At 38.5% G+C, this 72,089-nt stretch overlaps 1 protein-coding gene and 2 long non-coding RNA genes across 3 annotated transcripts; 1 reads left to right on the forward strand and 2 right to left on the reverse strand.

Moving 5' to 3' along the window:
* Nucleotides 1-15,012: 15,012 nt before the first annotated feature.
* Nucleotides 15,013-15,676, reverse strand: LOC308698039. The gene is made up of 3 exons (XR_014031023.1): nucleotides 15,617-15,676; nucleotides 15,424-15,500; nucleotides 15,013-15,115 (listed from the first exon to the last, which is right to left on the reverse strand). It is a non-coding gene; the product is annotated as an uncharacterized lncRNA (long non-coding RNA).
* A 6,670-nt stretch (nucleotides 15,677-22,346) lies between these two features.
* Nucleotides 22,347-23,286, reverse strand: LOC308698971. Its single transcript, XR_014031130.1, has 3 exons — nucleotides 23,071-23,286; nucleotides 22,878-22,954; nucleotides 22,347-22,569 (listed from the first exon to the last, which is right to left on the reverse strand). It is a non-coding gene; the product is annotated as an uncharacterized lncRNA (long non-coding RNA).
* Nucleotides 23,287-24,385: 1,099 nt separating this feature from the next.
* Nucleotides 24,386-47,245, forward strand: LOC308698702 (apolipoprotein B-100-like; the record flags this gene model as incomplete). Its single annotated transcript, XM_081378963.1, has 24 exons — nucleotides 24,386-24,454; nucleotides 33,803-33,948; nucleotides 34,292-34,436; nucleotides 35,123-35,275; nucleotides 35,605-35,729; nucleotides 35,839-35,924; nucleotides 36,064-36,514; nucleotides 36,897-37,014; nucleotides 37,137-37,283; nucleotides 37,391-37,602; nucleotides 37,726-37,954; nucleotides 38,128-38,307; nucleotides 38,419-38,622; nucleotides 38,787-38,951; nucleotides 39,087-39,292; nucleotides 39,472-39,645; nucleotides 39,742-39,872; nucleotides 39,971-40,172; nucleotides 40,263-40,435; nucleotides 40,558-40,733; nucleotides 40,830-40,945; nucleotides 41,039-41,412; nucleotides 41,525-45,933; nucleotides 46,082-47,245. 24 exons carry the CDS (start codon nucleotides 24,386-24,388, stop codon nucleotides 47,243-47,245), a joined length of 9,555 nt encoding a protein of 3,184 aa, XP_081235089.1.
* Between the last annotated feature and the right edge of the window lie 24,844 nt (nucleotides 47,246-72,089).

Here is a 72,089-nt window from a genome sequence, read left to right on the forward strand (position 1 = left end):
GTTAGTCCGATTGACTTGAAAATTGGTATGCAGTGTCTTGGTCCAAGGTGCCATGTATGTGTATGAGGACATTGGCGTATCTCAAAAAACATGGCCGCCATCGGCCAACGAAGTTTGAGCACCTATTAGACAAGGTTAACGGAGGCCGATCGGAACGAAACTCAATGGGCATGTTCGGCTCATGGCCCTAAAGGTCTGTAAGAATTTTGAAAGAAATCGGCCACTAGTTGGCGCTAACGAGTTTTACGGCTCTGTAATCACGTGGTGTTACAAATATCCACACAATATGCATATCATTTGATAGATCTCCTCATCCTGAACAACTTTGCCTCAAGAACCATTGCTGTCAATCAAACTGTTCATTAATTATTCATTAATATGTTAAAAACCTACTTTTGCGAACTAGTCCTAGGTTTTTTGCCCGATCGGAACCAGACCAGTGTAGGACAATTCTCTGGACTCTCTAGATCAATAATTATCAAAAAAAAGTTGAACTTTTGCATTTGGATGGCTGTAATAGGGTCATTTATAAAACGGGCGTGTCAAAATACATTAAAAAGCCTATAAATCCTAAATAAAAACTCAGAACTTCACAAAAATTGGTCAGCATATGTGACATAACATCATTAACAAGCATGAAAAATTCTATGGAGATCGGACGATAGTTGGCGCTATAACTGTTAAAACGCTTTAAAACCATATATTTCCTATGGTAAATTGCCTGTATTTGCTGTAAATGATGTCTTCTATCTTTTATCATATAATGTTCATATCATAATGTTCAAAACCAGTGCAGCACAATTCTCTGAACTCTCTAGATCAATAATTATCAGAAAAAAAGTTTAACTTCTTCAAAAGGTGATTTTATATGAATATAATGACATATTAAGCCAATAAGTGGTATTTTACTGCCCCCTGCTGTCATTTCATCATACTACTCCCTAATATTGTTATAAAATTCATATTTAGACTTTTTAAAATCATTATTTTAACATTTACAATCACATTTTGTCAAAACTCATCTATTGAGTATTACTATTGACAATTGTGTTACACTGAGATATGGAAATGGACGAAAGTAAATGAATGAAATGAAACGAAAGTATAACGGCATTTAAGCCACGCCCCCGAATACAAATCCATTCATAACTCGAAAACGGAAAGTCGTTGCGCGCTCAAATTTTGATGGTGAGGACCTCTCCGGGCTCTTGATCGAAACGTGTCGTCGCGGGCCTCGGGAGCGCGCCCCCCGCGCATCGCGAATCCGCGGGACCCCCGATTTTGAACGGCCATTACTCCCGACCCAGACCACCCCGAACATTGTGTGAGAGCTCGTTGGAAAGGGCGCGTCCTTGGCTAGCTTCGATTCAAATGTGGTGTTATTTGCCCTGGGCATTCCAGAGATAATAGCCCGAACAGATATGCCTTATAACAGTCATAACTCCCAGCCCCAATCGCCCAAAAACACATTGATGGTCTCATTCAACAGGGCTCCTCAAGCACTATCTATGCTCTGAGTTTCAGAATTTTTCGCCTTTTGGTTCCTGAGATATAAGTAAAAAAACAAATTCCCATTCATTCAAACACTTCAACTGTAAAATGTAAGCTATAATACCACTGTTGTCCACTAGAGGGAGCAGCAGGATTACGCATGATCTTTTAATTCGCTTCAGTATTGGAAATAAACAAATGCTTTAAGAAGCAATCTTTTTTATTATGATGTTTTTTTTATTATTATGATATTTGTATATATTTTTTTTTTTTTATTATGATTATGAACGGTTTGATTGACATTAGTGATTCTTGAGGCAAAGTTGTTCAAGATGAGGAGATGAAGATATTTTCACAATATCACATCCTAAAAACATTGAAAACATATTTGTCTTTGTGTGTGTGTGTGTGTGTGTGTGTGTGTGTGTGTGTGTGTGTGGGTGTGTGTGTGTGTGTGTGTGTGTGTGGGTTTGTGTGTGTGTCTGTGTGTGTGTAAGCATGCTTAATGGAAAGAACATGAAGAAACTGCTTTGTTTTACTGGTGGATAAAAAAGTATTTCAAATGAAAGTGAGTCAATTAGTGGTCTTCTACTGCCCTCTGCAGGACATTCTACTTAATAAAATATTTTCATCTGTGCTTTTGCATTAGTTTTTGGACTATATCAAATTACTTGCATGAAAATCACCTATTATAACACAGTCATGTTTTGTCAAAGTTTATCACTTCATTTTTACTGAGCTCTCAGTTTGAACAATTCTGCCTCTCAGTGATTAATTTGAAATCTGAAAATGGTGTTATACAGAGGAGATTTGCAATTATCATTTTGTTACCTATCTTTTATTTTAAATATCTCCATCTACAACAAAATGTGTGTGCATGTGTGTGTTCAAGCATGGTTAGTGTATTAAGTATTATTGTTTAAGTATTATTGTTTTCATTTACATTTTAACCACCAGAAGAAGAACACTCATTGGTTCATTCTGCTCACTAAAATATTATTTTTAATTTTTTTTTCCATTTGAAATATTGTTTAAACTTAATAAAATCATTAAAATAACATTTCAAATCATATTTTGTCTGTTTATAAATCCCACAGACTCACATTGGCTGCAATACTAATGTTTTTGTAAAACACAGACCTGATAGTCTAATCTGTGTGTATTGTGCATATATTATTGATATTATTACTATTGCAAATCATGTTATTGTAACTCATATCTTAATAGAATATTATTTGTAATTTTAATTCTTTATTTCTTAAGTGTTTTTTTTTATGATTACTACAGATATTATCACCAAAGATATCAACTACACCTTCACTTTTAGTATTGACACGCTGCACACACAGCACAATCACACACTCACTAATGCATTCAAATAAATGTAATCTTACTGTGCTACTTTATTTGTACATGATTAGAATGAACAGAAATCTAAGACTATTTTTCTTCTTTTGTTAAAGCCATTTCAGACTCCAAGTAAGCATTATATTACTAATCATCTATTTTACAGGTGCCATACAATTGAAAACTGTATTTATCTTGGCATAGTTGAATGATAAGAGTTCTGGACATGGAACTGACATACCGTGAGCCTCAAACACCATTGTTTCCTCCTTCTTGTGTAAATCTCCTGTTTGCAAAAGACCGCTGAAAAATGAGTGAATCCCACCATAACACCGACTGTGACGTTGGAGTCAGGATCATTAATATTTATACCCCCCAAATTTGCATTTTCCAGTCCATGTTCTAGGCCAGGCAGTGTTAATGTGGACCTGCACAGCCGAATCATCAGAAGATCTGCAGGTATTGTGAAGAAGCAAGCAAGGACAATAGTGAAAATGGCAGATCATGGATATAAATGTTATGTCTGAGGCTGTGCTGTGGATTTGAGAACTTTTCATTCCCTTCCCACAAAACTGTCAACAGGCATGGTTGATGTTTACAACAGGATACCTCACCATTTTAATTCAAAGCTGTTAGTTTGCTCTTAACGGAGGCCGATCAGAACGAAACTCGATGGGCATGTTCGACTCGTGGCCCTAGAGGTCTGTAAGAATTTTGAAAAATCAGCCACTAGTTGACGCTAACAGGTTTTACGGCTATGTAATCACGTGATGCATATCATTTGATAGATCTCCTCATACTGAACAACTTTGCCTCAAGAACTACTGCTGTCAATCAATTTGTTCATTAAATACTTGCTATTATGTTAAAAACCTACTTTTGCGAACTAGTCCTAGGTTTTTCGCCCGATCGGAAATATACCAGTGCAGTACAATTCTCTGGAAGCTCTAGATTATTAATTATATAAAAAACTTTAACTTTACCCATTGGGTAGCCATAACAGGATCATTTAGAAAATGGGTATGGCAAAAAACACTCAAAAGCCTGTAAATCCTAAACAAAAACTCAGACAACTCACTAGACTGCCTTATGTGCTTAAAGACCCTAAATGCTTGAACCCCGCTAAATGCTGCTTGCAGCTTTAATTATTATTATTATTATTATTCCGCCGTAAAACGCATCGTGCAGCCCAAACCGTAAGAGCTGGAACTTTGAAACTTTGACAGATGGTAGTACAAAAATCGAGGAAAGGTTCAGAGATTATGACCCCGATTGGCCCATAGGTGGCGCTATAGCAACCAAAAGCGCGAAACTGTTCATAACTCCTAGACCGTATGTCGTAGACTCAAGTGTCTTATATCATTGGAAAGCTGGATGCCTGAAGAACAAAACGTATATCTCCGATTTCATTTCCGCCATGATAGATTTTCCGCCATTTTGAATTTTGTCAAAAACCTACTTTTGCGAACTAGTCCCTGGTTTTTTGCCCGATTGGAACCAAACCAGTGCAGAAATGTTCTCTGGAGTCTGAATATCAATAATTATCGAAAAAAAGTGGAAATTTCGATTCACGGTCGCTAAGGGGCGCCAAAACGTGCGTTGTGGGAGGGGCCTATTTTACTAAAATGACTATAACTCCCGATGTAAATGAGGTATCTTCACCAAACTTGGTACACATGTGTATGAGTTCAATCTGGGGTCACAGTAAAAAAATCGCGACGATTGGTCTCATGGTGGCGCTATAAAATGAAAAAAACATAAAACAGGCTATAACCACCTGACCGTTAGTCCGATTGACTTGAAAATTGGTATGCAGTGTCTTGGTCCAAGGTGCCATGTATGTGTATGAGGACATTGGCGTATCTCAAAAAACATGGCCGCCATCGGCCAATGAAGTTTGAGCACCTATTAGACAAGGTTAACGGAGGCCGATCGGAACGAAACTCAATGGGCATGTTCGGCTCATGGCCCGAGAGGTCTGTAAGAATTTTGAAAGAAATCGGCCACTAGTTGGCGCTAATGAGTTTTATGGCTCTGTAATCACGTGGTGTTACACTTATCATCACAAAATGCATATCATTTGATAGATCTTCTTATGCTGAACAACTTTGCCTCTAGAACCATTGCTGTCAATCAAACAGTTTAATAATTATTCACGAATATGTTAAAAACCTACTTTTGCGAACTAGTCCCTGGTTTTTTGCCCGATCGGAACCAAACGAGTCTAGGACAATTCTCTGGACTCTCTAGATCAATAATTATCAAAAAAAAGTTGAACTTTTGCATTTGGATGGCTGTAATAGGGTCATTTATAAAATGGGCGTGTCAAAATACATTAAAAAGCCTATAAATCCTAAATAAAAACTCAGAACTTCACAAAAATTGGTCAGCATATGTGACATAACATCATTAACAAGCATGAAAAATTCTATGGAGATCGGACGATAGGTGGCGCTATAACTGTTAAAAAGCTTTAAAATCATATATTTCCTATGGTAAACTGCCTGTATTGGCTGTAAATGGTCTTTTCCATCTCTGATCATATAATTTTCATATCATAATGTTCAAAACTAGTGCAATACAATTCTCTGGACTCACTAGATCAATAATTGTCAGAAAAAGTTGAACTACTTCATTTGGATAGCTATAATAGGTTCACTTCAAAATCTGGCCTTTACCAAGTGTCCCCGAAAGCCTATATCTCTTTAATCAATGCTCAGACCTTCTTAAAAACAAGTCAGAACGTGTGAAATATCACCCTGAACAAGCATGAAAATTTTCAGACAGATCGGACAAAATTTGCCTCTATAACAGTTAAAAAGGTGAAAATGATATGAATTAATGGCATGTTAAGCCAATAAGTGGTATTTTACTGCCCCCTGCTGTTTAAAATAGTCATTTTCTCATATTGGTATTGGTATCAGCCATGGTAAATCATGATAAATGATGGTGTGTGTGTGTGTGTGTGTGTGTGTGTGTGTGTGTGTGTGTGTGTGTGTGTGTGTGTGTGTGTGTGTGTGTGTGTGTGTGTGTGGTACAAATATAACAAAGGTTTTATTTTCCAACATGAAAACAAACATAACAGAGTGCTAGTGCACAAACAATAACCGACAATGATAATGGATGAGAGGGGAACTTAAATACACAGATCAAGACAAGGACAACAGGTGACGGTTATGATGATGAGGAGCAGGTGATGATGAGGAGGGTGATGAGGAGCAGGTGCAGGTGATGACGACAGATGGTGAATGTGATGAAGACAGAAGGTGAATGTGATGAAGGTGAATGTGACACCAATATCACTGAAACATTTGTGTGTGTGTGTGTGTGTGTGTGTGTGTGTGTGTGTGTGTGTGTAGCATTATTGTGTGTCGCATATGTAGCAAGTATGCATTATTGAGTTAACATGGAAACACTGGTTTGCTTTAGTGCAGAAAACTGGTCAAAATCATGAGGTTTAAAGTGAAAGTGAGCCAATAAGTGGTCTTCTACTGCCCTCTGCTGGCCATTCTACTTAATTAAATTTTTCCACATGTGCTTGCATTTATACTTGAATACACACTATAAATCACTTATATAGCAATAACTATTATAACATAATCATATTTTGTCAGTGTTAATCACTTTATTTGCACTGACACTTCAAATAATTGCTAGTAATGTGGTAAATCATGGTAAATCATGGTTAACTATGCTGTGTGTGTGTGTGTGTGTGTGTGTGTGTGTGTGTGTGTGTGTGTGTGTGTGTGTGTGTGTGTGTGTGTGTAAGCATGCATTGAGTTAACATGGATAAACTGGTTTGCTTTAGTGCAGAAAACTGGTTTAAAGTGAAAGTGAGCCAATAAGTGGTCTTCTACTGCCCTCTGCTGGCCATTCTACTTATTAATGAAATATTTCAACATGTGCTTGCATTCATACTTGAATACACACTAAAAAAATCACTTATATAGCAATAACTATTATAACACAATCATATTTTGTCAGTGTTAATCACTTTATTTGCACTGACACTTCAAATAATTGCTAGTAATGTGATAAATCAGGCTAGAAACATGGTAAATCAAAGTAAATAATACTAGATTGTCGTTTATCTCCTGGTAAATAATACTAGAACGTGGTATATCATGGTAAATCATGGTTAACTATGCTGTGTGTGTATGTGTGTGTGTGTGTGTGTGTGTGTGTGTGTGTGTGTGTGTGTGTGTGTGTGTGTGTGTGTGTGTGTGTGTGTGTGTGTGTGTGTGTGTGTGTAAGCATGCATTGAGTTAACATGGAAAAACTGGTTTGCTTTAGTGCAGAAAACTGGTTTAAAGTGAAAGTGAGCCAATAAGTGGTCTTCTAGTGCCCTCTGCTGGCCATTCAACTTAATAATGAAATATTTTACATGTGCTTTTGCATTCATACTTGGACACACACTAAAAATCACGTATATAACTAACTATTATAACACAATAATATTTTGTCAGTGTTCATCACCTCATTTGCACTGACACTTCACATAATTGCTAGTAATGTGGTTAATCATGCTAGAAACATTGTAAATCATAGTAAATAATACTGAAATGAGGTGTATCAAGGTAAATCATGCTAGAATCCTAATAAATCATTCTGGAACATGGTATATGATAGTAAATCATGCTAGAATCATATTAAATAATTCTAGAATGTGGCAAATCGTCGTGGGAGGAGCCTATTTTACTCAAATGGCTATAACTCAAGAAGTAAATGAGATATCTTCACCAAACTCAGTACACATGTGTATGGGTTCAATTTGAGGTCACAGTAAACAATTTTATGGAGATCGGACCATAGGTGGCGCTATAACTGTTAAAAAGCTTTAAAACCATATATATCCCATGGCAAATTGCCTGTATTGGCTGTAAATGGTCTTTTCCATCTATTATGTCAGTGGTTACATGCTTGCTAAATAAATCTTAATAACTTTTGATGCTTTTGTGCTTAAATGCCTTAAAGGCCTTAACTGCTTGAACCCCGATAAATGCTGCTTGCAGCTTTAATTAGGGGTTCAAGCACGAAGTGCTGAAACCCTATTGTAATTGTACTGATTTTTATTATTATTATTATTTTTCTTCTCCGCTAAAACGCATCGTGCAGCCCAAACCGTAAGAGCTGGAGCTTTGAAACTTTGCCAGATGGTAGTACAAAAATCGAGGAGAGGTTATCAAATTATGAGCCCGATTGGCCCATAGGTGGCGCTATAGCAACCAAAAGCGCGAAACTGCTCATAACTCCTAGACCGTAAGTCATAGACTCAAGTGTCTTATATCATTGGAAAGCTGGACGCCTGACGAACAAAACGTATATCTCCGATTTTATTTCCGCCATGATAGATTTTCCGCCATTTTGAATTTTGTCGAAAACCTACTTTTGCGAACTAGTCCCTGGTTTTTTGCCCGATCGGAACCAAACCAGTGCAGAATTGTTCTGTGGAGTCTGAAGATCAATAATTATCGAAAAAAAGTTGAAATTTCGATTCACGGTCGCTAGGGGGTGCAAAATTAACGTTGTGGGAGGAGCCTATTTTACTAAAATGGCTATAACTCAAGAAGTAATTCAGTAAACTTCACCAAACTTGCTAAACGTGTGTAAGAGGTCAATTTGAGGTCACAGTAAAAAAATTGCGTCGATTGGCCACATGGTGGCGCTATAAAACAAAAAAAACGTATAGACACCTGCCCGTTAGTCCGATTGACTTGAAATTTGGTATGCAGTGTCTTGGCCCAAGGGGCCATGTATGTCTAAAAGGATATTGGCGTATCTCGAAAAACATGGCCGCCATTGGCCAATGAGTTTTGAGCACCTATTAAAAGAAGGTTAACGAAGTGCGATCGGAACGAAACTCGGTGGGCATGTTCGGCTCAAGCCCCTAGAGGTCTGTAAGAATTTTGAAAGAAATCGGCCACTAGTTGGCGCTAACGAGTTTTAAGGCTCGGTAATCACGTGGTGTAACAAATTTCATCACAAAATGCATATCATTTGATAGACCTCCTCATGTTGAACAACTTTGCCTCAAGAACCATTAATGTCAATCAAACCGTTCAATAAATATTTACGAATATGTTAAAAACCTACTTTTGCGAACTAGTCCTAGGTTTTTTGCCCGATCGGAACCAGACCAGTCTAGGACAATTCTCTGGACACTCTAGATCAATAATTATCAAAAAAAAAGTTAAACTTTTGCATTAGGATGGCTGTAATAGGGTTATTTATAAAAGGGGCGTGGCAAAATGCACTAAAAAGCCTATAAACCCTAAATGAAAACTCAGAACTTCACAAAAATTGGTGAGCATATGTGACATAACATCATTAACAAGCATGCAAAATTTTATGGAGATCGGACCAAAGATAGCACTATAACAGTCAAAAGGCTTTAAAACCATATATTTCCTATGGTAAATTGCCTGTATTGGCTGTAAATGGACTTTTCCATCTATTATTTCAGTGGTTAAAAGCTTTCTAAATAAAACTTAATGTCTTAAATGCTTATGTGCTTAAAGGCCTTAAATGCTTGAACCCCGATAAATGCTGCTTGCAGCTTTAATTAGGGGTTCAAGCACGAAGTGCTGAAACCCTATTGTAATTGTGCTGATTTTTATTATTAGGGGTTCAAGCACGAAGTGCTGAAACCCTATTGTAATTGTGCTGATTTTTATTATTATTATTATTATTATTATTCTGCCGTAAAACGCATCGTGCAGCCCAAACCGTAAGGGCTAGAGCTTTGAAACTTTGCCATATGGTAGTACAAAAATCGAGGAGAGGTTATCAAATTATGACCCCGATTGGCCCATAGGTGGCGCTATAGCAACCAAAAGCGCGAAACTGCTCATAACTCCTAGACCGTAAGTCATAGACTCAAGTGTCTTATATCATTGGAAAGCTGGACGCCTGACGAACAAAACGTATATCTCCGATTTTATTTCCGCCATGATAGATTTTCCGCCATTTTGAATTTTGTCGAAAATCTACTTTTGCGAACTAGTCCCTGGTTTTTTGCCCGATCGGAACCAAACCAGTGCAGAATTGTTCTCTGGAGTCTGAATATCAATAATTATCAAAAAAAAGTTGAAATTTCGATTCACGGTCGCTAGGGGGTGCAAAATTAACGTTGTGGGAGGAGCCTATTTTACTAAAATGGCTATAACTCCAGAAGTAAAAGAGGTATTTTAACCAAACCTGGTACACATGTGTAAGACGTCAATATGAGGTCACGGTAAAAAAATCGCGGCGATTGGTCACATGGTGGCGCTATAACATGAAAAAAACATAAAACAGGCTATAACCACCTGACCGTTAGTCCGATTGACTTGAAAATTGGTATGCAGTGTCTTGGTCCAAGGTGCCATGTATGTCTATGAGGACATTGGTGTATCTCAAAAAACATGGCCGCCATCGGCCAATGAAGTTTGAGCACCTATTAGACAAGGTTAACGGAGGCCTATCGGAACGAAACTCGGTGGGCATGTTCGACTCATGGCCCTAGAGGTCTGTAAGAATTTTAAAAGAAATCGGCCACTAGTTGGCGCTAACGAGTTTTATGGCTCTGTAATCACGTGGTGTTACACTTATTGTCACAAAATGCATACCATTTGATAGATCTCCTCTTGTTGAACAACTTTGCCTCAAGAACCATTGCTGTCAATCAAACCGTTCATTAAATATTCGTAATTATGTTAAAAACCTACTTTTGCGAACTAGTCCTAGGTTTTTCGCCCGATCAGAACCAAACGAGTCTAGGACAATTCTATGGACTCTCAAGATCAATAATTATCAAAAAAAAGTTGAACTTTTGCATTTTTCGCATGGGTATATTGGGTCATAAAGAAAATGGGCGTGGCAAAATGCACTCAAAAGCCTATAAATCCTAAACAAAAACTCAGAACTTCACGAAAATTGGTGAGCTTATGTGCCATAACATCATTAACAAGCATGCAAAATTTCATGGAGATCGGACTATAGATGGTGCTATAACTGTTAAAAAGCTTTAAAAAACACATATTTCCTATGGTAAATTGCCTGTATTGGCTGTAAATGGACTTTTCCATCTATTATTTCAGTGGTTAAAAGCTTTCTAAATAAATCTTAATGTCTTAAATGCTTATGTGCCTAAAGGCCTTAAATGCTTGAACCCCGATAAATGCTGCTTGCAGCTTTAATTATTATTATTATTATTATTCTGCCGTAAAACGCATCGTGCAGCCCAAACCGTAAGGGCTAGAGCTTTGAAACTTTGCCATATGGTAGTACAAAAATCGAGGAGAGGTTATCAAATTATGACCCCGATTGGCCCATAGGTGGCGCTATAGCAACCAAAAGCGCGAAACTGCTCATAACTCCTAGACCGTAAGTCATAGACTCAAGTGTCTTATATCATTGGAAAGCTGGACGCCTGACGAACAAAACGTATATCTCCGATTTTATTTCCGCCATGATAGATTTTCCGCCATTTTGAATTTTGTCGAAAATCTACTTTTGCGAACTAGTCCCTGGTTTTTTGCCCGATCGGAACCAAACCAGTGCAGAATTGTTCTCTGGAGTCTGAATATCAATAATTATCAAAAAAAAGTTGAAATTTCGATTCACGGTCGCTAGGGGGTGCAAAATTAACGTTGTGGGAGGAGCCTATTTTACTAAAATGGCTATAACTCCAGAAGTAAAAGAGGTATTTTAACCAAACCTGGTACACATGTGTAAGACGTCAATATGAGGTCACGGTAAAAAAATCGCGGCGATTGGTCACATGGTGGCGCTATAACATGAAAAAAACATAAAACAGGCTATAACCACCTGACCGTTAGTCCGATTGACTTGAAAATTGGTATGCAGTGTCTTGGTCCAAGGTGCCATGTATGTCTATGAGGACATTGGTGTATCTCAAAAAACATGGCCGCCATCGGCCAATGAAGTTTGAGCACCTATTAGACAAGGTTAACGGAGGCCTATCGGAACGAAACTCGGTGGGCATGTTCGACTCATGGCCCTAGAGGTCTGTAAGAATTTTAAAAGAAATCGGCCACTAGTTGGCGCTAACGAGTTTTATGGCTCTGTAATCACGTGGTGTTACACTTATTGTCACAAAATGCATACCATTTGATAGATCTCCTCTTGTTGAACAACTTTGCCTCAAGAACCATTGCTGTCAATCAAACCGTTCATTAAATATTCGTAATTATGTTAAAAACCTACTTTTGCGAACTAGTCCTAGGTTTTTCGCCCGATCAGAACCAAACGAGTCTAGGACAATTCTATGGACTCTCAAGATCAATAATTATCAAAAAAAAGTTGAACTTTTGCATTTTTCGCATGGGTATATTGGGTCATAAAGAAAATGGGCGTGGCAAAATGCACTCAAAAGCCTATAAATCCTAAACGAAAACTCAGAACTTCACGAAAATTGGTGAGCTTATGTGCCATAACATCATTAACAAGCATGCAAAATTTCATGGAGATCGGACTATAGATGGTGCTATAACTGTTAAAAAGCTTTAAAAAACACATATTTCCTATGGTAAATTGCCTGTATTGGCTGTAAATGGACTTTTCCATCTATTATTTCAGTGGTTAAAAGCTTTCTAAATAAATCTTAATGTCTTAAATGCTTATGTGCCTAAAGGCCTTAAATGCTTGAACCCCGATAAATGCTGCTTGCAGCTTTAATTATTATTATTATTCTTCTGCCGTAAAACGCATCGTGCAGCCCAAACCGTAAGGGCTAGAGCATTGAAACTTTGCCAGATGGTAGTACAAAAATCGAGGAGAGGTTATCAAATTATGACCCCGATTGGTCCATAGGTGGCGCTATAGCAACCAAAAGCGCGAAACTGCTCATAACTCCTAGACCGTAAGTCATAGTCTCAAGTGTCTTATATCAGTGGAAAGCTGGACACCTGACGAACAAAACGTATATCTCCGATTTTATTTCCGTCATGATAGATTTTCCGCCATTTTGAATTTTGTTGAAAACCTACTTTTGCGAACTAGTCCCTGGTTTTTTGCCCGATCGGAACCAAACCAGTGCAGAATTGTTCTGTGGAGTCTGAAGATCAATAATTATCGAAAAAAAGTTGAAATTTCGATTCACGGTCGCTAGGGGGTGCAAAATTAACGTTGTGGGAGGAGCCTATTTTACTAAAATGGCTATAACTCAAGAAGTAATTCAGTAAACTTCACCAAACTTGGTAAACATGTGTAGAAGGTCAATCTGAGGTCACAGTAAAAAAATTGCGTCGATTGGCCACATGGTGGCGCTATAAAACAAAAAAAACATGTAGACACCTGACCGTTAGTCCGATTGACTTGAAATTTGGTATGCAGTGTCTTGGCCCAAGGGGCCATGTATGTCTAAAAGGATATTGGCATATCTCGAAAAACATGGCCGCCATTGGCCAATGAGGTTTGAGCACCTATTAAACAAGGTTAACGGAGGCCGATCGGAACGAAACTCGATGGGCATGTTCGACTCATGGCCCTAGAGGTCTGTAAGAGTTTTGAAAGAAATCGGCCACTAGTTGGCGCTAACGAGTTTTATGGCTCTGTAATCACGTGGTGTTACACTTATCGTCACAAAATGCATATCATCTGATAGATCTGCTCATGCTGAACAACTTTGCCTCAAGAACTAATGCTGTCAATTAAACCGTTTATTAAATATTCGTAATTATGTTAAAAACCTACTTTTACGAACTAGTCCTAGGTTTTTCACCCGATCGAAACCAGACCAGTCTAGGACAATTCTCTGGACACTCTAGATCAATAATTATCAAAAAAAAGTTGAACTTTTGCATTTTGCGCATGGGTATATTGGGTCATAAAGAAAATGGGCGTGGCAAAATGCACTCAAAAGCCTATAAATCCTAAACGAAAACTCAGAACTTCACGAAAATTGGTGAGCATCTGTGCCACAACATCATTAACAAGCATGCAAAATATCATGGAGATCGGACTATAGGTGGCGCTATAACTGTTAAAAAGCTTGCCTGTATTGGCTGTAAATGGACTTTTCCATCTATTATTTCAGTGGTTAAAAGCTTTCTAAATAAATCTTAATGTCTTAAATGCTTATGTGCTTAAAGGCCTTAAATGCTTGAACCCCGATAAATGCTGCTTGCAGCTTTAATTATATAAATTATTGGAATATTGCTTGATGTTGTAACGTAGCAGAATGAGCTTTAACACTGTGTCTACACCGGACACGGCCGTTATTGCTCACGTCGCAACAGTTGTTTACCCGAGACGTGGCACAGCGCCCGTTACAAAGCAGAATGGGGCATCAGTTTACTGTCGGAGATTTGTCGCTTCGCCACGCATTTAAATCAATGTTTCATCAACCAATTGCCTGGATTTAAAGGGGGGGTGAAATGCTATATCATGCATACTGAGTTTTTTACACTGTTAAAGAGTTGGATTCCCATGCTAAACATGGACAAAGTTTCAAAAATTTAATTGTAAGTTTGAAGGAGTATTTCTGTTCCAAAAATGCTCCTTCCGGTTTGTCACAAGTTTCGGAAGGTTTTTTTCGAGTATGGGCCTGTGTGACCTCTGTCAGATGCGGCGGAATTTCCTTATACGGGTCCTAAGGGCATTTCTCCCGGAAGGACGCGGGCGCGCACGCAACCGTAGACCAGAGCAAGAGAGCGAAAGCAGTACGCCCATCAAAGCGCTGTGCTCGGCTTTAGGGAAGTCACCAAAGAAGTGGGTTTTTGGTTGCCAGGGCAAGACATCCCTGCACAGATTCCCAAAGAACCCGGCGTTAAGGGACCAGTGGATGGAGTTTGTTTTTCCAGAGCATCAACGGAGTTGTGCAAGACTGTTTGTTCCCTGCATTTCGACGATGATTGTTTTATAAACAAAGCCCAGTTCGACGCCGGATTCGCAACGATCGTCTAATGCTTAAGGATTATCCCAACGATAAAGGTTCACGGTCGTGCGTTGGAACCGCAGGCGGTGAGTAAAACTGCTTTTCTGCTTCAAATGTCTGAGTGTTGTTAGTTATCCGCGCATAAGCACAGCTTTAGCTCCGCTCACACGGCACGCCTCCAGCCGCTCAGTTTTTTCCGGAAAGACTCGGTACAGCCTATCTTTCTTTTATAAATATAATAAAACTAAAGACTTTTTGGAGATTTGAAGGATGCAGTACTACTCTATAGGTACTCAATGTAGCGGCCCCTTGGATATCAAGACGCAGAGAGTTTCAAACGGGTGTACTTTTATTTCTTCTTCTCAATGAGCACCATGCACACCATGAACACCGTGAAAACTACAGAAGACACAGAAGAATTACAAAATGTTTCTATGTAGCTTCACACACAAAAAAAACTGCACAAATTATGTTCACAAATGAATTATGTTTACACAATACAAATAATTTCAAATGATGACCAATATGAAATGAAATATGTTTTAAGCCTTTATGACAAATGAAATATCACATACAATATATGAAATAATTGTTCACAGAAATATATTTATATTGATTAAATTAAATTAAATGTGCAATAAACCAAAAACTAATTAAGTATTGACATTCTCTTTACTAATACACACTCCCCACATTTTCCTTCATACCTCATTCCGCTTCTCCAAGGGCGCTAATTCAATCAGCTACCATGCTCTCTAGCTCGACACCATCACAGTTTGGAGTTCTTAGAAAATAACATGTACGAACAATACAAAATAAATTAAATCACAATGTAAACTCTCTTTACAGGATTCAAATGGATGAACACTATAAATAATTAAAGTGGTTACAAGTTTTTACCGTTCTTCCGACGACGCGCGAGCACGTTGTGCAGAGAGTGTAACAGGAAGTTTTAGCGTCATAAAAAACATCCGAACTTTTCGAAGAAGAAGAACAGCGCCTTTTCAAAATAAAAGCCTGAACAGATAAGGTGACACTGTTGAACTATAATGTCTTTAAAAGTATAAAAAATAAATATGATATATTTTATAAACTATGTAGGAAAATATTAAATGCAATTTATAAGACATTTACACTCCCACCAAATCCTAGTACAATGAACGAACAAATATACAAAGAGTAAGTGAATTGTGCAGGATTTCTTGACTCTGAAGGATAGCCTGAAGTTAAGCTATCAGAGGTGTAACACAGAGCAGTTTGTGCAGTGTTATCAATCGCTTTCTTCTAATCAGTTCTCTAGGAGGAGCACCAATTTTTTGATTGGTCTCTCAATAACTGAGGGCTTGGAGGGAGGATCTTGTTTTTTATGAGGTTTCCTCTCCCCAACTTGCACTTTAACTCGACGAACCAAGCCATCACTACTTTGAACAGTTTCAATCACTCGTCCAAGTTGCCACTGATTTCTTGGGAGGTTGTCGTCTTTAATAATGACAATGTCATTCACTTGGAGGTTGCGTTGAGGTGAGTGCCATTTCTGTCTCAAGGATATGTTCAGCAGATACTCCTTTTTCCAGCGGCTCCAAAACTGTTCGATGAGATACTGAACTCTTCTCCACCTCTTTGTCGCATACAGGTCCTCCTTGACAAATACTCCAGGAGGAGGAAGCGCAACTTTAGATTTCATCATAATGAGGTGATTCGGTGTTATTGGCTCCAGTGCCTGAGGATCATTGATTCCATCCACTGTTAACGGGCGGCTGTTAACAATAGCCATGGCCTCATATAGCAGTGTTCTGAGGGAGGCGTCATCAAGTCGACCTGGGCACTGTGCAAAGGTGGCATTCAGCACATTTCGAACAGTTCTGATCTGGCGTTCCCAGACACCACCTGCAGGACTGTCAGAGGGAGCATTGAAGACAAATTCGCACTGCTTCTCAATCAGGAAGATTTCCAGTAGCTTAGTATCACACTGTTTAAGTGCTTCCTTGAGCTCATTCCTGGCGCCAACAAAATTAGAACCTTGGTCACAACGAAGTTGTTGAACAGCTCCTCTCAGGCTGATGAAGCATCTCAATGAGTTGATGAATGAGTCTGTTGACAAATCTTCGAGCATTTCAATATGAACAGCTCTAGAGTACAGACATGTGAAAATTAAGCCGTATCTTTTGTATTCTTTGCGGGCTCTCTTTACAATGAAAGGACCGAAACAATCCATGCCGCTGTGCGTGAAAGGTGCTGAGGCTTCGACACGTTCTGCGGGAAGCTCGGCCATTTGTTGTCTTTCTGTCGGCCGTCGCAGATTTCTGCAAAGCACACAAGTGTGTATAAGCTTGGCAACCAACTTGCTCCCACCAATTACCCAGAATCCATTGGCCCGAAGCTCCATTAAAGTCTGGCTTCGACCCTGATGACACGTTTTAGCGTGGAAATGAGACACAATCAGCTTGGTGATGTGGCTGTTATTCTGTAGGATGACTGGGTGCTTGACTTTGTGACAGAGCGATGACTCTTTCAATCTCCCACCAACACAGAGAAGTCCTTCAGACCAGATAGGGTCGAGACAGAAAAGTGAGCTTGAGTTTGGAAGGTCTTTTTTACCCTGAAGTATCTTCATCTCCTGGGGGAAGGCTTGCTGCTGTACGATCTTAATCACTTCATCTGCAGCCTTCTCACACTCCTTAACAGTCACATACTCACGGTGTTGTTTCTGTTTAGAACCCAACCTCTTGATTCTTGCCACCACCTTAATAATTGTTGTCCAGGAGGAAAACTGACTCAAACGCCTGAGGATGTCATTGCAGTTTTTGACTTCTGTTGCAAACACCTGAATTGTCTTGACTTCAGGATCACCAATGAGTAATTCTGATGGAGCGCTGGGTGTTAGAAGTAATTTACTCTCCCAGAGAAACTTCGGTCCTCGCAGCCAGTTTGTTGAATGAATGTCTGAAGCACAAAGACCTCGGGAAGCATGATCAGCCGGGTTTTCTGCGGTGTCCACATAGTGCCACTGACTGGGATCACTATTATCCCTTATCAGCTGAACACGGTTTGCAACAAATATGTGGAACCTACGGGCATCATTGTTAATATACGCAAGCACAACTTGTGAGTCTGTCCAGAAAACCTCTTCATCAATCTTTATGTCAAGTTCACTTTTTAACATGACACTGACTTTCGTAGAAACCACAGCTGCTGCGAGTTCTAGTCTCGGGATACTTAAGACCTTTGAGGGTGCAACCCTTGCTTTCGCCAGAACAAGACTGCAATGGACTTCATCCTTGTCATTTTGGAACCTGAGGTAAGAACATGCACCATATCCCACGCAGCTGGCATCCGAAAAATGGTGCAGCTCTACTCTGACAATGTTATGGAAGTCATGTGGGTGGTAACATCTCGGAATTGAAACCTCTTTCAACCTCTGAAGCCCATTTATCCACTCCTCCCACCGTGGCCTCATATCTTCTGGGAGTGGATCATCCCATCCGATGCCTCTGTGACACAGCTCTTGAAGTATACGCTTTCCAGTTAGGCTGAATGGAGCGATGAATCCAAGAGGGTCATAAAGAGAGGCAATGACAGAAAGGCAACCACGCCGGGTTGAAGGCTGATCTTTCAAGCTGCTGCTAAAACTGAAAGTGTCAGTTTCAATCGACCATTCAATGCCGAGTGCACGCTCTGATAGGGTTGGATCCAGTCCTAGAGGTTTGATGGTTGCTGCTCTTTCTGAGGGATCTAAGCAGGCGAGGGCTGCTTCCTCATTTGAGTTGAATTTATGGAGGCGTAGACCTCCTCTTTTGCACAACTCCTGTGACTCAATGATCAGTTTCTGGGCTTCCTCGACTGATGGGACGCTGACTAGCCCGTCATCAACATAAAAGTTTTTCTCCACAAATGTTGATGCTAGTGGATAGGTAGCTTTGTGTTGCCGTGCGAGATGTTTTAAGCCAAAGTTGGCACATCCTGGAGGCGAGGCGGCTCCGAAGAGATGAACCGCCATCCTGTATTCCTGTGGTTCATTCTCCAAATCTCCACCTTTCCACCAGAGGAATTTCAAATAATTACGGGATTCAGGAGTGACGGAGAACTGATAAAACATTCTTTCGATATCACAGATGATCGCTACGGCCTCCTTCCTGAAGCGGCAGAGAACTCCTACCAGAGGATTGATAAGATCAGGCCCAGTTAGCAGAGTGTCGTTTAGAGAAACACCATGGAATTTGGCTGAACAGTCGAATACGACTCTCAGCTTGTCTGGTTTTCTGGGGTGATAGATGCCGTGATGCGGAAGGTACCACTCAGTCTCTCCTGCAAATGTTGTAGGGGCAGGCTCTGCATCACCCTTGTTAATTGTTTCTTCCATGAATGTTTTGTATTGATCATAATATTGTTTATTGGTCTTTAATTTCTTCTTAAGGCACTGCAGGCGAACTGTGGCTAGCCTCTTGTTGTTTGGTAGGTTGGGTGGACTATTGCCCTTGAAAGGGAGGGGCATCTCATAATGTCCGTCTTTCTTCTGCGTGATGTTGTCACTGAGGAACTGTATGAAGTGAACATCATTCTGGGACACATATTTATCTTCATAAGTTTTCTCGGTGAAGTCTGATTCTAGGGCTTTTAGAACATCTGTCGCCGATGGAATTGGCAGTTCTTTTACTGTGAGCCGATGCACAAAGCTCTGACTTCCTTGTCTGTCTAGGTGCGGATTTGATGAGCCTATGATACTCCATCCTAGTTTTGATCTCTGTGCAAACGGTTGATTTTTGTCTCCAATGATAACCTCAAGAGGAGCTAGTGCTGCTGGACAGTCATATCCAATCAAGAGCCCTACATCACAGTCTTGAAGGGGTGGTAGCTTATCTGCCAAATGTCGGAGATGAGGCCAGAGTAAAGCTGTTTCCTTCGTTGGGACATAAGACTTGTCCACCGGGATAAAGTCACGGCTGTAGGCTTGCTGTAATTGGATGTGGTTCTTAGAGTGCAGTCCTCGTACTTGTAGACCATGGACGTTCTTGCTAGATATGATTGTATCAATAGCCGTCATAGTACTCAATTTTAATTTTACTGGTTGGGCATCAACATTCAGTTTGTCAAGTACATCTTCTAAGACAAACGTTGAGTCACTCTGTGTGTCCAGTATTGCGTACGTAAGTACTTCTCTGTATGGCTCTTGTATTGAAGACACAAAGACTGGGACGATACTTGAGGTAGCTGAAGCACGTTGTGTTGATGTATGTGATACAACCTTGTGCATTTCCAAGCTTGCATGGTTTTCTGTGGAAGTGGAGCTATTCGTTGTTGCTTCCACAGGTCTTTGTTTCCTGTCATCGTGCAAGCAGGTTGGGTGACGACGGCTGCATATGTTGCATGTGTGTCGTCTCTTACAATCTTTGGTCATGTGACCCTTCCTCAAGCACCCAAAGCAGAGACGATTTTCAGAGATGAATGCCTTTTTATCTTCACCACTCTTTGCTGAGAAGGTGGGACACTTGGTGATGTTATGAGCTTCACTTTTACAGACAGAGCAAGTTGATTTTGGTTTACTGCTGTTTGTTTCTTGTTTCTCCTGAGTGAAACTCTTAGTTTGTGTATTTGTGTTGAGAGCTTTGGCTCTCTTTGGTGATCTTTCATCTGTGGCCTTGAAGTTCATCAACAATGGAGAAGCAATAGGGTTACAGGCTATCCGTGCTTCTTTGCTCAGGAACTTTGTGAAGCATGCAAGATCTGGATAGCTTCCAGATGAGTCAAGTTCCTCTACAACAATTCGACTCCACTTGCGCACAATCCATTCCGGTAGTTTTTTGAGCAACTTGTGATTTTCCTCACAATCGTTAAGGATAGCTAGTCCTTTGACGTGGGGAATCGCCTCAGTGCAGCCTTGGAGGAAGTCAGCAAACTCTTGTAGTGCAAGTGGGTCGTTTGTGTTGATCTTTGGCCATCTCATGAGCTTATCTCGGAAAGCCTTTTGTATGATGAACGGGTTCCCATATCTGTCTTGTAAGACTTTCCATGCTCCATTGTATGCGCTTTCCGAATCTCGATAAAAGAAACCTTCTACAGCTTTGCGCGCCTCTCCAGCAAGATAATTTTTTAGATAAAACATCTTCTCACTTGGTGGGAGGGGTTTTCTGTCAATAAGAGCTATGAATGACATCTTCCAATCTGTAAACTGTAAAGGATCACCACGGAATGTGGTTGGTTCAGGGACAGGCAAGCGGTTCATGCTTAATGAGCTGGCGATTGCTTGGGCTAGACTGACAGACTCCTGGGACATTGTCACCTCCGGAGCAGTTTGGTGAGGTTGGAATGATGCAGCATCAGGATTTAATCGAGGTTCAGTTTCCTTTCTGTAGCAAGCAGAGTTAGTTGCGTCATTAATCACATCATCATGGTATTCGAACCCTTCAAAATCGTCATATGCTCTCACACGAGCTGCTGCTATGGCAACATCTTTTGCTGCTTGTAACTGCTGCAATTTGGTTCTCTCTTGTTCCAACTGTTGTTGCATTTCCAACTCTTTTTGTTTCATTTCTACTAACATTTTCGCCTCTTTAAGTTTCCATTCACCTTCTAACTTCTGAAGATGTGCTTGCTGTGCTTGGATTTCTTTCATAGCTTTTGATTGTTCCAGCTTAGCCGCAAGCTCGGCTTGTGCATCTACTCTACTGCTGTGGGTACTGGCTGAGCTGGAGTGGTTGCTCAATCTCTCCGGTGACTCCACTGAGCTCACCGTTTCAGTTTTAGTGTGGCCAAAGACAGACCCATATTCAACTTTGTTTAATGTTTCTCTTACCCTTTCCTTCTCAAGTTGATCATTAAATTCTTGGTTAACGGTCTCTAGACGGATACTTATGAGGTCACAAATGTCTTTTGTTAGTGTAACACAGGCGTCCATTTTCTTTACAATCTCTGGTGTGGTGTTACTGTTACGAAGTATAGGTTCATACTGCTTGTTTACGTCATCACGCTTTGCTTGAATGTCTTGCTGTAATTCAATCAGGTCTTCTGATGAACAGAGGGTTTTTAATTGTGTCCTAGTCTCCCTTGCTACCAGCTTCCAAGCGTCATAGGACTTGTTAAATGCTTTCTCACGTTTTCTGGTGTCTTGATCATGCATCTCTTGTCCTTTCTCTGTTAGCTTTCTTTCACGTGAGCTAGACCTGCATGGGGTGTCTTTAAGTGACATCTTGTTTGTTTGTGCTGCTGCTTTAAGTCGAGTGTAGCCTTTGATTGTCCAATGCCTGAATTTTCACTTGTAAGCTGTAGTTATCTTTTACCACAGAGTAATGTTTATGCTGAGCATTAACAGATTATGGACATCTAAAGGATTTTAAGCTTAAAACAGTAACAACAAAAAACTTCCTTTCTACCTTTTCATAAATAGACATTACCCAAGCGCATGAGCTAGTTTCTTGAAATAGTTACCAGTTTTAGAAGCGTTAGGAACTGAGAATTAGCTTGCAAGAAATTTTTACCTTATAATACCATATTATTATTTAAGTCACTTCAGTTATGCTGGAAGGATGTGTAGAAATTGTCCCTTTTCAACTTTTTTGCTCCTTGGCATCCAGTGTCTCTTTTTGCAGCTTTAGCTGTACCTTAAGCATGCTGTCCATTTTAAGTCTTGCCTGGGTGCATGAGTTGGATGCAAGCGAAGTAAACTGGCTGGTACTAGGTTGGTGGATGGACCTCAGATGTGATGGCGTCAGCTTCTCACCAGGGACGGCAGGGCTGGTGCAGCGATGAGTTTTCACTGTAGCGGCCCCTTGGATATCAAGACGCAGAGAGTTTCAAACGGGTGTACTTTTATTTCTTCTTCTCAATGAGCACCATGCACACCATGAACACCGTGAAAACTACAGAAGACACAGAAGAATTACAAAATGTTTCTATGTAGCTTCACACACAAAAAAAACTGCACAAATTATGTTCACAAATGAATTATGTTTACACAATACAAATAATTTCAAATGATGACCAATATGAAATGAAATATGTTTTAAGCCTTTATGACAAATGAAATATCACATACAATATATGAAATAATTGTTCACAGAAATATATTTATATTGATTAAATTAAATTAAATGTGCAATAAACCAAAAACTAATTAAGTATTGACATTCTCTTTACTAATACACACTCCCCACATTTTCCTTCATACCTCATTCCGCTTCTCCAAGGGCGCTAATTCAATCAGCTACCATGCTCTCTAGCTCGACACCATCACAGTTTGGAGTTCTTAGAAAATAACATGTACGAACAATACAAAATAAATTAAATCACAATGTAAACTCTCTTTACAGGATTCAAATGGATGAACACGATAAATAATTAAAGTGGTTACAAGTTTTTACCGTTCTTCCGACGACGCGCGAGCACGTTGTGCAGAGAGTGTAACAGGAAGTTTTAGCGTCATAAAAAACATCCGAACTTTTCGAAGAAGAAGAACAGCGCCTTTTCAAAATAAAAGCCTGAACAGATAAGGTGACACTGTTGAACTATAATGTCTTTAAAAGTATAAAAAATAAATATGATATATTTTATAAACTATGTAGGAAAATATTAAATGCAATTTATAAGACATTTACACTCAAGATTAACATGAGATTGACTGAAAATGAGTGTTTCACCCCCCCTTTAAATATTAATTTATCGGCCATTATAAATGCCGATACCGATAGTTAGGAAAATGCCTAATATCGGCCGATAATATCGGCCCGCCGATATATCGGTCGGGCTCTATATGAAAAATGCCATGCTTATATTCTAAGTTTAATGTTCAAAGTTTGTGGATGTGTGTGCGTTGGAATGTTGGCTCCCCTTTTATCTCTCTTGCAGAGAAGCTTTGGGCTGCAGCTTGGGGGTCGTAAAGTGTTATCCTCTAGAAAGAGGAGTCGGGTTACAAGACAATATTGGGGAACATTCTTTCAATAAACACTTAGAATTCGACGCTCTACACTAGCAAAACAAACCTCTATTATAAAGCAAAACTAATCGCAAAGGATGTTTTGTGTGTGTGGCGTGTGTGTATGTATGTGTGTGTGTGTTGGGGGTGTGTTTCTCTTCAAGTTCTAAAATGTTCTCTGTTAAGCATCACTTGGTAACAAACTCATCAAAAGAGATCAATTCAGTCCAGCCTCATGGCGCCATGCTTTAATTTACAATTATGAGTTCAAGGGTTAAAAGCTTTCCCAAAATTTATAATGACAAGGCTTATGGAGTTTTGTGTGCAGGGAGAACAGAATCATGATTCTTGCACATTCGTTACAATACTGTAAACCTTGATAATTTCTGAGATGGTTATTATACTGTGAAAATCTACAACCTGGGAGTCCCCCAGTTCCATCTCCAAGAGGAGAAGAATTCCTGAAATGGATTCAGGAATGGAGAATATGGTGGAAGGAACACCATCCTGAAATGTGGGTGATTCTCAAACCATGGTGGAATTGGACATTGTCCCAAACAACTAAAAAATTCTGCGCCATCTGCTCCTGATCACCCTGCGGAAAGAGGATTTCATTGAGGAGGTTTAAAAAATGTAGGAGCCTTGCTGTGTTGTATGATCCCAAGACAGCATTGTGTGCCACAACACCAGTTGTAGGTTGTAGAAATTGTGGCACCGAGAGTGATGTTGCCTCCTCGTTGTCCAGAGACATTGACTGTAGCACGATGGCCAATCACATTTCTCCCTCTTCTCCTTTTTTTGTGAAGATTGAAGCCTGCTTCATCAATATACAGGTACTCATAATGAGTTGCACTGCTATCCAACTCCAAGATTCTCTAGAGTAAAAAGAACACAAGGTATAATATAGTAAGTTAGTGTTTTACATTGGCATTGATTGCAGTCAATACTACTGTGAAACTGTTGCTGAAGTTTGAGTTCACACTTTGAAGCAGCAGTATACATAGAAAAAATTGTGCAGTAAAGTGCAGTAATTGGGTTGCACATACTTGAACAAACTGGAATAGTAAATCCTTCACTCTAACGGAGTTCCTCTCAAAGGGCACTTTGTATACTTGCTTCATTCGGATTGCATTTCTCTTTAGAACACGGTCAATTGTGGAAAGACTGCATTGGTGGATATTGTGGAACAGTTGATTGTCCTGTGTTATTCTTTGCTGAATTCCTTTTGAGGCGGAGGGTGTTGTTCTAGACCACCATGTCAACGATGGCATGCTCTTGTTCAGTTGAAAGAAGTCTTGTTCGTCCACCTGAATGTTCTCTAACTTCAATTCTGAAAAATGTTTGGACAAGCAGGAACATTTACTGTAGAAATCTAGACCTATGTCAAACAAGACTACATGTACTCTCATTGTAGAAGTAGAATGATATAGTTACTTACCGGTTTTCCCTCTGAAATGTGCGGATAATTGAAGCCACTGTGGATCTGTTTATATTGGGCTGAACTCTCTGCCCAGCTTCTCTCAGTGAGAGACCATGATTTATGACATGGTCAATAAGTGTGGCTCTGATTCATTTGAAAGACGCATGTACCCTATTCTTCTACCTCTCCTCCCTCCTCTTACACCTTGCCCTCCTCTCCCTCTCTGTCCATCTCTTCTTATATTTTCTACTCTTTCTCTTTCCACTATACCATTGCCCTCCAATCTATCCATCTCTTCTCCCTCTACTCCTCTATCTTCTCCTCTTCCTACATCCTCAGCTCTTCTTTCTCTTTCTCCTACATCATCAGCTCTTCTTTCTCTTTCTCCTACATCCTCAGCTATTCTTTCTCTTTCTCCTACATCTTCAGCTCTTCTCCTACATCTTCAGCTCTTCCTCTTCTTCTCCCTCTACCCTGTCCACCACCTCTCACTCTTACACCTCTTCCTTTTCCACTGCTCATTCTTATTCTTTTTATTGTCTTTTCTCCTCATTCGTCTTCTTTGTTCTTCTTCTTCTTCTTCTTGTAGGATTCCAGCAGTGTAGACGCCGCTGAGCGTATTACTGCCCTCCACAGGTCAAAGTTTGAACTAAATTCTTACATACAGTCCTGTATCATGCAAGAGCTGAAGAACTGCCTTTGAGATCAGTTTATGCTCGTCACTGTGACCAAACAAAGATAAAAGAGAAAAAGCCTTAACTCCAAGTCCTGCCAGTTTAATAAAGAATATATTTCTTTCTGCCCTATACTTTCTGCATTCTAGGAAAACATGCCCTACTGTCTCAAGACTCCCACATTCACACAAGCCAGAAACATGCTTTCCTACAATGCACAAAGAATAATTTAACCCATAGTGCCCCAACTTCAATCTACACATTTTAACTGAGTCCCTGCGGGACAAAATGTTAAATGAACATCTTTCCCTAACTTTAGGTTGTATAGAAAAGTAGTGTATTCCCCTAATTTCCTTTTCCCAGCCTCTCTGCAATTTATTTATTAAGCCCTCTTTAATTTGTTCCCTCAGTTCCACTACATGGACATCTACTTCTCTTCCTAAGCTCTCCTTTGCAATTTTATCCACCCGCTCATTCCCCCTCACCCCAGCATGCCCGGGAGCCCAGCAAAAACTGATGTTGCAGTCAAACTTAATTAAAAAAAAACACATTCAAGATGTCATTTACAATGTCAGGACGAGCTTTAGATTTTCCTACTTTTAAATTTTCTAGAGCAGCTGCAGAACCAGAGCAGATAATGACTTCTCTAGGTTTTACTTCCTCAATCCACCATAGAGCCCATAAAATTGCCATTAATTCAGCAGTGAGAACAGAACTTCCATTAAAAATACGTTGACCAATTTCCAACCCTAGCTGTTCCACATATACCCCAAATCCAGCTTTCCCACTAACTGTATCTCTAGATCCATCTGTAAAAACAATCATAGTACTCTCACTGATTGAATTAATCCCAATAGGGCATAGGTAACCAATTTGTGTGTTCTACAATACCTCCCTGATCCATGCTCACCTTCCCTGCCCACTGATTTACTATGACAAAAAAAAAAAAAAAATATCTATTATCTCCAGCAACCTCTTGCAACAGACACCTTGCTGGGAAGGTATGATTACACCCACTAAGTTTTACCCAGTACTGTAACCCTAACTTAATGCGTCTTAACCATAAGGGCATTTCTCCCATTTCAATGAGCAGGGCAGGGACTGGGGTAGTTCTGAAGGCCCCACAGCAAAGCCTCAACGCTCTTGTCTGCACCACATCCAACCTAGCCAGAACAGTTTTGGAAGCGGATCCATACACAAAGCACCCATAATCAAGAGCAGATCTGATCATGGCCTGAAAAATTAGCAGCATTGTCTCCCTATTAGCCCCCCACCCACACCCAGCCAGACTTCTCATCATATTTAAAACTTTTTCAATCTTCAACACAATTTAACCTACATGCACGGCCCAAGTCATACGCTCTTCAAACCAAATACCCCAAAATTTAAAAACCTTTACCTTCTCCAATGGAGACCCATACATATATAGCCCTATATTAGGTAACTTTTTTTTTAAACCAAATATCATATATTTAGTCTTAGAAGCAGAGATTTTGAAGCCCCATGTATTTCCCCATTTCCTCTACAGATACTAACAGATACTTTGTATCTGTTTTAAAACAAACTCTACATTACGCCCTCTTTTCTAAATGGCCCCGTCATCTGCAAATAAAGATAACCTGAATCCTCTCTCTATTTTACCAAAGATATCATTATATTAAATAAAACTGGACTTAATATTCTCTGTTGTTTTTCTCTTCCCCTTTTGTAGTTGTTGTAATTAAGACAGCTGTGTGAACAATTAGGAAATTGGCTTTTTCTGTGTTGAGTGGATTACTAACTCATCAAATATCATTTTGGGGTTAATTGAGGACATAAGGTGTGCAACTGACTATTTTACAATTCACAGAGTTTTGTTTGTTGTGTTTTGAAAATGGTACAAAAATGGGTGTGATCTTTGTGAAGACCAATGAAAAAGCTGCAAATGTTTTTCCTGATATATTCAAGATTTGGTTGGCTGTATGAACTGCTGTGATAACATTAGGGAATTTTGTGCACAGTGTTTTGAGAAAATTATGCTTTTGATTTGTAATTTGTATGAAATGAAGGAGAATTTACTATCTGTTTAGGACAATTACAAAGTGTACAGATTACTGTGTTAAATGTTTTGAGAGCAGTTACCTGAGTTTGGAGAAATGTACCAAATCGATTGAGAAAAACTGTAAGTGTGACCTATTTTGAGTCGTTGAGTGTAAACGATAACAACTGTGTTATAGTTGTGTTTAACTTTTGCATGCCTGTGTTTAGCATTTTGAAACAATGGGGTTTAGTGTTTTAGCAATTCAGAAAAACGGTACGAATTAAACTTGCATATTGACCCGGTAGTTTGCGGACGTCTTTTTGTTGGGTGCTGTTGCAATGGTGAATCGAATTTCGGAGCTCCATTGATCATGGCTTTTCATAGTCGTGGTGCACACACTTAACTCATGGGTCCTTCACTTCATTTGCACTTTCTAGCTGGTGGACTTACAATGGGTGCCTAGTGTCCCATCTTGGGTGCTTCTCAATATCCCTCCTCGTTTTCTCGCTCCTCTGTCCTCCAGCCTGTGACCCGGAAACCGATTGAATTCAGCCATCTTGAAGGACATCTCAATTCTCTAATTGCACCGCAAGGAACAAGGAGTGAGGAGGCTTCCAGAGGAGTCATGAGCGAGGATACACAGGTGTTTCCTACACAGAAGTCTTTCTTGTCGAGAAACCTGGCGCACGTATAAAATTCTAATAAATTAATTTTAAATTTAAATTTAAAATGAAATTAAATTAATAAAACATATAAATTCTCCTCCCCCTTCACATCTGTCACAAAAATTTTAATATATCACACATATATCAACAGGGCATCTTGCTTTATCTTTATTATTTATTCATTTCTTAAATAACCAAACTTTAACAACATAAGGGCAGATCCTTTGAATGCAGTCGCCGAGTGGTCAAGAATATTCCAATATACAATAAGCTTTCCTTCGATTCCTCTGTCCTCATTTTCTTTCCCTCGCATCCTACAGAGGGTGGAGCTGAGACACTAAAGTTCAATTTTAGATCATAAGACTTGGCATTATGGTGATGAACTTTGAAACTGGCATTATCTTTGAAACTAGATTTTCTGTCTGTCAAGCCTGACTGGGCAGTGAGATAGTAAAATAGCTAAGCTTAGCTTTCTGACCATCTTGCCATCTATTTTGCATTTATATGTTGAAATTTGAAAAAATTTGTCTTCAAATACTAGAAACCCATTTAGTGTTATAGTCATTAGTAGTTTAGTCATTAATGTTATTTGCAGCTATAGGAAGGATTAATTAATTTACTGTTTATTTGTATTTTATTTGTATTCTAATTTATACATCGTCTTCGCTTTCATCTTATTCTGTCAAATTTCACACTGCCAAAACTCTTGACACAATCAAGAAAATCAACAGTACTTCTGACAAATGCAAACTCTTCAAAATATTAAATTCTCTCCTCTGTCTCCCACTATTTTATTTCTATTTTATTCCCATTTCTCCCACACTTCTGCCATCACTCACACATCATCAACACATCTCTCCTCTCAGGCATTTTCAGACTCAGGCTCGGATGACACAAAAAAATAAACATTTAACACTTTACTTGTAGAAAGTTACAGGCCTGTCTCTCTGATTGAACGAGTTGTTTCCAACCAGGTATCATCTTTCCTTTCACAGAACAAACAGCTGGATGATAACCAATCAGGTTTTAAAAGTAGCTTTTCAACCGATACTGGCTTTCTATCGCTTATGGAAGCTCTGCAGATTGCAAGAGCTGCTGGGGCCAGTTATACACTATGTTAAGAAGGTGTCTTAAGAACTAGTCTGACAAACTAGCAGTTAACCAAGGGGTAATCAGTCTTTCTTTTCATATTCAAATTAGAGCAATATACCTTTTATGTAACTGACTTTAAAAAGTTGTGGCCAGTCTTGAAGTAAAAAAAGATGCCTAACTTGTAAGAGTAGTCTAAGAAGTTCATTAGTCATTAGTCATAGATCTACAGTATCTCTCGCTTTCGACACTGTTAATCAGGTTAATCACTTATCTTGATGAGCTTCTCTCTGATTAAGTTATCTCTTCACATCATAAGTCAACAAACCATAAGTTAAAGGTGCATTAAGCAACTTTTCATGTTAAAAATACCCATTTTTCTAACCCATACATGCTTAAACAATTGCCTGATGGGCTGAATGAGCCCTTCTATGATCTCTGCGATTGCCTCTATAATCCTGTACAGTAAAATAAATAAGAGGGATTCGGGACGGAATCGACTGGGCGTGACGTCATGCGCGTTCACGCTCACCTGGCTATGTCTGGCAGGTTTGTGTATTCGCCGCCATTATCCGCATCAGCGAAGACAACTCAAGCGACTTTGGCAAAAGTAGAAGATGGATTCAAAGAGACCGGCTTCTAGTTCATCCCAAACCCCAACGCAAACTCCACGTAACCGCGTGCACAACTCTGGTTGCAGTTTTGCGTGTCACAAGAAGGGGGCATAGTTCTGTAAAAACTCAGAGACTTGCGCAATGCACCTTTAACCCCCAACAACAGACTAATTTTGGAACTATGATAATGAGAAGTTTAGCATGATAAAATCCAACAAAAAATAAATATAAGATCTGAGACTTAAGTTGAGACACATTTAGTTTCTTTCTTTTCTATAATATTCCGATCTAGTGCTAATGATGCTGTTGATAATTCAGAATATATAATTCCGAACACAGTCCGTCAGTTGCTCTAAATGGATGAAATGTTCTCTGAACTGTTGCACACTGACTTGGTTTCAAAGATAAGAGTTGTAAATTGGGAAAGGACATGTTCTTTGAAACTACCTACGATTAGGACATGACTCACATGTCACTGCAGAGAATGGTATTTGTTAACAACTACTCAGATGTGTTTTGAATCAGGGTTTCTGCTCCAATAATTAGGCTACAGTATTTGTGGCATTTGTAATTTGCCATAATAACATTTTAATAAAAGTTTATTTCCTTAATATTTTAGTTTGTAGTAAGTATTTTATAAAAGCATATCAAGAATATAATTACAGCTAAAGAAGTTGTAGGCCCTTTAAAGCCCTTTAGCCCTTTTATTGCTTATGATTTAGTCTTACACTTTAACGAACGTAATAAGTAATAATAAGATTACATTTATCACATGTATTTACTAGGGGTGTAACGATACCCTCATGTCACGATTCGATACATATCACGATATTGAACTCACGATAAGATATTATTGCGATACTCCAAGACATATGATTAAAAGTACTCAAAATGTACTGTTGATTAAAATGCTAAATTTGGTATTACATTGTGTTGACTTGGTGCTGGAAACCCAATGCACAAGACAATAGTGACACCAGAATAAATATATTCATGATTCTGAAGCTGAAAATACAGAATTATTTTAGACGAATATGCTTGCACTCTGTCACTGACTAGATTTATTTAAAATAATATAGGCCACTTTTTACTGGTAGCACCCAATGCACAAGACAATAGTGACACCAGAATAAATATATTCATGATTCTGAAGCTGAAAATACAGAATTATTTTAGACGAATATGCTTGCACTCTGTCACTGACTAGATTTATTTAAAATAATGTAGGCCACTTTTTACTGGTAGCATAATTATTTGGCATTATCAGGACCCACAGATATTCCCCCACTGCATTGTTATACATTATATTCAACATTATTAGTTTAATGTAGTACTGACACGAAGACTCTGAAAACTTGAAGTTTTCTTAAACACACATTTTTATTTTGGGTGAACTATACTATTTTACGATAAATTGTTACACACCTGGTATTTACACAATCTGTGAAGGATTAAACATAGCTAATTGAAAATCAGCTTAGAAACTAAACTTGTTCCCCCCAACAACCTTTGGCCAATGCAACATTTTCACAAAGAAAAGAAAATCAATCAAGGTCTAAAAGCTGTGGTTGATGTTGGCTAATGCAATCAGTGAGTTCTATCAGTTCAATTGCTGACAGGAAAATCTTGGATGGTGTTTATGAAACAGCTTTTGCCTTTGGCCTGCCACACTGGCTGATGGAACTTTGGACCTGTTGCAACCCTTGATTAACACTGGACTGAATAGATCCGAGTATAAAAGATGCACGCCAGGGGATCACCATCAGTCTTCGTTTGGAGGAAGACTCGCTTTAGTTTCAGGGCTTCTGAGCTTCGTCTGACCCAGCATGGGTAGTATTAAGTTCTGCCTATTGATGATGCTTGGCACCTATGCCATAGCCCGTGAGTATAAAGTTCCTTTGCATTCTGGTGCATTAAAAGATTTTCAGTGCATTGGAGTGCATTATTTATTCTGCTTCATCCTACGTCTCCTATATCCGTTTTTTTTTTTTTTTTTTTTTTTTTTTAGCATTTTATACTATTTCAAGGCTATTAATGTTTTTAATGATAAAGTTGTTTGAATGGTTAAATTCACCTTTATTTTTTTATTTATTTTTTTTTTTTTTATTGAAATACATGATCTTTTAATGTTATGTTTAAAAGATAAACATGCATTATTTATTTTGCTTCATCCTATGTCTGCTATATCCTGTTTTTTTTTTTTTTTTTTTTTTTTTAGCATTTTATATTATTTCAAGGCTATTAATGTTATTAATGATAAAGTTGTTTGAATGGTTAAATTCACCTTAAAATTTGATATTTTTAATTGAAATACATGATCTTTTAATGTTATGCTTAAAAGATAAACATGCATTATTTATTTTGCTTCATCCTATGTATCCTATATCCTGTTTTTAGTTTTTTATATTCTTTCAAGGCTATTAATGTTATTAATGATAAAGTTGTTTGGATGGTTAAATTCACCTTCTTGTTATGTTTAATGTAAATACATAATGACTTTTTCTCGCCAGAGCAAGAAATTGAGTCCAATTCTCATCCAGGATGTCACTGTAAGTATTTTTCTTTATTTCTTCTAATCCTTTGATTCATTTTTATTTTTATTTTTATTTTTATTTTTATTTTTATTTGAGGTGTCTATGACTCACACATGTTAAAGTTCCCTATAATTTATCCTGAACTTTTACCTGTTGGACTCACTGTACCAATTGTTGTTGACACTTACTTTGAACCCTCAATAAATGAGATCACCATTGTAACCTGACCTATGTACTCTTTATCAACAACAGACAGTTCTTGAGTCAGGATGACAGAGTCCATATTTCTTATTGCTCATCTTGATTAGATAAAACAATGTAATATGAAATGCAATTTAATAAGTAATTTTTTAAATAATAATTTAATCATTTGACCTCTAAGACAAATAATTGAAAAGTCTAGTGCCAAAAGGCAAAATGTATATTCAAAATTTATATTACATTTACATTCTATCAAAACAATCCACAGTTGAAAATATATATTTTTTTTTATTGGAAAACAAGAAATTCATTGAAAACCAAATGTACTGAAAATATGATTAACACTTTAAGGTTTGTTTAAATTTGTCAACATTAGTTAATATAATATATTATATTAACTAACATTATATTAACAACAACATTTAACAATCTTTGTTCTGAATGAATATACAATTGTTCATTTTCATTCATGTTAGTTCACACTTTACTAATTTCACTGAAGTTAATACACCTTTTATTTTTAAATATGTATTAGTAAAGGTTGAAAATAACAGTAACCACGTCTAATACATGCTGTAGAATTATTGTTCATTGTTAGTTCATGTTAACTAATGTACTGTTTAACAAATGTTAGCAAAGGAAACCTTATATATGAAACCTTAAATATGACTGTTTATCAGCATGTGATTATTGTTTCAAATATATCATTTTTTAATTGACCTTGTATTTATTTTATTTACAGTATCTAAAAGATTTAAGATCTACAAAAAATATACATATCGGTATGAAGCAGAGATCCAAAACAGGGTGACTGGGACCTCTCCTCTCATGAATGGCCCCAAATTGTCCTGCAAGGTACATCGAAATTTGAGAAATCATATCTAACTATACAGTTTCTCAATATATATTCCCTGTTTTTTGTTTTGTTTGTTTCTTAAAGTCATTAACACCCTTCCATCCATAGGTTGAAATTGATGTGCCTGTGGCATGCAGCTTTGAGCTCCGGACAAGTGAGTGCTCCCTAACTGAGGTGGTCGGAACAGATGCAAATGGGGCGCCCATCTATTCACCTGCTTCTGAGGCCCAAGCCTTTCAATCTGTCATGGAAAAGTATGTTTAAGTTTCCCTTCCCAGCTTTAGAGAAACTGACCCAAATAATAAAGTTCACAAATATTAAAAATGAGCAAAGCCAGTGTAGCTGAAATATACAAGCAGCCTGTGAAAAATAAAAATTACCTTTAAAACTATATATTGTAAGACTGGTTTACACTGCCCTAACAAACACTAACATTTTAAATATTTAAAAGTTGCCTTTGGACCCAACAACAATTAAAGTTTGTGTTTATTGAGACATTGTGAACTAGGTTATGTTCTCCAGTCTATAATAAATTGATTTTAAATTTGTCCAGAAACTGAAGAAGTTATTCAACAGCCATTCATTTTCTTTGAACAGGAATGTACTGAAGTTTGTAGTTGAGGGTGAAACTGGTGTGACACTCTATCCCGAGGGTGATGAAACCAACATTCTGAACTTCAAGAGAGGTATCATCTCTGCCCTGATTGTGCCTGTCATGGAGAAGGAACAGAGCAAAGACATGGTACATATTTACTTATTCCTTAAGGTCCTAATCTGTAAAGGTATTAATTGCCTTTTATTGTTATTTTGAATTTGTTTGCAATGAATCTTCTTATCTAGAATAATAAATTCCAATGAGGAACAAGGTGATCTTGACCTAAGGCACTTAGCTGATAGGAGACAATTTCTAATATCCATTACATTGCCTCTAACATCATCAATATCCTCATGACAGGTTTGAAACAATTATGTTAGTACTCTCATGATTTGGTGAAAAGTGTTGAGGCTAGCTTTTGCATATTTGCTTAGTACAATCATTATTGTAATTTTATGTAAAACAATATTTAATTTTCAAACAATATCCTTTCTCTAACAGAGCCACCAATCCCCACTACACCATTACTGTATTTAACCTTAGAGTAGTTTGACTTTACTCATTAGTAGTAATAAAATTAAACAAAGATTGTAATTAAAATATTAGTTTTACATAACCTTTGGCCATATGGCCCAGTAAATTAAGAAATAAAAATAACATTATAATTACTCATAATAGTGGAATATCAGTTGAGTACATTGACTTTATATATGCCAGCACTTCCTGCCAAAAAAAATGCAAACAGTGACTGAAAGTAAGTGAGGATCTCTAAAAGTAAAAGCCTGTACACAAACATGTATTCGCATTCATTAAGATTTCCTTGTTTCATCTAGGTTACTGTCCATGGAATCTGTGCCACTGATGTCAAGGTCAACACCAAGGAAGATATTGCCACTGATGTCACCATCATTAGGGACCTGTCAGGATGTGATGCTTTCAAAACCCAAAGAAGCCACACCAGCCCTCTTGCCATCATCAATAGTTTGGTGAGACAAATATTTTTATTTTATTTATTAAAATAAATAATATTGAATCTTGGCTGGTTGAATCTTGCAATTATTGTTTCTTCATTTTTTTATTTTTTTTATTTATAAATTTAAATAAATGCATTTATTCCATTAATCATCATCCTCAGTGCAATTTACCCATTACCAAATGTTTGAACAATTAGGTAAATATTAAGCAAGTTACCTCTAACCAATATTGACAAAATCATTATATCATACAGACTGAGCCAACAACAGGTGGAAAAAAATGGTACTCATATATTTCAAGAAACAGATATTTATACTTAAATGTATGTGTTTGTCAACAGCAGTACCCTCTGTCCAAGCTGATTGGCAGTACCCAGACCTGCAACTATAAGTTCGACAACCAGAAGAAGCACATGACATCTGCCACATGCACAGAAAAGCACATATTCCTTCCCTTCTCTTACCAGTGAGTGACACTGACATCAAATCACTAGCTACATTTCCTAATGCAATGTACCTGCATAAGTGGTACAAGTGGTCCTGATTCATTCAAATGTATTTCATTTCCATTGCAGGAACAAGTATGGTCTCTCTTCTCTTGTGAAACAAATCCTAACTCTTCAGGAATCCAGCAAGATCAATGACAGAGTTTTTGATTACCGTGAGTATTCCCAGTTTCACTGTATATCTCAAATAAATTAAAGATCTTTGGATTTGATTTGTCTGGTTAAAAGTTAAGGAATACTGACTACATTTCCAGCCACTTTCACTCACACATCATCCCACTCTCTACAATACAGGTTCTACTAACCCCAAGGACTTGGTTCTAGAAGCAGTAGAGGACAAAGCCCCAGTCCAGACCTCTGAGGCTCTGCTGTTCATCTTCAGGGAGCTGAAATCCATGAACGAAGAAACAGATCGCCAGCAGAGGGCCAACACGTTCCAGAGTTTGGTGTCTGAACTCCGTGGACTTGAGCATGAGGTTTTGCAGCAGGCCATTTCTCAGATGGTGGAGGAGGACAAGCTCTTGACTTGGCAGGCTTTGACTCAGTGTGGCACCCCAGAGTGTGGTAGTGCCATGTTCAGTCTCCTGAAGACCTTTGACACTGATGCCATCGAGGTAGATGCTGCTGTCTATGCTCTAGGAATGATGCACAGCCCTACTGGCCTCTTGGTGAAAGACATATTGGAGATTGCCAAGACCAAGCAGAGCAAGCCAATAATGTATGCTCTCAGTAATGCTGTAAGGCGGTAAGCAAACTCTTTGTACCATTCTTATAGAATCTTTCACTTCCCTGCTGAAAATACCAGCAGAGATTGATTTTCCATGCTTGTCCAGGTTTGTTCATACTAGTAAAGTGGTGGCCATCATATAAGCTGCAAAACATAGTTTGTGAAAATTGTCACCTGTATGGTCTTTCTTGTGAAACTAAGTAATAATGCGCTATAAGCTAGTTAAAAAGCTAGATGGGGACATCTACACGCCAGAATCCAAAACACAACATATGCTGGTGACCTGCTATGCTTCTCTTTTCAATAGGGATTGATTCTCATTTTGGGAAAAAAAAAAATCCTAAATGCATTTGTCAGGATATGTCCACTGTAACTGACAATGTATAATATATCCCTTCAGGCACTTCCAAGCTGAGGGTCAGCTCACCTCTGAGATTCTTGAGGTGTATAACTTCATTACCTCAATCCTTGGTGCTGACTGTGCTGGCGAGAAAGATCTGATCTTCTTGACCTTAAGGGTGTGTCTATATTCCTGGACATATTCACACTAGTAAAAACAAATCCAGTAATAATATATCCAATATAGTAATATAATGTTATTATTATGATTATTATAATTATTATAACATGTCCTGTTTAGGTGATTGGAAACATGGGTGAGGCTATGGAAGCAGCTGATCCCAACATGAAGACCACTCTGCTTAAGTGCATGAGACAGCCTGCCACCACCCTATCCGTCCAGATGTCTGCCATCCAGGCTTTTAGACGTATGTCTGTGACTCCTGATGTAAGTATTGCTGGATTTGTCCAACTATTTACATTTCTTCAGAACCAATTATGTGGAACTTTCTTACTAAAACTAACCAACTTCACACTAATATTTTTCACACTCAGGTCCGTTCCAACATTCAGAGAGTGGCCCTTTATGCCAAAGGTGCTGTTCAGAAGAGACTGGCTGCATATCTTATCTTGATGAAAAAGCCAGAGGCAAGCGATCTGGAGGTTGTGAAGAAGATCATTACCCAGGACCAGAATGTGCAAGTCAAGTCATTTGTGGCTTCTCATGTCTACAACATCATTCATTCCAGGGATCCTGAAATTCAAGAGTATGTTACTCAGTTTATCAGTTTTATTTAGAGTTTAAAACATTTAATTGCATATCATCTGCTGTCTATCATTTCAGTTTGCTCTTTATCCTCTCCTTAAGACAATAACGTTTTCCTTCCCAGGTTGGGCAAAAGGATAGTTGAGGTCATGCAGGATGATGAGGTGCTTACCCACTCAAACTACACTCAGCTTTCTCGTAACTATAAGATGGACATATTTATGCCAGGAAAGGATGTCATAGGCTCCAGCACGCAGGGAAGCATCATCTTTGATCCCAGCAGCCAGCTGCCCAGAGAGGTTATGCTTGAGACAACTCTAAAAGCCTTCAGTTACAACCTTGACTTTATGGAGGTAGTCATCATTATGCGATATGTACTTGTAATTAGTTAATTGTGAAACTATATTGTTATATGTTTTAAGTTTTACTAATTGTTTGTACCAATTCTTGATTTTGTTCTACTTGTTGCATACACACGTGACTTTTAGAATATAAAATTATTATTGTTAATTTTTTTGTCACCAAGTTTGGTATGGACGGCAAAGGATTTGAGCCAACTGTTGAGACTCTCTTTGGAAGCAATGGCTTCTTCCCTGATACCATTTCCAAGGCAATGTACTGGTTTGGGGACAAAATGCCAAACAAAATCAATGAGGTTCTGCAAGAATGGGTTGACCCTCTGCGAACAGAAAAAACTAAGAGACAGGTACTGATATCCATTGCTTATTCCAACCCTAAAAAATGTGATTATTTACATGATTGAGGTTTTGATGCATGTATCCAAGGCTAGATAATATCAGGACCTTCTCTTTGACAGGTTCCTGAGAACATTATCAGGGAAATGGTGCGCAATTTTAACAAGCTTGCAAAGGACCTGTACAACCAGGACTCCCCAGAGGCCATGGCTTACTTAAAGATCATGGGGAATGAATTGGGATACATCAAGAGTACCAATGAACTGTCAGCTATTGTTGATAGAATGGCCACATATATTCAGGCCCTCAAATTCTCACCTGCTTGGGTATGTATATGCATTTTACATACATATCATATGTCTATATTAGCTCATATATCAGACAGCAATTGGTATTTGCTTGATTGGTAAGATTTGCTTTGTTATACTTTAAGAACAGTTTGTTTTTCAGGTTCTATAAATGCAAACACATATTATTCTTGTTTCAATAGATTACAAAGGTATTAATGTCTGGAGATCAGAGCATCTTTGCTCACTACATCTTTATGGATAATGAGTTTAGCCTCCTAACTGCCTCTGGATTCCCCCTGAAGTTTGCTCTGTCTGGGACTTTTGCACCTGGTGTTGAGGGTGGTCTGCACATGGAGCCTGGCAGGGTATAAAATTTTGTCCCTGATTACTATTTGTTAAATATCTAGATGGTTAATGTATAAAAACTGCTACAATTTATGCTTCATCTTATTACTGACATGTTTATTAGCATTACAAGTGTTTCCCTGTTCTTTTCACAGCATGAACTGTCCTTTTCACCCTCCATGGCAGTAGAATTTGTTACCCGTATGGGAGTCCATATCCCCAAATTTGTTGTCTCTGCTGTGGAAATGCACACTAATATGTTCCATGAAAGCTCTTTCAATGCCAAAATCACTAAGGTCGATGGTCAAATAAAACTGTCTATCCCGGCACCTAAGGGTACTACCGAACTCTTCAGAGTCAGGTATCTTTTGTGTTATATGTCTGAAACATACTTCAATGCTTTATTTAAAATGTATACTCTCTTCATACAAATAAAGAAAATATACAGAAAGAAATATCATCAGCTTTCAACAATACTGGTCAAGTCAACTGTTTAACAAAGACATAATGGGAAACCTCTTGTCATTTTTTCACAAATAGCAACAAGCTAGTGATGGTGTCCAAAACCCCGGTCACACTTGTTCCTGACACAGGTGACAGGACTGCCATAGCACACTGCAGCCCCCTTATCTCTGGGATCAATTTCTGCACCACCATAATTAACTCTAGAGCTGAGAGAAATTCTCCATACTTTCCTTTCAATGGAGAGTCCAAGTAAGAATCAAATATTTTCCATGCAAAAACACACCAAATCATTCCTCTACTTAATTTTTCAACGCCTTTTGTGCAAAAATTATTACTTTCCCACAGTTTTGTTTTGGGTATCCAGTCCACTGGTGACATCACTGAGTACACAGGAACTATTGCCTACGAACTCTTGAACGAGGGCAAGGAAGGCCGCCAGAAAGTAGATTCTCTGAAAATGATTTTGCAAGCAGAAGGCATGTAATTCTTAACAACAGTGTATTTTAAATCATGACCACTATATCTCTAAATTGATCAAAGGTGGCTAATTACATTTTTCTTTTCTAATCATAAGGTGAAAAGCCCACAGAGGCATCTGCAACTATTAAGTACAACAGGAACAAGAATACTCTCACCACCAGCATTGCGATTCCAGACTATGATATTGAGGCTGGAATCAAAGTTGGTGTCACTGACAGCATTGCCAAGGGAAAGAAGATCGCCATTGATATCTCCAACAAAAATATTCACCAGTTTTCTCTCATTGGTCGTGCAAAGTAAGTAGAGATCCAGATAACTTTTTGAAACACTTGTCGATGGACAACCAAAATTATTTTCATCTAAAGACAAGTTTCTGCTAATAACAGGCTTGATACCATGAAAGATGGCTTGCTGGAAGCTCAGTTGATTGTGCCCTCACTTAACACTGAGTGCACTCTTACTGCCACCCTGAACTGTGTTGAAGATTTGACCGTGGAACTCAAGAGTAACATCAAGCTCCCAGAGTCCAACTCTTTGCAGAAGATTACCTTCCAATATGGTACTGGATCTATTTCCTGTCACTATTTTTGTAAACTCTTGATTATTAATTTAAAATCTTTATTATATTAAATCAATCATCTATTCTGTCAAATATGACAAGTGAAAATGTTTTTACAACAGCTAAAGATGAGATGAAGATAGAGATGAAGTCTGACATAGACTCTGAGATACAGAAGCTGATGCCTAATGTAGCACCTCTTCAGAGTCGCCTGGACCAGGTCTTTGATGACATCATGGAACATAAAGTTGTAAGGACTGACATGAAGCTCCGTCATATTTATGCAAAACTCTGGGAGGTATGATTGTATATAATTTCAATTGAAAACAGTATTTATTACATACATCATTTTGTTTTAATGATGTTCATACCAGTATGTTCATTAATTTTACAGGCTTACCTCATTTGGATGGATAAGATTGCTTCTGATGTGCCCTACCTTCAGACGCTAAGAGAGAACATTCCTGAGTTGGTTATTCCATCTATGCCTGACAGGGTGTTCATGAACACGTAAGATTAATGCAAACTTTTTTTTTTATCTACATAATCCAACTTCTAAGGTGCATATCTATTCACTTCCAAAAATGTGTATTCTCTTTACAGTGAGAGCATGTTCAAATACAAGTTCAACAAAGATCGTGTCACTTTCACCATTCCTTTGCCTCTTGGTGGAAAGACATCTGAGGACCTGAAAATCCCTCCCACCATGGCCACCCCTGACCTAACTATGCCTCAAATTGGTCTAATGCTGCCCTCTAAACAGTTCAGTCTACCCACCTTCACCATCCCCTCCAGCTATGATCTCTCAATGCCTCTTCTCGGAATGGTAGAGGCATCTGCAAAAGTCAGCACTAACTTTTATGATATAGAGGTGGTTTTCTCTGGTGGCAACAACACTGTCGATACGTCCAGCTACACTGCAGGCTACAAAGTTGTTGCTAACAGCCCGTTGGAACTTCTTGCCTTTACTGTGGAAGGTAAACACATGCATACATGCAGTATACATGATACATGAATTTAGTGTATTGATATCGGCCCTTGGATAAATTTTTCTATAATTTCTGTAATTTCCATATCTGTTGTATACAGGATCTGCACAAACTGCTGGCATTTCAGAGGACACTGCGAAGTTCGACATAATTTCTTCCCTGAAGCATAAGCTCTTAGATGCAAATTTCAGCCTAATGGAAACAGCCAAAATCACAGATGCAGTGAAAACAACAGGAAATTACAAGATTGAAGCCTTCAGCCCTCTGGGTATGCAGATGTCTATGATGTACACAACCCAGGCTTTATTCTCTTCTGAAATAGCAGGTGATGGCAATTTAGATGGATCACTAAAAGTAGGATCAATGTCTACTACGACCACTGCCACCCAAACCTTTATACTTCAACCCAAAACCAGAGAGGCAAAAGCTGAATCCACTTTCAGTGTCAGATGTCCCATTCTCCAAATTGTAAACAAGATAAAAGCTGCAGCAGTCAATGGAGAACTTTCTTTTGAATCGAACACTGACATAGAGAATGACCCAGTCCATCACACCACCAAGTTCAACATTGAACTGAAAGAAGCTCAGTTTACCATTAAGTCTGATTCTCTCACCAAATCTAATGAGCGAAAGCTTCAAAACCAGGTAGACTTTACTGCAACCATGAAGGAAGTCGCTCTCAGGATTGAGTCCCAGGCTGATGATAACACAAACCGAGCTTTCTCCCAGCTTGCTGGATCCCTGAACACCCAGGGACTGGAGCTTAATACTGATGCCACTATCAGCTTTGCTGCCAACCGTGCCTCCAACAAGGGCACCCTGTCATTCACCAAAGATGGCCTGACCACTAGCTGTACCACCAGTGCCCAGGTCAGCTCTCTGACCTTTGAAAACATTTTCCATGGTGGCATTACAACCACTGGTGCAACAATGTCTGTCTCTACAAAAGGAACAGTCCACGAGAACAGTGCTGAACTCAAAGTTGAGGGAAGACTTGCAAGTTCAGAGGTATACCTAAACAGTATGTACAAGGGAGACATTTTTAATGTCAACACTAGAAACAGGATCAATTTCAAGTTGAATGAAGATGGCCTGAACCTCTCCAACAACTTGATTGCATCAAATCAGGAGATGAAAATAGAAAACACTGACTCTCTGATACTTACCCTCAAATCTCTGGCCATCCGCTCTGAGTCAGACAACTTTCTGAATGAGAACAACTTCTACAAGCACAAAATTGTAGTGGACATGCATGACTTTAAAGCATCTTTAAATGTCAACAATGAATTTAAAGTCATTGGTGTCAACTACATCAATGATGCCCAGATGACGGCAGAGCCCTACAGAATGGAAGCTACTGGAACGCTGAAAGGGGCATTTGATGAAGAGGAACTAAGACATACATATGAGATCACCTATGTTGACCAGACTGCCACTGCAAAGTGCAGCACCACTGGAAAACTCTTGGGCACTCAAATGACTCAGAGCTCTGAGTTTGAGATTGTTGGATTTTCCACAAAGTTCGGCAATGAGGTGCGCTTCATCTCTCCCTCTCTCCGACTGGAGAGCAATATCCTCACTAAAGCAGAACCTTTTAGTGTGAATGTTGAGAGCTCCTTCAGTTCTGATGGATCACTAAACCTGTATGGAAAACACAGTGGCCAGATGAAAAGCATGCTGCTCATTCAAGCTGAACCTAAGTCTTACTCACACAAGCATGAATACAAGGCATCAACCTCTCACCAGTTGAACAGTGGAAACTCCATTGAAACTAACTTCCAGCATAAAATAACCAGCGCTATCACCCCTCAGCAGCAAAATTTTAACATGAATATGAAGTCTATGCTGAATGACCATGCCTTTGACCACTCCCTGGAAATCTTCAACACTCCAAAGAACATAGGTATTGCACTGAAAGGCACAGTGTCCACCAACCTCTTGAACAAAGCAAATGATAATCAGGAATTTGCCATAACAAGTGATCTGCAATATGAAAAGAACAGTGATAGTCATTTTATTTCCCTGCCTTTCATTGAGAAGCTGCCTGTTGTCATTAGGGATGTTAAAAGTTCAATGCTCACCATGAAAGATCATAGCATTGACATGCTTCACGGCATTGATGATAAATATGACATTACAGCCACTCTTTACAGCAAAGGAACGGAACTTTATCAAGTAATTGAAAATTTTGATGTAGATATGTTCTTGGATGATGTGAGACTTTTTGCCTCCTACATGACTGCTGTAGTAACGGAACTGGGCAAACATCTGCAATATTTAAGGAACTTGATTGACAGTTTGGATCGAAGAACTGGCATTATCACCAAGATAAATGAAATCTTCAGCAAAATTGATGAGGTTTTGGCAGAATATGAGGTTGAGGCAAAGGTCGAGAAAATTATTGATAATGCTGTGGATTTAATGAAACAATATGAGCTAAGAGAAACTATGCAATCAGCTGCAAGTTACCTAAACCATCTTGACATAAAACCAGTGTTTGAAAGAATCTTTGGACAGATTAATGAACTGACAAAACAACTAATTACCAAAGTCAATGAAATGATTGCTTATGATTTTGACACCTTGGCTGATGAAGTAAATCAGATTGCTACTGACCTCATTAAAGTCCCCTGCTTTGGAATGCTGCATAGTGAGATTGAGATCAAATCCTCAGAGCACACTCTGAAGACCATTGCTGAACTCAAGAACTCAACAGACAAGATCACTGCTAATCTGAATTCTCAGTTCCAGACTCCCATTGATCTCCTGGCCTATACATTTGATGTCACTGCTCACCTTAACATCTCTAGAATGAAAGAGCTGTCCCTGACTGAGACAGTGAAAGCCAATCACATGGCTTTCTCTCTTGATCACCAGGGAGAAATGTCCATCAATGACATTTTTGCCCAGGTATCTTCCAAGACCACAGCTAAGGTAACCACAGAACCATACACTGCTGACTTAGAGAACAGTGCATTACTAAGCACAGAGAATGGCTTCTCATGTACTTTGGAGACCTCTTACATCCACAGTGTGAACATGCCAGTGGCCAACATCTTCAGTGAAGCTACAATGACCCAAAAAGCTGCCGCTCAGCTTGAATCTGGCATATTTACTCTCACCCTTGGAAATTATGGCAAAGGAAAATACTCTATCCTTGGTTATTCTGATGAAGGAGACCATAAGAGTAACTTGGAGATTGTGATGAATGTGGAGTCCATAAAACTGATCTTTAATGGTGACACTGAGAGTAGTCTTCTCAAGATGAAGCAGAAAGTGGATGCTGAGACCAGTGGTTTGACTCAGATTAAGTTTAATGTGCATGCAGAGACAGAAACTCCCTTCATCCAGAGAAGCATTGCAGCAGTAAAAGGGCAGATTTCTTTGAAGAAACTCATGTTTGAGCTAAGTGGGTCTCATGATGCTGAACTGATTGGCAAAGTTGAAGGCACCATTACCAACACAATTAACTTCAAGGCTGTGCCTTTTAATATGATCTTTGATACCAAGAATAAGGAAAACATAAAGCTGATGCTTCCCTTTAAGTTATCCAGTAAGGCTGATTTGCAAAACGATATGACTTTAACTCTGAGTCCCTCTGTGCAACAGGCAAGCTGGACCGGTCTTGCTAGAATCAATCAATATAAGTACTCTCATTATATCAGTATGGCTAATGGTGAGAAGGAAATTCAGATCTCTGCATCACTTAATGGTGAGGCTGACTTTAATGTGTTGACCTTGCCAATTAATATTCCTAAACTGACTATCCCTTTCATTAACAAGGAAACACCGTGTGTAGATAAATTTTCTTTATGGGAGGACACAGGCCTTAAAACAATCTTGATCACACCTCAGCAGACCTTTGATATGGATGCAAAGCTTAAGTATGTGAAGAACCATGAGATGTTCAACATTCAGCCAGCCCTCAATTCTGTTATTAGGAAAATTCAAATACCCATTTTCACAGTTGCCAAAATCTCATCTGATACATACGAATGTCCTCATTTGGCCAAGATCCCTCTTCCCAGTATAAAGGAATCCATTATGATCCCTGTCATGGGAGACCTGACCTATGACTTGTCTGTGAAAACTGCTATGATCACCATTAATACCAAGGCTGAGATCCTTAATCAGGATGAAATTGCTGCCCAGTTTGAAACTCTGGCTACATCTGAGTTTGGGGTTTTTAATGGCAAAACCAGTGGCTCTGCAACCTTTAACATGAAGTCAGGGATGAAATTTTTAACCAATCTGATAGTGGAGCATAAATATTTTGAGAACAACTATAATGGACTTCTTGAGGCCAACACAGAAGTCTCAAAGGCTGTTGTTTCAAATACTGCCAAAGTCAATCTGCCAGATATGAAATTTATGCTTTACCATGAATTAACTGGAAATGCAGAAGGTCTTACTGTCTCTGTATCTTCTCCGTCTGCTGGACTTCTTGGTCTTCAGCTACAGAGCAAGACCTTATTCCACCATACAGGAAGACTTTTTGGTGCAATACCAGTAAGAATTTGTTTATCATTTTAGAATATTACAATTTATTATACATTTAGTGTATCTTACGTATCAATCAATTGTTGATATCTTAAATATTTTGAACGTTCAATTACAAGGTGATATGATTATAATATTTTCTGTTTCTTTATTACAGTCTGAGGATAATGTGGACATTCTGAAGGTTGACATTGCAGTAATGACCTCAAATAGACTGAGCATCCAGACACAGTGGAACAAGGAGGTCCCAAGTCAGATTCTTTTGTGGCTGAAGGAGAAAGTTGCTTCATTAAAGGATTTGAAAGACACAATGACATATTACATTACTGCAGTTTACAATGGCATCAGCAAGAAGTATGAGAAGCTAGAGAGTGCCATTGATCACATCAAAGATCAAGGTAAAGTCATGTACAAGAGAGCAGCTGAAAAGATTGCTGCTGCTGACCTCCCAGAAATCAGCAGTAAGATTTCAGACAACATTGTAATGATCCTAAGAGCATACCAGAAGAAAATTCAAGCCCTACTGGAAGCAACCATTTCATTTATGAGGGACACTCAGTTCCAGCTTCCTGGACATGCTGAGAAACTCTCTGGACTTGAGGTCTACAATAAAATCAGTGTCTTCATTTTTGATGTCATCGAGGAGGCCATCACAAAGGTGCCAGAGATCTTTACCTCATGTGCTAAAGCTGTCATTGAACATATTAGAAAAGTAGAAGTCACAATTCCTGGGTCTACCCATGTTATCACTGGAAGAGATGTGTTGGATGACTTCCATGTTGCATTTCAGAAGATCCAAAGCCAAATTATCACCATTGTGAAGGGTCTAAAAGATGTAAGCTTTGAGACCATTGTGCAGAAACTGACTGAAATCCTGAAATTTAGTGTGGAGAAAGCAGAGGAGCTCTTTAACACCATCAAATTTCAAGATCTTGACAAGCTCTCATCCTGGATCTCTAAAGTCTTCTCTGATGCTGTCAAGTCCAATAGCCTGAGTGAAATAACTGAGCAGGCTGAGCAGTTCAGAACAATTACTGAAGACTACTATAAAACTGTCAAAGCAAAGGCCCAGGACATTGTTGCTGAGATGACCATTGAGCAACTGATTGAAGACATCCAGGCTTGGATTAAATCTATAATGAACCGACTGGAAGTTCTCAGGGACCAAACTACTAAGACCCTCAAAGATGCCATCAAGAACATCCCGTTTTATGTCAGAGTAGGTGACACAGAGATGGACATTGACATTCCTATTCCATTCATATGGGATTTCTTCAGTAGAATGATTTCTCATCCTTGTATCAAGTCACTAATTAGCTAAACTCTTTACCAAGAGTAATGATTATGATTGCCTCATTAAAAGTGTTATGCCCACAAAATATTTAGCCCATGCTGCTTTGGTTCCCTCTTTTTGTTTTGTAAGTGACTAATTTAGAATAATGTTCTTTAAAGTAAATATCTGAATGTTACAATCTGTCTTATTTTATTTAATAAGCAATGACATTGAAGTATCAATAAAAAAAAAAAAAAACATTTGTACTGCATAAAAGGTGTTATTTGTTCCTTATACTTTGACACTTGCATTGCATTTTCTTATATACAGTTCTTATTTTCTTTATTCATTCTTTGGTATGTACATCATTTTCTGAAAATCATAGGTTAACCAGACACTCACCACTGGTTGTCACTAAACAGCAGGGGAAAACAGATAAGTTTTAAGATGCACTTCAGTTAAATTTAGGAGACAGGATAACACTGATCAGATATTCCACAGATTCTAGTCTGATAGTAAAAATAAATATAGCTGCGAGCAGCGATTACGGGCCCAAGCCGGTGGCACCGCAACCCCGGTGCCTTTAGTTACCTAAAGGCACCGGGGTGGCGGTACCGCCGGCTTTGGCCCTCCATCGCTGCTCGCAGCTATATTTATATATATATATATATATATACATACATACATACACACACATACATATATATGTATATATATATATATATATATATATATATATATATATATATATATATATATATATATATATATATATATATATATATATATATATATATATATATATATATATATATTATTGTTCAAAAGTTTGGGGTCAGTAAGATTTTTAATGTTTTTAGGAGAAGTCTCTTCTGCTCACCAAGGCTGCATTTATTGATTAAAAATACAAACAAAAACAGTAATATTGTGAAATATTATTCCAATTTAAAACAGCTGTTTTCAATTTTTAAATATTTTACATAGTAATTCATTTCTGTGATCAAAGTTGAGTTTTCAGCATCATTACTCCAGTCTTCAGTGTCACATGATCCTTCAGAAATCATACTAATATGATGATTGATGCTCAATAAATATTCATTATTATTTTCAATGTTGAAAACAGTTGTGTACAGATTTTTTTTTTCAAAATGCTTTGATGAATGTAAAGTTCAAAAGAACAGCATATATTTCAAATATATATATTTTTAACATTATAAATGTCTTTACTGTAACTGTTGATCAGTTTAACTCATCCTTCATAAATAAAAGTACTGATTTATTTTATTTATTTCCCCAAAAAATAAAATTTTAATTACTACTAACCCAAAACTTTTGAGCGGTAGTGTTTAACGTTACAAAAGCTTTAGATTTCAGATAAATGCTGTTCTTTTGAACTTTCTATTCATCAAAGACTGTACACAACTGTTTTCGACATTTAAAATAATAATGAATGTTTCTTGAGTATCAATCATCATATTAGAATAATTTCTGAAGGATCATGTGACAGTGACGACTGGAGTAATGATGCTGAAAACTCAGCTTTGATCACAGGAATAAATAATAGTTTAAAATATATTAAAATAGAAAGCAGCTGTTTTAAATTGGAATAATATTTTACAATATTACTGTTTTTGTTTGTATTTTTAATCAAATAAATGCAGCCTTGGTGAGCAGAAGAAACTTCTCTGTTATGTGCGCGCCACAGACTGCACGCACGTCCGCTTAGAGTTCCGCCTTTTGCCTTCCGTCAATATTACGTTATTAGAAAAATATTTTTTTAGAGAATCGATTTTTTGACATTTGTGAATCGATTCAGAATCGTCCACGTCCGCATCGCGATGCATCTAAGAATAATTTTTTTCTCCCACCCCTAGATTTCATACAACAGGTTAATAAACAGTTACAATTAAGTCACTTACATTTTAGATGCAATGTTGACTGTTTTTGTTCTGTTTCAGCAGCGAAAATAGTTAAACAAAGATCACGGCAGAACCATCACGCATCACGTGTTTTCTCATAACTGAACGATTCAGCATTTTTAACGAATCGGTTGACTCAAAGATTGAATGATCAATCCATAAACATCTGTCTTAATCTTGATCGACTCATTCGAACAAATCATTTGAACGAATGAATCAATGACTCGCTTATTAAGATGGATGCCTGGCGACACCTAATGGCGGTTTAGTGTTGTTTAAAAGCATCATTCTTTCCCACATGTGTGTGATTTGTGTGTGCAACATTATCATTATTTTTCTTACACTATTATATTAGCGATTTAAAAGCACCCACTCGTGTCACACGTCGATTAACCGGTGGGAAAATATCCTCAGACACATACGTAATAAATGTATATTCAAATACAATATTGGCCTACCTGGTAAAAAGTTTTATATACTATTTTGATGTCCTTTTGGACACAAGAGGGCAGTATAGCCCTATGTTTGCTTTTTTGTTGAACCAAATAGCACTAAATAGCCTGTTTTAACTTTTTCATTCTTCTTGAATTGCAAAAACAGAATAAAATGGGTTTAGTTGTGATATTTGTATTCTTTTATATAGAAATAAATGGTATATAATTACATTTTTAGAAGATTTTTAGTGTTTCCTTTTTGGACATTACTTTAATCCCTCGCCATAGCAAAACCGTTTGAGATATTTATTATCCATTCACAATTTAGCATATTTAATGTAGTTTCATCATGTTGAAAAAGTTTGGTACGAATAAAATAAATAGTTTAAGAGGAGTGGCTAAAAATTCAGAGGCTGATTTTGCAAAAAAATTCACATTCAGACCAAAATATCTGACTTCCTGATGGCCAGAGCTATTGAATGTAAATTAGAAAGTTGTCCGGCTTGATGAGAACAATATACAAACTGTTTTTTCTTTACTGTAGTTAAAACTAACCCCCCCACTTTTGTCAAAAGCATGTTGAAAGTGACACACTTCCTGCTGCCAGTTGGTGGCGCTATAACTTTGACTCACAATAGCTACATCCATCTGATCGGCCTCTTACCACGAACACACTGCTGAAGTTTCATCAAGATCAGTTAATGTATGCAGAAGTTATTCCACTTCCGTGTTTCTCTTTTCTCGCCATAAATTCGATTCCTCGCCACAGCCAAACCGTTCGAGATATCAAAAATCCGTCCGCAATTTAGCATCCTCAAAGTCTTGACTACATGCACACCGAGTTTGAAGGGGACACGGTGAATTTTCTAGGAGGAGTATTTCACATTCCACAGCAAGCGTTTTCCAAACAACCCATAATAGCCGACTTCCTGTTGGGCTGGCGTAAAACTTGACCGGGGTAAAGTTGTTCGGCCCGATGAGATCTATATGTGTACCGAGTTTCATATTAATTCATGCGAGCGTGTTTGATATATGGATCAAGTTTTAGAACCCCGTTCAAGGGGGCGCTGTTGAGCCCCCCAGCCACGCCCGGGTACCAGCTTCAGCCCGGCCCTGATGGCCGTGGGTTCTGACCTGTGTGCAAAGTTTCAAGAGTTTTTGAGCACGTTAAGGACCCCAAAAGCCCCTGAAACCTTGATTAACAATATAAAAGCAATAGTCAAATCCCCCCTCCCCTCACACACACACAGACACAGAGAGAGGGAGAGAAAATTCTTCAGAAAATCCACATTCAAACCAAAATATCTCTCTTCCTGTTGGTCGGAGATGGTTCATGTAAATTAGAAAGTTGTCCGTCTTGATGAGAACAATACACATACCAAGTTTTGTTGCTGTTGATAAAACTAACCCCCCCACTTATGACTAAAGGTGGCGCTACTGAGCCCCTCACCACGCCCGTTTCTGAAACTTTGCACATGTCTACTGGATAATAAATGTGATGTGTCTGTCGAGTTTCATGCAATTTCAAGTATGTTAAGAGTCTCAAAAGCATAAAATAAGAATATTAAAGTTTGATGCGTTGCCACGGCAACAGTATCTAAGATATCAATAATCCTTTCACAGGTTTACATCTGCCGTGTGTCTACATTGTACACATAAAGTTTGAAGCAAATCTGGTAAAAATAAGACAGTGAATTCAAAGCATTTTAATAGTGATGTACTTCCTGCTGCCTGTTGGTGGCGCTATAACTTTGACTCACAATAGTCACATCTGTGCGATCGGCCTCTTACAACGAACACACTGCTGAAGTTTCATCAAGATCAGTTAATGTATGCAGAAGTTATAACACACTTCCTGTTTCATTTTCTCGCCATAAATTCGTTTCCTCGCCACGGCCAAACCGTTCGAGATATCAAAAATCCGTCCGCAATTTAGCATCCTCAATGTCTTGACTTCATGCACACCGAGTTTGGAGGCGAATCGATGAATTTCCTAGGAGGAGTACATTAAATTCCACAGCATGCGTTTCCAAACAACCCTAAATAGCCGACTTCCTGTTGGGCTGGCGTAAAACTTAGAGCACGAAAGTTGTTCGGCCCGATGAGATCTATATGTGTACCGAGTTTCATATTATTACATGCAAGCGTGTTTGATTTATGGACACGTGTTCGGATCCCGTTCCAGGGGGCGCTGTTGAGCCCCCCTGCCACGCCCGGGTACCAGCCTCAGCCCGGCCCTGATGGCCGCGGGTTCTGACCTGTGTGCAAAGTTTCAAGAGTTTTCGAGCATGTTAAGGGCCCCAAAAGTGGCCGAAAGGTTGACAAAATAATAATAATAATAATAATAATAATAATAATCCTACCGAAAACAATAGGGCCTTCGCCCTTTCAGGGCTTGGGCCCTAATAATAATAAAATATAGCTGCGAGCAGCGATTACGGGCCCAAGCCGGTGGCACCGCAACCCCGGTGCCTTTAGTTACCTAAAGGCACCGGGGTGGCGGTACCGCCGGCTTGGGCCCTCCATCGCTGCTCGCAGCTATATATATATATATATATATATATATATATATATATATATATATATATATATATATATATATATATATATATATATATATACATATACATACATACACACACATACATATATATGTATATATATATATATATATATATATATATATATTATTGTTCAAAAGTTTGGGGTCAGTAAGATTTTTAATGTTTTTAGGAGAAGTCTCTTCTGCTCACCAAGGCTGCATTTATTGATTAAAAATACAAACAAAAACAGTAATATTGTGAAATATTATTCCAATTTAAAACAGCTGTTTTCAATTTTTAAATATTTTACATAGTAATTCATTTCTGTGATCAAAGTTGAGTTTTCAGCATCATTACTCCAGTCTTCAGTGTCACATGATCCTTCAGAAATCATACTAATATGATGATTGATGCTCAATAAATATTCATTATTATTTTCAATGTTGAAAACAGTTGTGTACAGATTTTTTTTTTTCAAAATGCTTTGATGAATGTTAGTTCAAAAGAACAGCATATATTTCAAATATATATATTTTTAACATTATAAATGTCTTTACTGTAACTGTTGATCAGTTTAACTCATCCTTCATAAATAAAAGTACTGATTTATTTTATTTATTTACCCCAAAAATAAAATTGTAATTATTACTAACCCAAAACTTTTGAGCGGTAGTGTTTAACGTTACAAAAGCTTTAGATTTCAGATAAATGCTGTTCTTTTGAACTTTCTATTCATCAAAGACTGTACACAACTGTTTTCGACATTTAAAATAATAATGAATGTTTCTTGAGTATCAATCATCATATTAGAATAATTTCTGAAGGATCATGTGACAGTGACGAATGGAGTAATGATGCTGAAAACTCAGCTTTGATCACAGGAATAAATAACAGTTTAAAATATATTAAAATAGAAAGCAGCTGTTTTAAATTGGAATAATATTTTACAATATTACTGTTTTTGTTTGTATTTTTAATCAAATATATGCAGCCTTGGTGAGCAGAAGAAACTTCTCTGTTATGTGCGCGCCACAGACTGCACGCACGTCCGCTTAGAGTTCCGCCTTTTGCCTTCCGTCAATATTACGTTATTAGAAAAATATTTTTTTAGAGAATCGATTTTTTGACATTTGTGAATCGATTCAGAATCGTCCACGTCCGCATCGCGATGCATCTAAGAATAATTTTTTTCTCCCACCCCTAGATTTCATACAAATAAACAGTTACAATTAAGTCACTTACATTTTAGATGCAATGTTGACTGTTTTTGTTCTGTTTCAGCAGCGAAAATAGTTAAACAAAGATCACGGCAGAACCATCACTTATCACGTGTTTTCTCATAACTGAACGATTCAGCATTTTTAACGAATCGGTTGACTCAAAGATTGAATGATCAATCCATAAACATCTGTCTTAATCATGATCGACTCATTCGAACGAATCGTTTGAACGAATGAATCAATGACTCGCTTATTAAGATGGATGCCTGGCGACACCTAATGGCGGTTTAGTGTTGTTTATTCTTTCCCACATGTGTGTGATTTGTGTGTGCAACATTATCATTATTTTTCTTTCACTATTATATTAGCGATTTAAAAGCACCCACTCGTGTCACACGTCGATTAACCGGTGGGAAAATATCCTCAGACACATACCTAATAAATGTATATTTAAATACAATATTGGCCTACCTGGTAAAAAGTTTTATATACTATTTTGATGTCCTTTTGGACACAAGAGGGCAGTATAGCCCTATGTTTGCTTTTTTGTTGAACCAAATAGCACTAAATAGCCTGTTTTAACTTTTTCATTCTTCTTGAATTGCAAAAACAGAATAAAATGGGTTTAGTTCGATATTTGTATACTTTTATATAGAAATAAATGGTATATAATTACATTTTTAGAAGATTTTTAGTGTTTCCTTTTTGGACATTACTTTAATCCCTCGCCATAGCAAAACCGTTTAAGATATTTATTATCCATTCACAATTTAGCATATTTAATGTAGTTTCATCATGTTGAAAAAGTTTGGTACGAATAAAATAAATAGTTTAAGAGGAGTGGCTAAAAATTCAGAGGCTGATTTAGCAAAAAAAATCACATTCAGACCAAAATAGCTGACTTCCTGATGGCCAGAGCTATTGAATGTAAATTAGAAAGTTGTCCGGCTTGATGAGAACAATATACAAACTATTTTTTCTTTACTGTAGTTAAAACTAACCCCCCCACTTTTGTCAAAAGCATGTTGAAAGTGACACACTTCCTGCTGCCAGTTGGTGGCGCTATAACTTTGACTCACAATAGCTACATCGATCTGATCGGCCTCTTACCACGAACACACTGCTGAAGTTTCATCAAGATCAGTTAATGTATGCAGAAGTTATTCCACTTCGTGTTTCTCTTTTCTCGCCATAAATTCGATTCCTCGCCACAGCCAAACCGTTCGAGATATCAAAAATCCGTTCGCAATTTAGCATCCTCAATGTCTTGACTTCATGCTGACTGAGTTTGGAGGTGATTGAATGAATTCTCTAGGAGGAGTACATCACATTCCACAGCAAGCGTTTTCCAAACAACCCATAATAGCCGACTTCCTGTTGGGCTGGCGTGAAACTTGACAGAGGGAAAGTTGTTCGGCCCCATGAAATCTATATGTGTACCGAGTTTCATATTAATTCATGCAAGCGTGTTTGATATATGGACCAAGTTTTCAGACCCTGTTCAAGAGGGCGCTGTTGAGGCCCCCTGCCACGCCCGTTTCTGAAACTTTTCACATGTCTACTGGCTAATAAGTGTTATGTGTCTGTCGAGTTTCATCCAATTTCAAGCATGTTAAGAGTCTCAAACGCATCCGAAAAGAATATTAAAATTTGATGCGTTGCCACGGCAACAGTATCTAAGATATCAATAATCCTTTCACAGGTCTACATCTGCCGTGTGTTTACATTATACACATAAAGTTTGAAGCAAATCGTGTAAAATTAAGAGGGTGACTTCAAAGCATTTTGAAAGTGACACACTTCCTGCTGCCAGTTGGTGGCGCTATAACTTTGACTCACAATAGTCACATCCTTGTGATCGGCCTCTTACAACAAACACACTGCGAAAGTTTCATCAAGATCAGTTAATGTATGCAGAAGTTATAACACACTTCCTGTGTCCCATTAATCGCCATAAATTCGTTTCCTCGCCACAGCCAAACCGTTCGAGATATCAAAAATCCGTCCGCAATTTAGCATCCTCAATGTCTTGACTTCATGCACACCGAGTTTGGTTGTGATTGGACGAATATTCTAGGAGGAGTATTTCAAATTCCAGAGGATGCGTTTTTCAAACAACCCATAATAGTTGACTTCCTGTTGGGCTGGTGTAAAACTTAGAGCACGAAAGTTGTTCGGCCCGATGAGATCTATATGTGTACTGAGTTTCATATTATTATATGCAAGCGTGTTTGATTTATAGACCAAGTTTTCGGACACCATTCCAGGGGGCGCTGTCGAGCCCCCGTGCCACGCCCGGGTACCAGCTTCAGTCCGGCCCTGATGGCCGCAGATTCTGATGTGTGTGCAAAATTTCAAGAGTTTTTGAGCATGTTAAGGGCCCCAAAAGTGCCCAAAAGGTTGACAAAATAATAATAATAAATATAGCTGCGAGCAGCGATTACGGGCCCAAGCCGGTGGCACCGCAACCCCGGTGCCTTTAGGTAACCGGGGTGGCGGTACCGCCGGCTTTGGCCCTTCATCGCTGCTCGCAGCTATATTTATATATATATATATATATATATATATATATATATATATATATATAAAAGACAGAAAATATTTCTTGACTTACCTTGTTCTGATTTTATGATACACTCAAAATATTCCAGAACAAATCCTTTAAATTTAATGTAAAAATAAAATGAAAGTAAGCAGTGTTGGGCTCACATAACCCTCTCATTAGAATCAAAATGTTTCAACATTTGCGATGTATTTGGATGCTAAACTATTCTTTATTATAGGCTTTGTTCTTCACTCGTGTTCCAATATCGACGGAAAAAATCACCCTCTTCACACGCGCAAAAATGTGCTTGAAACATCACAGTGGAGCGGTGCTTACTGTGAATGCACGAATTGTACAACTGACTATTCAGAGCAGTGTAAATTGTATATGTTAGGTTAACTACTTTATTATTATATTTTATTAAGGCTATAATGAACAGGCTGCGATGTCAAGATTGCTATGCTGGAATGTGTGTGTGTGTGTGTGTGTGTGTGTGTGTGTGTGTGTGTGTGTGTGTCCATGGGTAAACAAGCTTATAAATCATACAGAATGAGTTTTTTGGGAAATGTAAAAATGCAGGAAGTTTTCTGGGATAGGTAGGTTTAGGGGTAGGGTTAGTGTAAGGAGATAGAATATACAGTTTGTACAGTATAAAAACCATTAAGTCTATGGAGAGTCCCCACAAAGATAGTAAACCGTGTGTGTGTGTGTGTGTGTGTGTGTGTGTGTGTGTGTGGCGTGGGCGCGATTGAACAGTGGACACATAAAAACATACTCAGTCATTATACAGTACGACATTCAAACTGCAAAGTGTTAACTTATATTTGTGTACAGTTGCAATAAAACACAACATTGTGCTTTTGTAAAATAATTTCAAGCAATCCACCCCCCCAAAAGGCGCTAATTTTAAAATGAAACTAAAATGCTCATGGCTGCACAGGCATTCATAACGGTGCGCATCCACGGCGAGGAACGAGCAGAACAGAGTGAACGTTTTTCAGTTAATTCCTACTTCCATAGGAATTCATTTGAAACGCTCACTCAACCACTATCAATGTCAGTGCGGAAGAGCATATTTTACTTTCGTTTTTAAGTTGTCGATTCAAAAGCCCCCAGCGGTGTTACACGTCGATTAACCGGTGGTAAAATATTCTCACCGTCACAAACCTAGTATATTTTTATGTAGATACAATAGGCCTTCCTGATTTTAAACACAAGAGGGCAGTATAGCCCTATGTATGACTTGACTTTTATGTGACTAAATAGTACAATTACTATTTTTAAACTTATAAATAATTATTAAATTGAAAAAAAAAAAAGAATTAAATGGGTTTAGTTGTGATATTTGTATACTTTTATATAGAAATAAATGGTTTTTAATTACATTTTTAGAAGATGAGGCTTTTAGTTTCCTTTTTGTACATTACTTTAGTCCCTCACTATAGAAAAACCGTTTGAGATGTTTAATATCCGTTCACAATTTAGCATCTTTGATGTATTTTCATCATTTTGAAAAAGTTTGGTGTGAATAAAATAAACCAGTTAGGAAGAGTAGCTAAAAACTCAGTCTGAAATATCCAAAAAATCCACATTCAAACCAAAAAATCTGACTTCCTTTTGCTCTGAGCTAATAACTGTAAATTAGAAAGTTGTCCTGCTTGTTGAGACCAATATATATACTGATGTTTGTAACTGTTGGTAAAACTAACCCCCCCACTTTTGTCAAAAGCATGTTGAAAGTGACACACTTCCTGCTGCCAGTTGGTGGCGCTATAACTTTGACTCACAATAGTTACATCCATCTGATCGGCCTTTTACCACGAACACACTGGTGAAGTTTCATCAAGATCAGTTAATGTATGCAGAAGTTATTCCACTTCGTGTTTCTCTTTTCTCGCCATAAATTCGTTTCCTCGCCACGGCCAAACCGTTCAAGATATCAAAAATCCGTCCGCAATTTAGCATCCTCAATGTCTTGACTTCATGCACACCGAGTTTGGTGGGGATGGGATGAATTCTCTAGGAGGAGTACTTCATATTCCACAGCAAGCGTTTTCCAAACATCCCATAATAGCCGACTTCCTGTTGGGCTGGTGTGAAACTTGACAGAGGGAAAGTTGTTCGGCCTGATGAGATCTATATGTGTACCGAGTTTCATATTAATTCATGCAAGCGTGTTTCACATGTGGACCAAGTTTTCAGACCCTGTTCAAGGTGGCGCTGTTGAGCCCACCTGCCACGCCCATTTCTGAAACTTTTCACATGTCTACTGGCTAATAAGTGTTATGTGTCTGTCGAGTTTCATCCAATTTCAAGCATGCAAGCATCAGTCTCAAAAGCATCCGAAAAGAATATTAAAGTTTGATGCGTTGCCGCGGCAACAGTATCTAAGATATCAATAATCCTTTCACAGGTCTACATCTGCCATGTATTTACATTATACACATAAAGTTTGAAGCAAATCGGGTAAAACTAAGAGGGTGATTTCAAAGCATTTTGAAAGTGACACACTTCCTGCTGCCATTTGGTGGCGCTATAACTTTGACTCACAATTGTCACATCCATGTGATCGGCCTTCTACCATGAACACACTGCTGAAGTTTTATCAAGATCAGTCAATGTATGCAGAAGTTATAACACCCTTCCTGTTTCTCTTTTCTCGCCATAAATTCGTTTCCTCGCCACGGCCAAACCGTTTGAGATATCAAAAATCCGTCCGCAATTTAGCATCCTTAATGTCTTGACTTCATGCACACCGAGTTTGGTGGGGATGGGATGAATTCTCTAGGAGGAGTACTTCACATTCCACAGCAAGCGTTTTCCAAACATCCCATAATAGCCGACTTCCTGTTGGGCTGGCGTGAAACTTGACAGAGGGAAAGTTGTTCGGCCTGATGAGATCTATATGTGTACCGAGTTTCATATTAATTCATGCAAGCGTGTTTCACATGTGGACCAAGTTTTCAGACCCTGTTCAAGGTGGCGCTGTTGAGCCCACCCAATTTAGAATCCTCAATGTCTTGTCTTCATGCACACCGAGTTTGGTTGCGATTGGATGAATTTTCTAGGAGGAGTATTTCAAATTCCAGAGGATGCGTTTTTCAAACAACCCATAATAGTTGACTTCCTGTTGGGCTTTTGTAAAACTTAGAGCACGAAAGTTGTTCGGCCCGATGAGATATATATGTGTACCGAGTTTCATATTATTATATGCAAGCGTGTTTGATTTATGGACCAAGTTTTCGGACACCATTCCAGGGGGCGCTGTCGAGCCCCCGTGCCACGCCCGGGTACCAGCTTCAGTCCGGCCCTGATGGCCGCGGCTTCTGACGTGTGTGCAAAATTTCAAGAGTTTTTGAGCATGTTAAGGGCCCCAAAAGTGCCCGAAAGGTTGACAAAATAATAATAATAATAATAATAATAAATAATCCTACCGGAAACAATAGGGCCTTCGCCCTTTCAGGGCTTGGGCCCTAATTAAAGCTGCAAGCAGCGATGAAAGGGCCCTCGCACCCGTGCCATCAACACTCGGTGGCTTTAGGAAGACAGAGCATGGTTGGGAAATGTACATTTAAGGAGGTATATATAGTAAGAGTATGTCAAAGTCAGTTACAAAATGTTTTGTATAATGGTGATAATAGCATGCTTCATGACTCAGCTAAGTGTTGCTAGCATGTTTAGTGTGTTTCTAGCATGCTTAGTACACAATAATTATGTGGTTAGTACTGCATTACTGTGTTAACCATGTCAGTTTCTGTTGCCAGTAGGTGGCGTTATGACTATAACTGAATATGAGCTTGGATGTGTGTTCAGGACAGAACTCTTATCAAACGTGTGAAGTTTGGTGCAAATTGGACATTGCCTTCTTGAGTAACAACAAAGTCATGTTTCATTGAATTAGCATGCTTTAGCACTTAGCTAAGCATTGTTAGCATGTTTTAACATGTTTCTAGCATGTTTAGAACTCAATGGCATTTTTAACATGTTGCTAGAACGGCATCAACGTGTTAAACATGACACTTCCTGTTGCCAGTAGGTGGCGCTATTACTATAACTGAATTTGAGCATAGACATGTGTTCAGGCCATGATTATTATCAAATGTGTGAAGTTTGGGGCAGATTGGACATTCCATGCCTGAGTTACAGCAAATTCCTATTTAATTGCAATAATAGCATGCTTTAGCACTTAGCTAAGAGTTTGCTAGCATGTTTTAGCATGTTTCTAATATGTTGTTAGCATGTTTAACACTTGCTGGCACTTTTTTATATGTTATTAGGAGTCCATAACAGTGTTAAACATGTCACTTCCTGTTGCCAGCAGGTGGCGCTATGACTGTAACTGAATATAAGCTTGGTCATGTGTTCAGGACAGAACGCTTATCAAAAGTGTGAAGTTTGGGGCAGATTGGACATTCCATGCCTGAGTTACAGCAAATTCATATTTAATTGCAGTAATATCATTCTTTAGCACTTAGCTAAGTGTTTGCTAGTATGTTTTAGCATGTCTATAGTATGTTGGTAGGATGTTTAGCACCTACTGGCATTTTTTTATATGTTATTAGGAGTCAAGAACAGTGTTAAACGTCACTTCCTGTTGCCAGCAGGTGGCGCTATGACTATAACTAAATATGAGCATGGACATGTGTTCAAGAGATAACTCTTATCAAACGTGTGACGTTTGGGGTAGATTGTACATTGCCTTCTTGAGTAACAACAAAGTCCTGTTTCATTGAATTAGCATGCTTTAGCACTTAGCTAAGTATTGCTAGTATGTTTTAACATGTTTCTAGCATGTTTAGAAGTCAATGGCATTTTTAACATGTTGCTAGAATGGCATCAACGTGTTAAACATGACACTTCCTGTTACCAGTAGGTGGCGCTATTACTATAACTGAATATTCTCATGTAGATATGTTCAGGACAGAACGCTTATCAAAAGTGTGAAGTTTGGGGCAGATTGGACATTCCATGCCTGAGTTACAGCAAATTCCTATTTAATTGCAATAATAGCATGCTTTAGCACTTAGCTAAGAGTTTGCTAGCATGTTTTAGCATGCTTCTAGTATGTTGTTAGCATGTTTAGCACTTGCTGGCACTTTTTTATATGTTATTAGGAGTCCATAACAGTGTTAAACATGTCACTTCCTGTTGCCAGCAGGTGGCGCTATGACTATAACTGAATATGAGCATGGTCATGTGTTCAGGACAGAACGTTTATTAAAAGTGTGAAGTTTGGCGCAGATTGGACATTGCCTTCTTGAGTAACAACAACATCCTGTTTCATTGAATTAGCATGCTTTAGCACTTAGCTAAGTATTGCTAGTATGTTTTAACATGTTTCTAGCATGTTTAGAAGTCAATGGCATTTTTAACATGTTGCTAGAATGGCATCAACGTGTTAAACATGACACTTCCTGTTACCAGTAGGTGGCGCTATTACTATAACTGAATATTCTCATGTAGATATGTTCAGGACAGAACGCTTATCAAAAGTGTGAAGTTTGGGGCAGATTGGACATTCCATGCCTGAGTTACAGCAAATTCCTATTTAATTGCAATAATAGCATGCTTTAGCACTTAGCTAAGAGTTTGCTAGCATGTTTTAGCATGCTTCTAGTATGTTGTTAGCATGTTTAGCACTTGCTGGCACTTTTTTATATGTTATTAGGAGTCCATAACAGTGTTAAACATGTCACTTCCTGTTGCCAGCAGGTGGCGCTATGACTATAACTGAATATGAGCATGGTCATGTGTTCAGGACAGAACTCTTATCAAACGTATGAAGTTTGGGGCAGATTGGACATTCCATGCCTGAGTTACAGCAACTTCCTGTTTCATGGCGAAACATCAAAATTTGTCAGGCCGCCGAGGACCCGCCCTTCGACGAAAACTCAAGATCTTCGCAATTTAACGTCGCAAAGGCCTTAAGATTACACTCACCAAATTTGAAGATGATCAGATTAAAACTGTAGGAGGAGTTCGTTAAAGTATGAGGCCTGAAAATGTCAAAAACTGCACAAAAATCTGGGAGGAAGTTCAAAATGGCTGACTTCCTGTTGGGTTTAGGGCTATGCTCCAAGAGACTTTTTTGTAGGTATTAGGTCATTACATGTATGTACCGAATTTCGTGCACGTACGTGGAACGTTGCGGGAGGCGCACTCCGTTGAACTTTTATAGGTGGCGCTATCGAGCCGTTTTGCCCCGTCCAATTCTGAAACCTATATCAGATGTAAATTTTCGCCAGTTCTGACGCGTGTGCAAAGTTTCGTGAGTTTTCGCGCATGTTTAGGCCCTCAAAAATGCAATTCAATGCGGAGAAGAATAATAATAATAATAATAATAATAAACAGAGCAATTCGAAGAGGGTCCTCACACCATCGGTGCTCGGGCCCTAATAAACAGAGCAATTCCAAGAGGGTCCTCACACCATCGGTGCTCGGGCCCTAATTAAAGCTGCAAGCAGCGATGAAAGGGCCCTCGCACCCGTGCCATCAACACTCGGTGGCTTTAGGAAGACAGAGCATGGTTGGGAAATGTACATTTAAGGAGGTATATATAGTAAGAGTATGTCAAAGTTAGTAACAAAATGTTTTGTATAATGGTGATAATAGCATGCTTCATGACTCAGCTAAGTGTTGCTAGCATGTTTAGTCTGTTTCTAGCATGCTTAGTACACAATAATTATGTGGTTAGTACTGCATTACTGTGTTAACCATGTCAGTTTCTGTTGCCAGTAGGTGGCGTTATGACTATAGCTGAATATGAGCATGGATGTGTGTTCAGGACAGAACTCTTATCAAACGTGTGAAGTTTGGTGCAAATTGGAAATTGCCTTCTTGAGTAACAAAAAAGTCATGTTTCATTGAATTAGCATTCTTTAGCACTTAGCTAAGCATTGTTAGCATGTTTTAACATGTTTCTAGCATGTTTAGAACTCAATGGCATTTTTAACATGTTGCTAGAACGGCATCAACGTGTTAAACATGTCACTTCCTGTTGCCAGTAGGTGGCGCTATTACTAAAAATGAACATTCTCATGTAGATGTATTCAGGCCATGACTCTTATCAAAAGTGTGAAGTTTGGGGCAGATTGGACATTCCATGCCTGAGTTACAGCAAATTCCTATTTAATTGCAATAATAGCATGCTTTAGCACTTAGCTAAGAGTTTGCTAGCATGTTTTAGCATGTTTCTAGTATGTTGTTAGCATGTTTAACACTTGCTGGCACTTTTTTATATGTTATTAGGAGTCCATAACAGTGTTAAACATGTCACTTCCTGTTGCCAGCAGGTGGCGCTATGACTGTAACTGAATATAAGCATGGTCATGTGTTCAAGACAGAACGCTTATCAAAAGTGTGAAGTTTGGGGCAGATTGGACATTCCATGCCTGAGTTACAATAAATTCATATTTAATTGCAGTAATATCATTCTTTAGCACTTAGCTAAGTGTTTGCTAGTATGTTTTAGCATGTCTCTAGTATGTTGGTAGGATGTTTAGCACCTACTGGCATTTTTTTTATATGTTATTAGGAGTCAAGAACAGTGTTAAACGTCACTTCCTGTTGCCAGCAGGTGGCGCTATGACTATAACTAAATATGAGCATGGACATGTGTTCAAGAGATAACTCTTATCAAACGTGTGAAGTTTGGGGTAGATTGTACATTGCCTTCTTGAGTAACAACAAAGTCCTGTTTCATTGAATTATCATGCTTAAGCACTTAGCTAAGTATTGCTAGCATGTGTTAATATGTTTCTAGCATGTTTAGAACTCAATGGCATTTTTAACATGTTGCTAGAACGGCATCAACGTGTTAAACATGTCACTTCCTGTTGCCAGTAGGTGGCGCTATTACTATAACTGAATTTGAGCATAGACATGTGTTCAGGCCATGATTCTTATCAAACGTGTGATGTTTGGGGCAGATTGGACATTCCATGCCTGGGTTACAGCAAATTCCTATTTAATTGCAGTGATAGCATGCTTTAGCACTTAGCTAAGTGTTTGCTAGCATGTTTCTAGTATGTTACTAACCTGTTTAGCACTTGCTGGCTCTTTTTTATATGTTATTAGGAGACCACAACAGTGTTAAACATGTCACTTCCTGTTGACAGCAGGTGGCGCTATTACTATAACTGAATATTCTCATGTAGATGTGTTCAGGCCATGACTCTTATCAAACGTGTGAAGTTTGAGGCAGATTGGACATTCCTTGCCTGTGTTACAGCAAATTCCTATTTAATTGCAGCAATAGCATGCTTTAGCACTTAGCTAAGTGTTTGCTAGCATGTTTTAGCATTTTTCTAGTATGTTGTTAGCATGTTTAGCACTTGCTGGCACTTTTTTTATGTTTTTATGTCCACAACAGTGTTTAACATGTCACTTCCTGTTGCCAGCAGGTGGCACTATGACTGTAACTGAATATGAGCATGGTCATGTGTTCAGGACAGAACGTTTATTAAAAGTGTGAAGTTTGGCGCAGATTGGACATTGCCTTCTTGAGTAACAACAACATCCTGTTTCATTGAATTAGCATGCTTTAGCACTTAGCTAAGTATTGCTAGCATGTTTTAAAATGTTTCTAGCATGTTTAGAAGTCAATGGCATTTTTAACATGTTGCTAGAATGGCATCAACGTGTTAAACATGACACTTCCTGTTACCAGTAGGTGGCGCTATTACTATAACTGAATGTTCTCATGTAGATGTGTTCAGGACAGAACGCTTATCAAAAGTGTGAAGTTTGGGGCAGATTGGACATTCCATGCCTGAGTTACAGCAAATTCCTATTTAATTGCAATAATAGCATGCTTTAGCACTTAGCTAAGAGTTTGCTAGCATGTTTTAGCATGCTTCTAGTATGTTGTTAGCATGTTTAGCACTTGCTGGCACTTTTTTATATGTTATTAGGAGTCCATAACAGTGTTAAACATGTCACTTCCTGTTGCCAGCAGGTGGCGCTATGACTGTAACTGAATATGAGCATGGTCATGTGTTCAGGACAGAACGCTTATCAAAAGTGTGAAGTTTGGGGCAGATTGGACATTCCATGCCTGAGTTACAGCAACTTCCTGTTTCATGGCGAAACATCGAAATTTGTCAGGCCGCCGAGGACCCGCCCTTTGACAAAAACTCAAGATCTTCGCAATTTAACGTCGCAAAGGCCTTAAGATTACACTCACCAAATTTGAAGATGATCAGATTAAAACTGTAGGAGGAGTTCGTTAAAGTACGAGGCCTGAAAATGTCAAAAACTGCACAAAAATCTGAGAGGAAGTTGAAAATGGCTGACTTCCTGTTGTGTTTAGGGCTATGCTCCAAGAGACTTTTTTGTAGGTATTAGTTCATTACATGTATGTACCGAATTTCGTGCACGTACGTGGAACGTTGCGGGAGGCGCACTCCGTTGAACTTTTATAGGTGGCGCTATCGAGCCGTTTTGCCCCGTCCAATTCTGAAACCTATATCAGATGTAAATTTTCGCCAGTTCTGACGCGTGTGCAAAGTTTCGTGAGTTTTCGAGCATGTTTAGGCCCTCAAAAATGCAATTCAATGCGGAGAAGAAGAATAATAATAATAAATATAGCTGCGAGCAGCGATTACGGGCCCAAGCCGATGGCACCGCAACCCCGGTGCCTTTACCTAAAGGCACCGGGGTGGCGGTACCGCCGGCTTTGGCCCTTCATCGCTGCTCGCAGCTATATTTATATATATATATATATATATATATATATATATATATATATATATATTTATGTATATATATATATACATACACATGGCTATAATGAACAGGCTGCGATGTCAAGATTGCAATGCTGGAATGTGTGTGTGTGTGTGTGTGTGTGTGTGTGTGTGTGTGTGTGTGTGTGTGTGTGTGTGTGTGTGTGTGTGTGTGTGTGTGTGTGTGTGTGTGTGTGTGTGTGTTTTTCTATCCCGGTGGGGACTTCAACCTGAATGCACACAGACTCATGGGGACTCATGTCACAGTGGGGACCTAAATAGAGGTCCCCATGGGTAAACAAGCTTAGAAATCATACACAATGAGTCTTTTTGGAAATGTAAAAATGCAGAAAGTTTTCTGTAATGGGTAGGTTTAGGGGTAGGGTTAGTGTGAGGAGATAGAATATACAGTTTGTAAAGTATAAAAAAAACCATTAAGTCTATGGAGAGTCCCCACAAAGATAGTAAACCGTGTGTGTGTGTGTGTGGCGTGGGCGCGATGGAACAGTGGACACATAAAAACATACGTCATTATACAGGAGCACATTCAAACTGCAAAGTGTTAACTTATATTTGTGTACTGTCGCAATAAGACACAACATTGTGCTTTTGTAAAATAATTTCAAGCAATCCACCCCCCGAAAGGCGCTAATTTTAAAATTAAACTAAAATGCTCATGGCTGCACGGGCATTCATGGTGCGCATCCACGACAAGGAACGAGCAGAACAAAGTGGACGTTTTTCAGTTTATTCCTACTTCCATAGGAATTCATTTGAAACGCCGCTCACCCTGTGGTCTGTGTGAGTCCTAATGCCCCAGTGTAGTGACAGGGACACTATACTGCCAAAAGAGCACCGTCCTTCGGATTAGACGTTAAACCGAGGTCCTGACTCTCTGTGGTCATTAAAAATTCCAGGATGTCCTTCGAAAAAGAGTTGGGGTGTAACCCCGGCATCCTGGCCAAATTTGCCCCTTGGCCTCTATCCATCATGGCCTCCTAATCATCCCCATGTACTGATATACTGATTGGCTTCATCACTGTCTCCTCTCCACCAGTAAGCTGGTGTGTGGTGGGCGTTCTGGCGCAATATGGCTGCCGTCGCATCATCCAAGTGGATGCTGCACATTGGTGGTGGTTGAGGAGATTCCCCCCATCTATGTAAAGCGCTTTGAGGTCTCAGAAAAAGGGCTATATAAATGTACAAATTATTATTATTATTATCAACCACTATCAATGTCAGTGCGGACGAAAATATTGTACTTTCGTTTTTAAGTTTGCGATTCAAAAGCCCCCAGCGGTGTCACACGTCGATTAACCGGTGGTAAAATATTCTCACCGTCACATACCTAGTATATTTTTATGTAAATACAATAGGCCTACCTGATTTTGAACACAAGAGGGCAGTATAGCCCTATGAATGACTTGACTTTTATGAGACTAAATGGTACAATTACTATTTTTAAACTTATAAATAATTATTAAATAAAAAAAAAGAATAAAATGAGTTTGGTTGTGATATTTGTATACTTTTATAGAAATAAATGGTGTATAATTACATTTTTAGAAGATGAGGCTTTTAGTGTTTAATTTTTGTACATTACTTCAGTCCCTCACTATAGCAAAACCATTTGAGATGTTTAATATCCGTTCACAATTTAGCATCTTTAATGTATTTTCATCATTTTGAAAAAGTTTGGTGTGAAAAAAATAAGCCAGTTTGGAAGAGTAGCTAAAAACTCAGAGTCTGAAATATCCCAAAAATCCACATTCAAACCAAAAATATCTGACTTTCTTTTGCTCTGAGCTAATGACTGTTAATTAGAAAGTTGTCCGGCTCGGTGAGACCAATATATATACTCATGTTTGTAACTGTTGGTAAAACTAACCCCCCCACTTTTGTCAAAAGCATGTTGAAAGTGACACACTTCCTGCTGCCAGTTGGTGGCGCTATAACTTTGACTCACAATAGTTACATCCATCTGATCGGCCTCTTATCACAAACACACTGCTGAAGTTTCATCAAGATCAGTTAATGTATGCAGAAGTTATAACACTTCGTGTCTCTCTTTTCTCGCCATAAATTCATTTCCTCGCCACGGCCAAACCGTTCAAGATATCAAAAATCCGTCCGCAATTTAGCATCCTCAATGCCTTGACTTCACGCTGACCGAGTTTGGAGGCGAATCGATGTATTTCCTAGGAGGAGTACATTAAATTCCACAGCAAGCGTTTCCAAACAACCCTAAATAGCCGACTTCCTGTTGGGCTGGCGTAAAACTTAGAGCACGAAAGTTGTTCGGCCCAATGAGATCTATATGTGTACCGAGTTTCAAATTAATTCATGCAAGTGTGTTTGATATATGGACCAAGTTTTAGAACCCCGTTCAAGGGGGCGCTGTCGAGCCCCCCTGCCACGCCCGGCTACCAGATTCAGCCCCGCCCTGATGGCCGCGGGTTCTGACCTGTGTGCAAAGTTTCAAGAGTTTTCAAGCACGTTTAGGGACCCAAAAGCCCCAGAAACCTTGAAAAACAAATGAAAAAGTAAAATCTCACTCAACTGACAAATCACCCCCACCCCTCACACACTCAGAGACAGAGAGAGAGAGAAAATGCTCCAAAAAAATCACATTCAAACCAAAATATCTGACTTTCTGTTGCTTTGAGCTATTAAGTGTAAATTAGAAAGTTGTCCGGCTCGATGAGAACAATATATATACCGATTTTGGTGATTCTAGGCAAAACTAAGGCCCCATTTTTGACTAAAGGTGGCGCTACTGAGCCATTCCACCACGCCCGTTTTTGAAACTTTGCACATGTCTACAGGCTAATAAGTGTGATGTGTCTGTTGAGTTTCATGCAATTTCAAGTATGTTAAGAGTCTCAAAAGCATCAAAAAAGAATAATAAAGTTTGATGCGTTGCCATGGCAACAGTATCTAAGATATCAATAATCCTTTCACAGGTCTACATCTGCCGTGTGTCTACATTATACACATAAAGTTTGAAGCAAATCGGGTAAAAATAAGAGAGTGATTTCAAAGCATTTTGAAAGTGACACACTTCCTGCTGCCAGTTGGTGGCGCTATAACTTTGACTCACAATAGTCACATCCTTGTGTTCGGCCTCTTACAACGAACACACTGCTGAAGTTTCATCAAGATCAGTTAATGTATGCAGAAGTTATAACACACTTCCTGTGTCCCATTATTCGCCATAAATTCGTTTCCTCGCCACGGCCAAACCGTTCGAGATATCAAAAATCCGTCCGCAATTTATCATCCTCAATGTCTTGACTTCATGCACACCGAGTTTGGAGGCGAATGGATGAATTTCCTAGGAGGAGTATTTCACATTCCATTGTATGCATTTTCCAAACAACGTATAATAACCGACTTCCTGTTGGGCTGGTGTAAAACTTAGAGCACGAAAGTTGTTCGGCCCGATGAGATCTATATGTGTACTGAGTTTCATATTATTACATGCAAGCGTGTTTGATTTATGGACCAATTTTTCCGACATAATTCCAGGGGGCGCTGTCGAGCCCCCGTGCCACGCCCGGGTACCAGCTTCAGTCCGGCCCTGATGGCCGCGGGTTCTGACCCGTGTGCAAAGTTCCAAGAGTTTTCGAGCATGTTAAGGGCCCCAAAAGTGCCCGAGAAGTAGAAAAAAATAATAATAATAATAATAACAAATAATCCTACCGAAAACAATAGGGCCTTCGCCCTTTCAGGGCTTGGGCCCTAATTATTATTATTTATAAACAGAGCAATTCCAAGAGGGTCCTCACACCATCGGTGCTCGGGCCCTAATAATAAACAGAGCAATTCCAAGAGGGTCCTCACACCATCGGTGCTCGGGCCCTAATAATAATAATAATAATAAACAGAGCAATTCCAAGAGGGTCCTCACACCATCGGTGCTCGGGCCCTAAATATAGCTGCGAGCAGCGATTACGGGCCAAAGCCGGTGGCACCGCAACCCCGGTGCCTTTAGTTACCTAAAGGCACCGGGGTGGCGGTACCGCCGGCTTGGGCCCTCCATCGCTGCTGGCTGTTTGGGGTCAGTAAGATTTTTAATGTTTTTAGGAGAAGTCTCTTCTGCTCACCAAGGCTGCATTTATTGATTAAAAATACAAACAAAAACAGTAATATTGTGAAATATTATTCCAATTTAAAACAGCTGTTTTCAATTTTTAAATATTTTACATAGTAATTCATTTCTGTGATCAAAGTTGAGTTTTCAGCATCATTACTCCAGTCTTCAGTGTCACATGATCCTTCAGAAATCATACTAATATGATGATTGATGCTCAATAAATATTCATTATTATTTTCAATGTTGAAAACAGTTGTGTACAGATTTTTTTTTTTCAAAATGCTTTGATGAATGTTAGTTCAAAAGAACAGCATATATTTCAAATATATATATTTTTAACATTATAAATGTCTTTACTGTAACTGTTGATCAGTTTAACTCATCCTTCATAAATAAAAGTACTGATTTATTTTATTTATTTACCCCAAAAATAAAATTTTAATTATTACTAACCCAAAACTTTTGAGCGGTAGTGTTTAACGTTACAAAAGCTTTAGATTTCAGATAAATGCTGTTCTTTTGAACTTTCTATTCATCAAAGACTGTACACAACTGTTTTCGACATTTAAAATAATAATGAATGTTTCTTGAGTATCAATCATCATATTAGAATAATTTCTGAAGGATCATGTGACAGTGACGACTGGAGTAATGATGCTGAAAACTCAGCTTTGATCACAGGAATAAATAACAGTTTAAAATATATTAAAATAGAAAGCAGCTGTTTTAAATTGGAATAATATTTTACAATATTACTGTTTTTGTTTGTATTTTTAATCAAATATATGCAGCCTTGGTGAGCAGAAGAAACTTCTCTGTTATGTGCGCGCCACAGACTGCACGCACGTCCGCTTAGAGTTCCGCCTTTTGCCTTCCGTCAATATTACGTTATTAGAAAAATATTTTTTTAGAGAATCGATTTTTTGACATTTGTGAATCGATTCAGAATCGTCCACGTCCGCATCGCGATGCATCTAAGAATAATTTTTTTCTCCCACCCCTAGATTTCATACAAATAAACAGTTACAATTAAGTCACTTACATTTTAGATGCAATGTTGACTGTTTTTGTTCTGTTTCAGCAGCGAAAATAGTTAAACAAAGATCACGGCAGAACCATCACTTATCACGTGTTTTCTCATAACTGAACGATTCAGCATTTTTAACGAATCGGTTGACTCAAAGATTGAATGATCAATCCATAAACATCTGTCTTAATCATGATCGACTCATTCGAACGAATCGTTTGAACGAATGAATCAATGACTCGCTTATTAAGATGGATGCCTGGCGACACCTAATGGCGGTTTAGTGTTGTTTATTCTTTCCCACATGTGTGTGATTTGTGTGTGCAACATTATCATTATTTTTCTTTCACTATTATATTAGCGATTTAAAAGCACCCACTCGTGTCACACGTCGATTAACCGGTGGGAAAATATCCTCAGACACATACCTAATAAATGTATATTTAAATACAATATTGGCCTACCTGGTAAAAAGTTTTATATACTATTTTGATGTCCTTTTGGACACAAGAGGGCAGTATAGCCCTATGTTTGCTTTTTTGTTGAACCAAATAGCACTAAATAGCCTGTTTTAACTTTTTTCATTCTTCTTGAATTGCAAAAACAGAATAAAATGGGTTTAGTTCGATATTTGTATACTTTTATATAGAAATAAATGGTATATAATTACATTTTTAGAAGATTTTTAGTGTTTCCTTTTTGGACATTACTTTAATCCCTCGCCATAGCAAAACCGTTTAAGATATTTATTATCCATTCACAATTTAGCATATTTAATGTAGTTTCATCATGTTGAAAAAGTTTGGTACGAATAAAATAAATAGTTTAAGAGGAGTGGCTAAAAATTCAGAGGCTGATTTAGCAAAAAAAATCACATTCAGACCAAAATAGCTGACTTTCTGATGGCCAGAGCTATTGAATGTAAATTAGAAAGTTGTCCGGCTTGATGAGAACAATATACAAACTATTTTTTCTTTACTGTAGTTAAAACTAACCCCCCCACTTTTGTCAAAAGCATGTTGAAAGTGACACACTTCCTGCTGCCAGTTGGTGGCGCTATAACTTTGACTCACAATAGCTACATCCATCTGATCGGCCTCTTACCACGAACACACTGCTGAAGTTTCATCAAGATCAGTTAATGTATGCAGAAGTTATTCCACTTCGTGTTTCTCTTTTCTCGCCATGAATTCGATTCCTCGCCACAGCCAAACCGTTCGAGATATCAAAAATCCGTTCACAATTTAGCATCCTCAATGTCTTGACTTCATGCTGACTGAGTTTGGAGGTGATTGAATGAATTCTCTAGGAGGAGTACATCACATTCCACAGCAAGCGTTTTCCAAACAACCCATAATAGCCGACTTCCTGTTGGGCTGGCGT

The sequence above is a fragment of the Scardinius erythrophthalmus genome (assembly GCF_964197995.2).
Source record: "Scardinius erythrophthalmus genome assembly, chromosome: 11".
Taxonomy (NCBI): Eukaryota; Metazoa; Chordata; class Actinopteri; order Cypriniformes; family Leuciscidae; genus Scardinius; species Scardinius erythrophthalmus.